The 69,671-nt window shown below is 50.7% G+C and overlaps 2 protein-coding genes and 1 long non-coding RNA gene across 7 annotated transcripts; 1 reads left to right on the top strand and 2 right to left on the bottom strand.

The window, feature by feature from the left end:
* Positions 1-15,254: 15,254 nt before the first annotated feature.
* On the bottom strand, positions 15,255-29,066 carry SLC4A3 (solute carrier family 4 member 3). Of its 3 annotated transcripts, XM_061386035.1 has the most exons (22): positions 28,977-29,066; positions 28,475-28,637; positions 27,614-27,888; positions 27,375-27,490; positions 26,777-26,976; positions 25,027-25,175; positions 24,689-24,869; positions 24,137-24,272; positions 23,671-23,854; positions 23,186-23,285; positions 22,538-22,722; positions 21,722-21,947; positions 21,319-21,537; positions 20,651-20,799; positions 20,287-20,481; positions 19,608-19,826; positions 18,948-19,037; positions 18,271-18,437; positions 17,560-17,813; positions 17,048-17,217; positions 16,720-16,893; positions 15,255-15,590 (listed from the first exon to the last, which is right to left on the bottom strand). In XM_061386035.1, the coding sequence occupies exons 1-22, from the start codon at positions 29,025-29,027 to the stop codon at positions 15,513-15,515; spliced, it is 3,681 nt and encodes a 1,226-aa protein (XP_061242019.1). In that variant the 5' UTR covers positions 29,028-29,066; the 3' UTR covers positions 15,255-15,512. The 3 variants fall into 3 exon arrangements, with proteins under 3 accessions (XP_061242019.1, XP_061242029.1, XP_061242038.1); XM_061386045.1 differs by lacking the exon at positions 16,720-16,893; XM_061386054.1 differs by lacking the exons at positions 26,777-26,976; positions 27,375-27,490; positions 27,614-27,888; positions 28,475-28,637; positions 28,977-29,066 and adding an exon at positions 25,672-26,060.
* On the top strand, positions 29,033-31,617 carry LOC133229625 (uncharacterized). The gene is made up of 2 exons (XR_009730578.1): positions 29,033-29,080; positions 31,246-31,617. It is a non-coding gene; the product is annotated as an uncharacterized LOC133229625 (long non-coding RNA).
* Positions 31,618-41,332: 9,715 nt separating this feature from the next.
* STK11IP (serine/threonine kinase 11 interacting protein) lies at positions 41,333-57,876 on the bottom strand. 3 transcript variants are annotated; one of them, XM_061386077.1, is made up of 25 exons: positions 56,111-56,196; positions 55,858-55,930; positions 52,943-53,148; positions 52,661-52,735; positions 52,289-52,384; positions 51,801-51,908; positions 51,604-51,675; positions 50,438-50,564; positions 50,073-50,176; positions 49,862-49,957; positions 49,571-49,612; positions 49,240-49,386; positions 48,985-49,069; positions 48,129-48,437; positions 47,781-47,986; positions 47,361-47,477; positions 47,088-47,262; positions 45,265-45,495; positions 45,073-45,176; positions 44,058-44,155; positions 43,781-43,959; positions 43,492-43,573; positions 43,217-43,287; positions 42,471-42,718; positions 41,333-41,754 (listed from the first exon to the last, which is right to left on the bottom strand). In XM_061386077.1, exons 2-25 carry the CDS (start codon positions 55,916-55,918, stop codon positions 41,605-41,607), a joined length of 3,189 nt encoding a protein of 1,062 aa, XP_061242061.1. In that variant the 5' UTR covers positions 55,919-55,930; positions 56,111-56,196; the 3' UTR covers positions 41,333-41,604. The 3 variants fall into 3 exon arrangements, with proteins under 3 accessions (XP_061242061.1, XP_061242052.1, XP_061242072.1); XM_061386068.1 differs by lacking the exons at positions 55,858-55,930; positions 56,111-56,196 and adding an exon at positions 53,507-55,766; XM_061386088.1 differs by lacking the exons at positions 41,333-41,754; positions 42,471-42,718; positions 43,217-43,287; positions 43,492-43,573 and adding an exon at positions 43,580-43,666 and having other exon boundaries at positions 55,858-57,876.
* Between the last annotated feature and the right edge of the window lie 11,795 nt (positions 57,877-69,671).

Below are 69,671 nucleotides of genomic sequence, written 5' to 3'. Positions count from 1 at the left end.
CTTCTGTAACCATACGGATAAGATGTAGTCGTTCCTGTTGTCAGCATTGTTGTGCTTGGGAAACTAATTAAAACAATTAGTATTAAATACCGAAAACAATTAAGCTAATTGAAATAAAGCGTATGCAGTTTACCCCCTTGCATAGACGAAAAAATAATAATAATAACATGTGGCTAGAAGTTGGGACTGCTGCCATTCTGGTGCCAAAATCAATCAGGGAATATGGGAGCCGAAGACGGAGGTGTATTAGCACCCAATCAGTTTACCGCAGCAAAGTGTTTCTCAGAACTATTTGGCTGGCTTATGGGAGATTTCTTCTATATTGGAAAAAAAAAGTGTATTTCTGCCCAAATGTTTCTTTCAGGCTATAAACCAGCAGGCTATAAACGTGCTGTTCCCCCTGCCTCTGACTCAACTCTGTCTGCAGCATCCAAAGACACTCAGAGGAGGGAGCAGCCTCCACAGGGCCCTCTGAAGATCTCTGTAAGTTCAACAGATCTTTAGGTGGAAAGGGGATTTGGGGTTGTGGCTGGCAATTTTAGATCACATAGATAAATTCCAAATAGAGGGGAGAAGAATCGGGGGCAGGAAAAGGGAAGACAAGCCAGGGAGACCAGCAGAGAGTCTACAAGGAATGCTGGAATTTGGTGGGTGCATGTGCCAAACAATCTCAACTAGAATTTGCTTCAGCAAAAAGTGAAATTACCTGGGAAGAATGAGCCGCAGGGAACAGAACCTCAGGGGTTCCCAAAGACTAAGCCCAAATAGTACTCCATCTGTCTGTCTGTCCATTTCTCAACTGGCACTAGCCCTGTGCTGGCCACATCCTGGCTGCAGAGAGGCCCTCTCTGTGTGGCAGGGAGCATGGAGGCTGCTGGTGCCAATCTAGCAATCCCAGTGAATGAAGAGAACTCATAACAAATGTCCCTGTATCCCTTGTCCGTGCATGCCCACCCTTTGGACCAGTCAACATGGCCAAATAAGGGATAGAATGGTTGATCAGATCCCTATCCACAGGCCTACTCCCTCCCACTTCCATCCCACCTCCAGCCAAACGGAGAAGCACAGGAAGAAAAAGTTTGCTGGAAGAGCAAAACAAATAACTACATGGGCCCTAGGCTAGGGTGCTAAAGAATCAGAATTTGATGGAGAGAGACTAGAGAGGGTATCACCTAGGGAAACAAAGATATCTGAGCCTTCATACGGGTCCAGTTTTTTGTAGTTCTACCATCTCACCATTTCTTTATTGAACTTTCAAAGAACGAGACCATCAACAGTAACAGTTTCACTCCCCCAGAGCCCACCTCACCTGCAGTCCACAGTTGCCTTGTATAAAATGAGGGTAGCAACGAACTAAGGAGAAAATAGCCTTAAGAAGCCCAGGTTTTTCTCCCTCTCATAACTGACCTGAATCATTATTCATTTTTCTGATAGACATTTGCTACTGGGGAGGATGAGGTGGTCACCCAATATCTAAATCCACTTTGATGTTTGGGAAATGTCTTACCTTATAAGCAGTGGTGTCCTGGTGAAAGTTTAACAACCTGCTGGAAACTGGGGGGAGACCTAACTTGCAGGGTTTGCCCATTTCTGTGGTGTAGATTCTCCTACTATGGCTGATTTCAGGGGAGCAAAGTGATGTCACCAAATGCAGAATTGGGAAGAGAGACGCCATGGCACACCATTCTAGAGTATTTCCACCACCCAGATACAAAAGGCATCAATAACTTCAGAAGCATCGAAAATAATAAAAGTAATAAAATAATTAGGAAGTGACAAATTTTGAGTATTTAATACCTTTGTTTCTAATATAATGTATTCCATTGAGTTTATATAATTTACTTTTTAGCTGTTTTTTCTGCTGAGATCAATATCGAAACTAGGATATTGACCTTGACACAGCCAAGATACAGACCGGGATGACCCTTCATGCTGTCCCTTAATAGCCACCCACTTCCTTCCTATCCACATCCTTTCTTTAACCCTTGCAAGTCACTAACTTGTTCCTTCTTTCTGCAATTTGCTCACCTCAAGACTTTTATATAAATGTCATCCTACAGCATGTAACCCTTGAGGACTGGCTGTTTTCACTCAACATTATGCCCTGGAGATACCCACAGGCTGTATGTGTATCCAGATTTCATTCCTTTTCATCGTTGACTATTAGTCCAGTTTGTTTAACATTTGGCCATTAAAGGATGTATGGGTTGTTCCCAGTTTGGGGTTACTATGAGTAAAACTGCCGTAAACATTTGTGTGCAAGTTTTATATGAACATATGTCTTCATTTCTCTGGGATAAATGCCCAAGAGGGCAATTTCTAAGTCATATGATACTTGGATGTCTAAGTTTTTAAGAAACTGCCAAACTGTTTTTCAGAGTGGCTGCTCCATTTTGCCTTTCCACCAGTAACGTATGACTGACCCAGTTTCTTCGTATCTTCATCAGCTTTTTGTGTTGTCATTATTTTTTTATTTTAGTCATTCTGATAGATGTGCAGTGGTATCTTACAATTTTAATTTGCATTTCCTTAAAAGTCAATAACATGGAACACCTTTGCATGTGCTTATTTGTCATCTGTATATTTAATTCAGCGAAATGTTTCTTTGTGTGTTTTGCCTGTTTTTTCAAATTGGATTGTTTGGGGTTTGCTGTTGAGTTTTGAGAATTCTTTATATATTCTAGATACTACTCCTTTGTCAGATATGTAGTTTATACATATTTTCTTCTACTCTGTAACTTATCTTTTCATCCTCTTGAGGTTTATTAGAGAGAATAATTTTAAAATTTTGATGAAGTCCAATTTATCAATTTCTTTCCCTTATTCCATTGAGGAAATCCCCCTCTATTTTTGAGAGTTTTGATCATGAACAGATATTGAATTTTGCCAAATGATTTTTTCTGTATCAATTGATACAATCATGTGTTAACATAGGAGGTTATGTTGGTTAATTTCTGAATATTGAACCAGCTTTGCATCTCTGGAATAAACTTCAGTTGCTCATAATGTATAAATCCTGTTTTGGTTTTTTTTGACTGTCCTGGGCCTTTGTTGCTGCCGGACTTTTCTCTAGTTGAGGTAAGTGAGGGCTACTCTCTAGGTGCAGTGCAGGCTGCACAGGCTGCACAGGCTTCTAATTGGGGTGGCTTCTCTTGCTGCAGTGCACAGACTCCAGAGTATAGGTTCAATAGTTGTGGTACACGGGCTTAGTTGCTTCATGGCATGTGGGATCCCCCCAGACCAGGGATTAAACCCATGTCGCCTGCATTGGCAAGCAAATTCTTTGCCACTGAACCACCAGAATAATCCTTTAATTCTTTTTTATACTTCTGATTTATATTTGAAAATTCTAAAAAATATTTCTTGCATAATATTCATAAAGGATACTGGTCTTCAGTTTCATTTTATTTTATTTTTGGTCTTGGTATCAAGGTAGTAATTCATAAAATGAATTAGGAAGTGTTCCTTCCTCTTCTACTTTCTGGAAAAGATTATGTCAAATTGATGTTAATTTTTCTTTGACTACTTAGGAGAATTCTCCAGTGAAATGATCTGGGCCTAGAGATTTTTTATTCTGGAGTTGTTAAAGTAAGAATCCAGCTTCCTTCATTATTATAAGACAATTCAAATGATCTCTTTTATCCTGAGTTATGATAGTTCATGTTTTTCAAGAAATGGTACATTTCACCTAACATAACTTTACACCTAACATCAGAATACACATAGATGTCAAGCTTACTGGGCTTCCCTTGTGGCTCAGCTGGTAAAGAATCCACCTGTGATGTGGGAGACCTGGGGTCGATCCCTGTGTTGGGAAGATCCCCTGGAGAAGGGAAAGGCTACCCACTCCTGGATTCTGGCCTGGAGAATTCTATGGACTGTATAGTCTTTGGGAACACAAAGAGTCAGACATGACTGAGCAACTTTCACTCTGGGGCTTCCCTGATAGCTCAGTTGGTAAGGAATCCATCTGCAGTGCAGGAGACCCTGGTTCAATTCCTGGGTCGGAAAAATCCACTGGAGAAGGGATAGGCTACCCCCTCCAGTATTCCTGGCCTTCCCTTGTGGCTCAAATGGTAAAGAATCTACCTGGAATGCAGTATATACAAACTTCTTCATAATGTTCCCTTATTAGTCTTTTAAAGTCTAGAGTGTCAGTAGTGATATCACCTGTCATTCCACATAAGCCGTAATTTGTGCCTTCTCTCTCTCTTTTTTTAATCAATCTTGCTAGTGATTCATCAATTTTCTGATTTTTTTTTTCAAAGAACAAGTTATTCCTGTCATTGGTTTTCTCTATTGGTTTTTTGTTTGTTTGTTTTCATTTCTATTGATTTCTGGTCTTCATTATTTCCTTCCTTCCGTTTGCTTTGGGTTTAGTTTGTCCATCTTAATTCTAGATTCTTGAAGTGGGAATTTCGGTTATTGATTTGAGGCTTTCCCTCTTTTCTAATGTATACATTTAGTGCTATAAATTTCTGAGCACTGCTTTAGCTGTGTCCCATGAATTTTGATATGTTATATTTTCATTTCATTCAATTTAGCTTTTTTTTTTTTTTACTTCACTGAGAATTTTTTGGTTCATGGATTATTTTAAAGAGTGTTACTTCATTTTTAAGTTTTAATTTTTCCTTTTATTTTCCTGTTGTTCATTTTCTAGTTTAATTCCACTGTGGTCAGAAAATAAATTCTGTGTAATTTTGATTCTATTAAGTGCATTGCAATTTGCTTTATGGCCCAGGATATGGTCTATCTTGGGATAGTCTCCATGATCACTGGAAAAGAATGTATGTTCTGATGTTGTTGGGTTATTGTTCTGTAATGTTCACTTGATCCTACTGGTTCATGGTGTTGCTGAGTTCTTCTACATCCTTGCTGATTTTCTATCCGTTGTTCTATCAGTTGCTGAGAGAAAAGCGTTGAAGTCTCCAACAAGAATTATGGTTTGTCTGTTTCTCCTTTCAGTTCAGTTTTTGCCTCAAATATTCCATTGTTCTGTTGTTTGATGAATACCCATTTGGGGTTGTTAATCTTCTTGGTAGATTGACTCATCATTCTATCATCTTCCTCTCTGTCTCCTACTGATGGGCAACTAGAAAAGTTCTGACTCTCCACTAGGACCCCTCTGAAACCACCCTGATGGGAGGAAAAAAGGGTTTCATTACTGCTATGTGGGGAGGAAATCCAGGCCCCCAACCTGGCCTCTATGACACCACCCCAGCAGGGGTGCTGAAGTGACTTCTTGGCTCCTTCTGGTGGCCATCCCAGGGGCAACCATGGCAACAATACCAGGGAGGGCGTCCATCACCAGGGGCTCAGTCCAGGGCATGCCCAATGGGGACAGCAGCATACTTACCAAACCTTTTCTGTGACGTGTCTTTGTGGTTCTGGTCAATATTGCTTCTGAGCTGCATTCTCCTACTTCCCTGGTGATTCTGTGGGTGGCTTTCCACAGCTCTGTTTCTGCTTAAATTGGCTAAACCTAACTTCCATCGGATGCAAATAAGCGTTCTGACTGATTGCACATTCTACTGGCTCTCAGCTGCAAACCCCTCTGGGAAACAAAAACCTCAGCCTCTACCACAAACATCCTTATTCTTGCTTAGGGGAAATAATTTGGAGAGTAACTTATAGTTAACAAAGCAGTGGAACTTAACCTGGAAGGGGCTGCTGAGAGGGGCAGCTAGGATCTCAAAGATACAATGATGGAACCCACTGTCTTAGCTGCCAAATGCTCCCATGGGTTATTCTGACACCCCACACAGTGAGCCCGGACTTAATCACAGTCTCTCCCTTTGAGATGAGCAAGTGAGCATTGGGTGGAATACACTAACTAGCCTGACCTTGTGAATAAGACAATCCCGGTGATGTTAAAATCGTATGCTCTGTTCACTCCCCCCCCCGCACACCACTGAAGACTTACTCACTGGTTAGAAGAAAGACTTTTTACATCCTTGAAGATGGCTTTCGTGTATGAAAAAGATCACTCATAGTTTTACTTGGGTCCTGAAAATTAGAATTTGATTTACTAAATGTGTAGATTCAGAAATAAATGGTTCTTCCTTAAGCAGCTTTAAAAAAAAATCAGCTTAGGAATCTTATTATCCTATTTATAAGTCTAGCAAATATTAACAATTACTTTGAGAGGGCTTTTGATTAATGTTTAGTCCCATTTATACACTTAGTTAATTAAACCTCTTTAACATTTTAAGCAGCATTTATAAATTTAATATATTCAATTCCTTTTTAAGTACTTCATCTGACAAATCTTCCTGAGTAATAAAGTGACTCATAGATTTAATAAATTAAGCATACAAAAAATGGTCAGGTTTAAATTCTCTTAAATTTCCAATCTATATGTAAACTTAGAAAGATTTCATCTTAATATCACAAAGCTCAATCAATCATCCCAGTGAAATACAAAAGAGGAACCAAAATCTCTTTAAAACTGCATGAATATAAAGTATCATTAAGTATCATTGATATAGACTCAATGTCTGTGCCCCCCTCAAATTCACAGGTTGAAGCTCTAGTGCCCAAAGTGATGATATTAATAGGGGCCTTTGGGAGATGATTAGGTCATGAGGGTGGAGCCCCCATGAATGAAGTTAGTTCCCTTATGAAAGAGACCTCAAAGATCTTCCTTGTCCCTTCTGCCATATGGGAACACAACAAGGAGATGACCAATTTGCAATAACATGGGTGGACCTGGAGGGCATTAAGCTTAGTGAAATAGATCAGACAGAGAAAGACAAATATTGCATGCTCTCACTGGTAAGTGGAATCTAAAAAATAAAACAAATGAATTACCGTAACAAAACAGAAACAGACAAACAGATGCAGAGGGCAAACTAGTGATTACCAGGGGGAGATGGGTAGGGGAGAGACAAGATGTGGGAAGGAGATTAAGAGGTACAAACTACTAGATATAAAATAAATATGATACAAGTATATAATATGCAGCACAAGGAATACAGCCACGTTTATAATAATTTTAAGTGGGGTATAATCTATAAAACTTACTGAATCATTATGTTGAATACCTGAAACTAATATAATATTGTAAATCAACTACAAATCAATTTTTTAAAAAAAGACAACTACTGTCTATGAACCAGGAAGTGGGCCCTCACCAGACACCAAATCTGTAGCACCTTGATCAGGGACTTCCCAGCCTCCAGAAGGGTGAAATGTAACTTTCTGTTGTTTATGAGCTATGTAGTCTGTAATATTTTATTATAGCACCCTGAATGGGCTAAGATAATAATACATGAACAAATTCTTTGAACTTGAAAATATTAACACTACTAGTTTTGATTCCCTTAAACAATTGTGTGCTGAATTTTTAATTTTCCCTGGGCTACTAAAATGTCTATGCCTAAGGGAGGTAATTTCCTTTCTTCTGAGGTTGTTTATTGATGAGACTGCATCTTCACTAGACAGGTGACTCTATCTGTCAAGCCCTATATGTAGACTCTAATTTTCTGATTTAAAGATGGAGGTAGCCAGGACTTCCCTGGTGGTCCAGTGGTTAAGAATTCGCCTGCCAACACAGGGGACACAGGTTCCATCCCTGGTCCAGGAAGATTCCACGTGCCCAGGGACAACTAAAGCCTGTGCACCATAACTACTGAAGCCTGTGTGCCCTAGAGCCTGTGCTCCGAAGAACAGAAACCACCACGATGAGATGCCTGCGCACCACAGCTACAGAGTCACCCCACTCATCATAGCTCGGGAAGACCAGCGCACAGCCACACAGACCCAGTGCAGCCAAAATGACTGAATAAAGAAACATTTTTTTTAAATAAAACACTTTTTGCAACCCCGTGGACTGTAGCCTATCAGGCTCCTCCGTCCATGGGATTTTCCACGCAAGGGTACTAGAGTGGGTTGCCATTTCCTTCTCCAGGGCATCTTGCCAGCCCAGGGATTGAACCCAGGTCTCCCACATTGCAGGCTGATCCTTTACCATCTGAGCCACCAGGGAAGCCTTTTTTTAAAAGATAGAGGTAGCCAAAGAGATCACCCCATTAGATACAAGTGATTGATCACTGGTTTTCAAACCAGAGTCCAATACATAACCCCCATCCAAGATCCACATCTGATTTTATATTTGTTTGTTTGTTTGTTAGATTTTAAAGTCTCTATTGAATTTGTTACAATATGGTTTTGGTTTTCTGGTGGCCAGGCATGTGGGATCTTAGCTCCCCAACCAGGGATCGAACCTGTATATCCTGCATTGGAAGGTGAAGTCTTACCACTGGACTACTAGGGAAGTCCCCTGATTTTGTATTTGCTTAACTCAAGGGGCTTCCCTGGTGGCTCAGCTGGTAAAGCATCCACCTGCAATGCAAGAGACCTGAGTTGAGAAGATCCCCTGGAGAAGGGAATGGCTACCCACTCCAATATTCTGGCCTGGAGAATTCCAGGGACTGTATAGTCCATGGGGTCACAAAGAGTCAGACAGGACTGAGCTACTTTCACTTTCACTTTCATTATGTGTGACTATGTATTTTTTCATATAACTCTAAAGAACCCTACATTCTTCCCATATGCTTCTTATCCTCTAGGACTGCATAATTCTTATGGATATTAAACTTCTATGTAATTTAATTCTGGTTATCTCTCAGAGCTTTGTCTGATTATTGTTATAACTCAAAAGGTCATTCTCCAAGGTCATCACTCAGCCCCATCCTCTCACCCTACCTTACCCACTTCAGTCCCTGAGTTCCTAATTCTCCAGGGAGTGGAAAAGCAGGCTCCTCTCAAGATCTATGCTCCTTTCTACCTGGAAAGGCAAAGGCAAACATTCTTAAGCCTAGTACCTTCTCTCAGAGATTGCCTGGAGTTACAATGGCACTACAGCCTCCTGCTTCCCACCTCCTTGGAACAGGCACTGCAATAGCCAAGGTCTCCTGGAAGAACAAGGTCCACATCCAGAGACACTGGAGCAAACGCCTAACCTCCCAGAAAGGTGAGGGAACATTACCAAGTCACCAACCAGTGCCTGAACTAAGGCTACAACCCAGGACTCCCAACTCCCAGCTCTGTGCTCTGACCACTCAACCACAATGCCCTCAAGAAAAGCAAAGTCAGCCAAGACAGGAAGGAGCTCAGAGATCAGAGCCCCAACCAGCCCAAACATTAGAGCGTGCTGGGTACAGCCCTTACAGTTGCTTGATAAACAGCATCAAAATAGGCATGGTTCCTGCCGTTTCTAAAATAAAAAAAGTCACTTGGTGACTGAAAATAAATGTACCTACCAGGTATTTGCATTTTCATACTAGGGAAAAGCAATAATAAGAAATGATTGTCAGCTATGGTGAGAATAGGGGGGCAGGGCTGGGCCCCAAGGAGCAGGGGCTGAAGGAAAGAAAACAGGGCACGAGGGTGGCCTCCAGGAGTCCCAGCCTTGGGGAAAGCAAGCCCTTACAAAAGAGCCTTGTACAAAAGCCAGAGTTTCTTTCTTGGCTGCACTGGGTCTTCATTGTGGCACGAGGGCTTAGCTGTAGCATGTGGGATCTTGGTTCCTAAATCAGAGACTGAACCCACATTGCCACACTGGAAGGTGGATTCTTTACCACTGGAGCACCAGGGACGTCCCCTCCAAAAGCCAGAGTGAAGATGCTCTGGTCCCTCCATTATTAGCATTTTGAAGAACCACTGGTGGAGAAGGAACAGGACAGCTCAGATGGAACTTGAACCTTCCTGCTAGTTCAAACCCCAGCTTGTCTCCTACGACTCCTGGGGTTTCTGGTAGCACTTTCCCTTTCCCATCAGCCTGGTGTGCAGACTCACCAACATCTCCCCCACCAGCTGGCTGGGAAAGAAAACCGCGATGCCTCTTTGGGTTTGGAGGGTATTATTACCAACAGACACAGAGAAAGTGATGCTGTAATTGAAACTAACAAACGTAAAAAAACAAAGCATTCTCAGAATTCTTTAAAAGTTCTACTGCTGTCACCCTTGGCTATTCCTGGATCCTCGGTGGGGCGGTGTCCTTGACCTCTTGGCCCTTCCTTCTTCGCCACCTGCTCAGTCATATGCCCTGAGCACCCTGTGGCCAGGCATTGTTTTGTTGTTAAGGGTACAAAAAAAGCTAAGGATGGGTCTCTGCCCATCTTATGGCGGAAAAGGGAGACAGACAAGTACAAGTCATGGGGCTAGGGCGGGAGAGGTGCCACAGTAGGCATGGCAAAGAAAGAAAGTGAAAGCGTGACTCTTTGTGTCTGACTCTTTGTGACGCCATGGACTGTAGCCCACCGGGTTTCTCTGTCCATGGAATTCTGCAGGCAAGAATACTGGAGTGGGTTGCCATTTTCTTCTCCAGGGGCTCTTCCCAGCCCAGGGATTGAACTCAGGTCTCCCACATTGCAGGCAGACTCTCTACTGACTGAACCACCAGAGAAGACCGAGGCATTTCAAGAGAGTCTCTAAAGAAAGTCTTGTCAAATACGATGTGATACCGCTTATATGTGGAATCTAAGAAAAGGCTACACATGAACTTATTTACAAAACAGAAATAGAGTTATAGATGTATTGACAGAAAACAAACTTGTTACTGGGAGGTAGCGGGAGAGGAGGGGTAAATTGAAAGATTGGGATTGACACATATGAAATAGATAACTAATAAGGACCTAGTATATAGCACAGGGAACTTTGCTTAATACTGTGCAATGACTTCCAGGGGAAAAGACTACACTCCAACACATTTTTTTTTTAAAGTTGTTTCACCAACTTATGGTTGCCCAGTGCAGGGGCGGGGAAGAGATAGTTAGGGACTTTGGGAAGGCCATGTACACACTGTTATATTTTAAATGGATAACCAACAAGGTCCTACTGTGCGGTACATGGAACTCTGCTCAGGGTTACATGGCAACCTGGATGGGAGGGGAATTTGGGGGAGAAAGGATACATGTATATGTATGGCTCAGTCCCTTAGCTGTTCACCTGAAACTTTCACAACATTGTTTGTTAATCAGCTATACCCCAATACAAAATTAAAAGTTTAAAAACAAAAGTCATTTCGAATGCTCCTCAATGCTCCCCTCCCTCTGTCATTCCAGAAGCATCCAGCACCCCCGCTCCATCTCCAGCTGTGTCCCACCTCCTCTCTGTCCCTCCCCTTCCATGATCCAGGCAACCTCCTCCCTGGAGCTCCCTGCTCCTCCTCCCAGCCCCACAGATCCAAGTGGTATTCACCCACCACCCACCGAACATCCCAACGGCTGTCTGCTTAGTCAGCACCTGATAAAATTTGTTCAATAAAAAGAAACATTTCCAACCAAATTAAAAATAATCCCAGCAGAGGTTTTGAATATTAAATCTTCCTTATAGAACATAAACCCTACAAATATTGGAGTTTGTTCTTGGCACAAGTGGTGAGTCACACAACCGATCAAGTTCTCTCTCAGGTAATTATAACATTTATTTATCTAGAACCCAGACTCCTCACTCTGAGTTTCCTATTTGCCAGATAGGATTCAATCCCCCGTTCGATGCTTGCCCAGAAGCTGTCTGATTGTTATTTTCAGCAACGGGCTTAAGTGCCAGCTGTTCAGGCAGTGTTTGGTGCAGGCACCCTTGGGTTCGTTTCATCTTTCCACTGCTGCTCAGAATTCCCTTTGAGAACTCTAAGTGTCAACAGGCACGATCATTATCTGAGTCACCTGATACGATACAAGAAGAGATGTCACACGAGCTGCCAAACAGGACACATTATTGCCAGGCTGTGTGCCCTGAGGGAGGCGACCAGGGCAATCCAAGCAGATGGTCTATGAGCTCTGACAGCCAAAAGCTTTCACAGGGGCATCAAAGTCACGAGTGAGCTGAATCTTCAGCACCGATCAAGGAAACACCAGCCACCCTCTTTGCTGAGAGGAGAAGAATGAATTAGCCCTTCTCTGAGCCTGAAGTGGACTTGAACTTGTCCAAGGATACTGAAAGCTTGGGGCAGCTGCCCAGAATGCGGCCATATCCCTGCTCAGAGAGCTGCAAGGGGAAGGGCTAAGATGGCAATGAGCCCACTCTCCTCCTTATTGGAAGGGTCCTGGGCCATCCCAGATGTGCCCACTTGCCAAGCTGTTTCCATTGTAAAGCAGGAGGTGGTGGAGCCCGTCACTCAGAAGTATGGCCTCTACCTGCCCTTATCCCAAAGAGCTGCACCACCAGGACCTCATGGGCTCCTCTCCCTTGGCTCCCCTCCACCCTTGGAAGAAGGCAGCCTCAGTCAAGCTGCAGACCTCAGGGGGATAAAGTTGAAGGGTCAGTAAAGAGAAAGTCAGAGAAAACACAGATGCCGCCAAGGCCTCAGGACACACTCCAAATGTCTCCAAACGCAAAGATCTCTGAATGATCTCTGAAAGGCCAGGCCACGAGTCTTTCTGTGTGTTTGTCACTGTCCCATCCCCCTTGTCTTACCCTGGCACCCACTCTCCCTCTGTCCTCGGCCGTCCCTCAAGGGACCCATCCCTGGCAAACCTGTGAGCTGCTCAGCCCCCTAAGTGGTCTCAGCACCTCCAAAGACCCCCATCCTGGGTGAGAAAGAATTCCCCCCAACGCAGGCCCAGTTCAGCGCTTATGTTGGCCAATTCTGGCCTTGCACTTCCTTCCCTACAGTCGTCTTCCCTCTGGGGTAGGGGTAGGGGAAGGGGAGGGTAAAGGTGATGATCTCTAAGGCTCCAAGCTCTTAGGCATTATTCGTGTCCTTTCCCATGGAGGGGATTGGGAAGGGATGTCCATATTCAGAGGTTATAATTCGCTCAATCTTTCACTGAAATTTGTTCACCTAATTTCCTTGGTGGCTCAGTTGGTAAAGATTCAGCCTAGGATTCAGGAGACACCGGGTTTGATCCCTGGGTTGGGAAGATCCCCTGGAAAAAGAAATGGTAACCCATGCCCGCGTTCTTGCCTGGGAAATCTCATGGACAGAGGACCCTAGCGAGCTACAGACCGTGGAGTCGCAAGAGGCGGACACGAATTAGCAGCTAAATCATCATCCACATTGTTCTGACTGAGGCCTCGAGGGCCTAGTTATACTGGAGGCCACCTGACCCTTGGTGATGGACAGGGAGGCCTGGCATGCTGCGATTCATGGGGTCGCAAAGAGTCGGACACGACTGAGCAACTGAACTGAACTGAAGGCTCATTCAGTTTCCAAAGGCCCCGCCCCCTAGTTTCTCAGTTTTCCAGTTGAGCAACGCCCACAGTTCTCAGTTACTCGCCAGGCAGAGATGACTGACACAAACTCTGTCCAATGAAGAGCCGAGATTTCAGGTCCCAGGTCACTACTTCCTCTCAGGTGTTCTGATAGAAGTAGGTTCTTTCCCGTGGGCGTCTTAGCATCCCCAAGACCCAACAGGGAAGCTGCCCCAAGGCCCAGAAGATGGGACCAGGCGACCTGATTTAGAGCTCAGGAAAGGAACAGGGTCCTGCGTGCAAAGCATCTCTGCCAAGGCTGTCTCTACGTGTGGCCTCTGCCATCTCCACATTTTGTATCGGCTTTGCATGCCTCTGTCCCAGTTTATATTTGACCTTCACTTTGCTCCTTGGCGAAGTTCCTCAGCAATTCCACCTGCCCTTGGCCCATCTAAGGGAAAAGGAATTTTGTCTTCACAGAGGGCACATGCAATTGGAGGCCTTCATGGCGCCAGAGACTCAAGCAGCCGACTGGACTGAAACATTAATACTTAAGTCTGAATGACAACCGAGGACAGCTGGAGGGACACCTGGCGTCTCTCTTCCTTATGAACAGAACAGTCTCACAGCTCTCTATGCCCTCTCCAAATTTCAGGGCTCTAAGCTGTTGGCCTGAACATCTGGGAGGAAAATGGGGAAAGAAGAAGGAAGAAGTTGGGCCAGCCCCAGAGGAAGTCGTTAACGTAGGGTCGAGGCATCCCAGTTCGGGTGTTCACGGGAGTCCATGACACCTCTTTGCCCCACCCTCTTGTCTCCCTATGTTATCCTTAGTTGCTTAGTCGTGTCCAACTCTGCGACCCCATGGACAACAGCTCGCCAGGCTCCTCTGTCCATGGGGATTCTCCAAGCAAGAATACTGGAGTGGGTTGCTCTGCCCTCCTCCAGGGGATGTTCCCCACCCAGGAATCAAAGCCAGGTCTCCTGCATTGCAATTGGGTTCTTTACCAACTGAGCCACCAGGGAAGGCCTAGGAGTTGCTTCCCTGCTGCTGCTGCTGCTGCTGCTGCTGCTAAGTTGCTTCAGTCGTGTCCGACTCTGTGCGACCCCATAGATGGCAGCCCACCGGCTCCCCCGTCCCTGGGATTCTGCAGACAAGAACACTGGAGTGGGTTGCCATTTCCTTCTCCAGTGCATGAAAGTGAAAAGTGAAAGTGAAGTCGCTCAGTCGTGTCTGACTCCTAGCGACCCCATGGACTGCAGCGCACCAGGCTCCTCCGTCCATGAGATTTTCCAGGCAAGAGTACTGGAGTGGGGTGCCATTGCCTTCTCCGGTTGTTTCCCTAGGAGGAACTAAATGTACTTGAATGGGATCTTTGACCACAGCGGGTCCACCAGGTGGCAGTGCTTCCCGGGCGCAGACCGGACAGGGCCTGCAGTGTAAGAGAGCGGCCACCAGAGGGCAACACAGGGACTAACGGCTAAAGCACGCTGCTGGTTGCCTAGTAACTGTGACGCAACGGGCTCCCAGTTTGCACCCTCCTCAAGGCCTCCCAGGTTATTTCTGGCCTAACAAAGACTGTTGCACAAGGAGTGGCCTCAGGAGTCCCAGAATTGCCTCTCCTTTAAGCCTGGAGAATCTAAAATGGTCCAGGGACCCCAAATCCAGCTCCACCCTGGCGTCTAGGGGACTGGGCAGCTACTGTCCCTGCTCTTCGGAATATCAAGGATGACGAAAAGAAAAACATTTTCCATTCCCCTCAGTAGCTCCACAGTCATTGGGACGCTCTGGTTTCCCTAGAGGCTAAAGCAGAGCAACCTGCTCTCTCTCCCCTCTCCCTCCCTCCCCTTCTAAACTGGGGCTGCATTAATGGCAAATGACCTTAAGCCAGACCTTGAGCCTCCAGCAGCTGAACTGTACTTCAGAGGAGTAGGGGGTGGGGTTGGGGGTGGGTGATAAGGCCCATCTCTGACCTTCTATGGTCTCCATTCTCTCCATTTCCCCCAAGAATTCTGTCCTTGCCTCAAAACTCTCCCTGATTTTGATGACCCTGAAAACAGAATTCTTCCAATTCCAGATGGTAAGCATGACCCGAGAAACCAGAGAGGGAACAAGAAAGTGAAGCAGACACAAGACAAGGAGTGTGGTTATAATGAGCTCAAAGCCTGTGCCGGTCTGGTCTGTGAAAGGACCTGGGTGAGACGAGGTCAGCGCCAGGGGTAGAGTCAGGGGGTCCTTCTGGTCGAGGCAACGGTAGTGGTTCCAGGCACGTCTCTGGGTCATGAGGAGCCAGCTGGCCCTGGGGTTGGGCTCTGACTGGGGCCCAGGTGTTGATCACTAAGGTGTCAGGGTCTCCCAGCGGCGCCGTGGTGGAGGATCACACGGGCATATGAAGTTCGTTGTACTCGTCCTGGCCATCTTCATCAAAGTTTGGTTCAGCATCTTCAGAGTCCAGCTGTAGAAGGGAGTAGAAAGTTGGGAAAGGCAGGGGAAGTGGGCTTGCCGCCTCCCATTCATCAGCTCCTCCTCTGGATGGCAGCCCTCACTGCCCCAGACCTTTAGGGACCATGGCCCCAGGTTGAAGCACCTCCCTCTGGCCAAAAGCTTCAGGTCACCCTCTAGTGACGCCTCCTAATGATGATGATAGCAGCCACCACACAGAAAAACTTTCTTGGTGCTCCGAGCTCCTGGGGTGCCTTTGTACACCATGTGTGAATGGAGAGTTTTCAAAAAGATGTCCCTTCCTCTAGCTCAGAGGATCCCAGCCTGGGCCAGTTTCACGGAAGACAGGTTTTCCACGGAAAGGATGGGGGTGGTGGGCAGAGATGGTTTCGGGGTGATTCAAGCACATTGCATGTATTGTGCACAGTATTTCTATTATTATTATTACATCAGCTCCACGTCAGATCATCAGGCATTAGATCCTGAGGAGTGAGGCCTCCTGCTCCAGCTGACCGAAGCAGGGCTCAGGATGGATTTCAACGCCACCCACCCCACCCGTCCCTTAGCTGTGTGTTTTGTTCACAACTGTCTCCAACAGCCTCTGCTTCCTTCACGCCAAACCACCCTTCTCATTGCTTTACCTGGACTCGTGCTTAATCATCACAATTACATACGGGAGAATTAATTAGTAGCCCCATTGTACTGTGCTTAGTCACTCAGTCGTGTCCGACTTTTTCCAACTCCATGGACTATAGCCTGCCAGGCTTCTCTGTCCATGGGGATTCTCAGGCAAGAATACGGGAATGGGTTGCCATGCCCTCCTCCAGGGGATCTTCCCAGCCCAGGGATCGAACCCAGGTCTCCCGCATTGCAGGTGGATTTTTAACCAACTGAGCCACCTGGGAAGCCCAAGAATACTGGAGTGGGTAGCCTATCCCTTCTCCAGGGGACCTTCCCAACCCAGGAATCCAACAGGGGTCTCCTGCATTGCAGGCAGATTCTTTACCAGCTGAGCTACCAGAAACCCAGGAGCCCCACTGAGATTTCAGAAGATCAGTCACACAACAGAAGAGACTGGGAGCCAGGCCTCCCTGAATCCAGGACCCAGGCCCCCTAAGACAGACCCAAGCACCATCCCTTACCGCCTGCAGCTCCCTGTCCTGGAAGAGCCGGGGCAGAAGGCAACGCCTCAGAGGCACTGTGAGCAGCAGCACGAAGGGAAAGGCGAGTGAGGCCGCCGTGGACTTGACCACCCAGAGCAGTGCGATGCAGCCCAGCTGAATGCACGTAAAGAGGTGCATCCGCCAGGTCTTCACCTGGGGAACAGGTTTCGGGTCTCACCACATCCTTAGGGACTCAGCTCCGCAGGTCCCAACTTATCCTCCAGTCATCAAGTCCATCTCCAGCGCTGGGGTCCCTCGGAGTCCCCCCATCACCCCGTCTCCCCATCTCCATGCTTCCCAGCCCTACCTTGGTCACGTAGGGCTGTTCAGGATGGTGTTTTGCCGGCATGAGGATGAGCAATAGACGCTGGGACAGCTGGATACCAGACAGCGATGTGACCCCCATGTACAGGAAAATCCCAAAGAGCACGGCCAGTGGGATCCGACGTAGCACAGCCCCCATGACGATGGACAGGCCTGGAGGAGGAGACAGACACCTCCATGATGATGGACAAGCCTGGAGGAGGAGACAGACACCCACAGGACCCCTCCAACAGCGCCTTCAGAGACAGATGAGCCTGTGCAGTCACTGAGATCTAGAGAAGATGGAGCCAGACAGAGAACCAAGGACAGAGAACCAAGGCAAAAAGCACGTGGAGTGTCAAGGAACAGGTATGGGGTCAGAGCCAGGGCTATTTATGATGCGTTTGGAAACTCAGAAGAGATCTGGGTCAAGTCGGGGATGGAGAAAGGATTTCAGGTTCCAGAAGGCAAGTCTGTGGGGTGGGGGCCGGAGCTTTACAAGGTGGGAGCTCTCACCTACAAGGCTGGCGATGAGCACTCCAGTGACCCGCTGCTCCCGCACTTCCTGGATCTGGGGCTTGTCGCCGGGCGCAATGGCAGTGCGCATAACAGTCAGCGCATTCACGTGGGTCACCGAGCGGACGGTGGCGGCCGTGAGCCAGGGCAACCCAAACAAGCCACAGAGCCCACCCAGGGAGCCGATCAGAAGCAGGTCCAGGTGGAAGCCAGAGCCTTTGAGCAGCCTCCGTGCCTTCTGGCTAACGATGAGCCTGGGGGAGAGCAGGGGTGAGGGGTGGGTGGGCACACCCAGCAGGGACCAGAAGTGGGCGGAGGACATGCAGAGCAGAGGCTGTCCGCCAGGACCTACCAGCTTTCTCTTCCAAGCTCTCAAACTGAAGTTCTCACATTTAAGCAAGTTTGAGGCAAATTCCCAATACTGTGGATACTCAAATACCACAAAAGCCAGATGCCAACTCTCACCACGTCATTGTGGTTTAACCAAAATGAGACACATGTGAGGATCACAGACTGAGAGAGCATGCTGCTGCCAGGGTGTTCTGAGGACTGTCAAGTGCCACCCTGCAAGCGGTGGTGGCGACAGATACCCTCTCAGAGCACCATGGGGACACCGTGCCCAGGTCCAGGGACCGTCCCCCGGGGGCTGCCAGTCCCCCAACCCCACTCCTCTCCCACCTCCTCCGCCCGGGGCCCGCCCAGTCCCCTCACGCGGTGATCTGTGTCTCCATGAAGATCAGGATGAGGACCAGGAGCGCGGGCACGGCGGCCGCCACCATCATCCAGGGCGGGAACGGACGCGCGCTGCCCAGGGGCGGGATGAACCACGTGCGCTTGCTGGGGGAGGTCACCGAGAGCCCCGTGGGCACCGTCAGCTTCTGCACGGCCAGAAGGAAGACCGGGTTCAGGGACGCCAGTGACTCCACATAGCAGCTGTTCCTGCCCGGCTCTGTGTCCCCAGCACCAGGGCTCCAGGGAATTGGGGTGTGAACAGCTTTGGGGAAAATTAGTTCTGTAATCCTCCAAAGTCATTGTCCCTCCAAGGGTCTGGCAGTGAATGAGGAAATGATCCACCTTCTCCCTGAGCCCCAGAGGAGCTGTCAGGAGACCTGCTCTGGGGGCATCTGTCTTTCTGCCCCCAGTCCCACACCGGTTCTCCCAAGAGTCTTGACTAGGGTCACACACAGCCCCAGACCCCGTGCTGTCCTCTGCAGCTGCTTCTGAAACCCCCCACCCACCCCTGTGCGGCACCAGCATGTAGCAACTCCACTAGGGAAGCTGGGTTCCAGCCCTGACTGGCTGCTGGGGCAGTGGGGAACTGTTATAGCCACCCTCTCAAGGCCTTGGGGATGAGAACCAGCTGCCAGACGGTGTCGGGGCTCACTCACCTGTGTGTAGGTGTCTGTGATGGAGTAATCCACCAGGACCATCACCAGAATGGAGATGGGGATTCCGAAGTCCCCGATGATGCGGCGAGCCTTGAGAAGGACCAGTCAGGGGAAGGGAGTCCGAGGGGGATGAGGGGAGAGTCAGGAGACTGACATGGGGGTTTATTACCCAGACCCTTCTTGAGCCTGCAGTAGTAGCAGCATTATTCACTCCGTCATGTCTCTTTGCGACCCCGTGGATTATAGCCCAGCAGGCTCCTCTGTCCGTGGGATTCTCCAGGCAAGAATACTGGAGTGGGTTGCCATTCCCTTCTCCAGGGGATCCTCCCAACCCAGGGATAGAACTCGGATCTCCTGAACTGCAGGAGGATTCTTTACCAGCTGAGCTACCAGGGAAACCTGAGCAGGAGCCAGAAGTCTCCTGACCTGTCCCTTTAAACCCCACAGGTGCCCACCCAACCCAGGAGGGCATTAGTCTCCTGGTCACACTTCTCTGAGGACTTCAGACAGGGGCAGGGGGCTACACGGACTTGGCTGCGTTCTCCCATGACCAGGAGAAGGGAGGAGCCTCTCCTCTCCAGAGCGGAGCCCGATGGTGCCAGCAGGAATGGAGGGACGCCCACGGGGACTCTACAGGCCCTACTCCTGCCAACCACGCACCTTGCCGCCCAGGAAGCGGCTGTTTCTGAACTTTCGCAGGAAGAAGGCAATGAGGAAGGTCCCCAGCATGAGGATGAGGGACAGCAGAGCCGTGTTAGGCTGGTTCCTGGGGCCCGGCGGCCCCTCGGTGGGGGGCAGGGCACTCGCATTCAGGTCCAGCTCCGCCTCCAGGGCTCCCTCAGGGGGGTAGAATGGCAGCAGTGGGTGCTCCGTGAACACCTGGGTGGATTACAAGGTTGCCCCAGTGCTCACCTGGGCAGGTGAGCCTGACTTCACAGCATCAGTACACACCTGTGAGGGCAAGGGCGAGGGCGGGCCCCTCCCCGGGCCCCTCCCTCCCACCCCTGACCAGGCAATGTAACACAGGACATCCAGCTCCATCTCACACACATCCATGCCGCTCCCCTACACACAATGACCCAAGGACCCCCAGCCCAGAAGCACTGACAGGGTGCTTTCTTCCCCTTTCTTCCCATACCGGTGCAGGCGAATCCCAGACTTTAAACCTCTGGCTTTGACTCCTGCATTTCAGCTCAGATCTGGCTGAGAGCATCCTCACCGCCCCGGGCCCACAGCCCCCTTCCTCCTTGTCCCCTCCCCCTCCAGTGCTCCACACCCTACCCAGGGCGCTGCCCAGCCCCCACGTAAACCCACCCCCAAGACCTCTGGGGGCTGCCACCTTGTAGAGCTTGTGGAAGGTCTCATAGATGAAAATGAGCGAGATGAGGAAGGCGAAGATCTCCTGGGTGAAAGGTGAGATGTAGCGGACCAGGAAGCTGCCTTCCGCGGCCACTAGGGCAAGGACGAAGACCACCAGCCAGAGGCCAACCCACACACGGCCCGTGAGATACTCTAAGTCCTGGGCCCGGCAGAACTAGAGATCAGCAGAGAGAGGCACTTACCCGGGCTGTCAGGGCCCCACGGGACAGGCGGGACAGGTGAACCCCGAGGGAGTGGAGGGAGCCACCCCGGAGGCCCATCACCTGGGCCAGGGGTGCGAGGTAGAGCAGGTGGCCCCTGGGGAGGGACTGGGTGACAGTCACCTTGAAGAAGGCTTCTTCGAAGACGAGCAGTGGCCCAGAGAAGCCGACCACGAGCAGCGGCTGGGCCCCCAGCAGAGAAAAGAGGACGCCAAGCACAGCCGTGGACACGATCAGCTCAGACACACCCATCAGCCCCTCCGTCTTCTCCCCTGGAGCGAGTGGAGGTCAGTGGGATGGCTGTTGCCCAGCTCCTTCCACCTGGCCTCCCTTTCTCAACTAGCTTCCCCTAACCTGTGCTGTGTTGTGCTGAGTCGCTCAGTCATGCCCGACTCTTTGCGACCCCATGGACTGTAGCCCGCAAGGCTCCTCTGTCCATAGGGATTTTTCCAGGCGAGAATATTGGAGTGGGCTGCCATGCCCTCCTCCAGGGGAATCTTCCCAACCCAGGGATCAAACCCAGGTCTCCCCCATTGCAGGCAGATTCTCTACCATCTGAGCCACCAGGGAAGCCCTCCCCTAACCTGGGGACCCAGGAAATACAGAGCAGTGCCCCCCAGAGTGGTAGACAGGGCTACCAGCAGCACCGTCAGCACCAGCCCCCCAGGGTGGTGACCAGATGCCCCACTCCCTCTCACATTACAGGCATCCTAGAAGTGACCATGGGACCCCCTGGCCCAGGAATGCTGCAGGTGACACTGAGTCCCCTCACCTCTCCTCCTGCCCCTCACCTAGCAGCCCCCCGAAGGTGATGGCGGGGCTGAGGGCAGCAAAGTAGATGAAAAGCACGGCGGCCACGCACTGGGAGTGCAGGGCGTCCCGCAGGTCGCTGGGGTAGTGCGGGTACCGGCGCTTCACGTCCCGGACAAGCCCCCCAAACACCGAGCCAGTCCGCAGCAGGGGGTCATCATCAGGGGTGGTCTCAGAGCCCCCCAGTTCCATCGACAGTTCTGGGGGAACACAAGGGCTGCTGGAACCTTGTGCTGGGAGCAGGCCCTGGGCCGCATCCTTCCCAGCCCAGGTCCCAGGGCAGAGACATGGGTCAGGGATTGGAAGCCAGAGTGCGGGACTCAGGAGTCAGATGGGGCCAGGGAGACATGGGTGCAGGGGGCCCCGGGCCCCATAGGGTCAGACCTTTCCCGGGGGCCACGTAGCCGCCCTGGGTGGTCAGCTCGGGTTTCGTCTGCTCACGCTCCCGGCGCTTTCTGAGAAGCTCGCGCTGGAAGGCAGCCACGGAGCGCAGCAGGTCTCGGCCCTCCACCTCGGACGGGGGGATCACGATGCTGCCATCCAGGAACTCACTGATGGCGCTCAGGAGGTCCTGCCGGTCGTCTGCCTGGTAGGCAGCCTCGTGGAACAGCTGGAGGCAGGAGAGGCAGGGGCTCAGCCCACGGCCCAGGGAGGGGGGCCTTCAGGGAGGAGGTGTTGGGCCATCACAGAGCCAGAGGCAAGAGGGGGATGTTCAGCCACACACACAGGTCCAGGATGCTGGTCAGAGCTCTGACTCAGGTCCTTTCTGGCAGGGAGCCACGGCCCTGAATACCACTCCTCACCCCGAGGAGCATTCTCTATCCTCCTAGGAGAGTCTCCAGACTTTTCCACAATGCAACAGTGATGCCCGGCATGGCCTTACCAATCCAACCTCCATTCTGATTGGAGAGTGCCCACAGCCTGCTGGTCAGTATTTCGAACACCATCCCTGGCTAGAGGGCCCTCCTGTCCAAGCCCTGGAGGATCCTGCCTCCCTTTCAAGTCTCCTGTCACATCCAAAGCTTCAGAGTCTGGGCTTCTCTCCTGCATCCACCTCCCTGTGCCTCAGCCCAAGGCTCCCTTTCTTCCACCACTCCAGAGTACTGCCTCCACCCAGCGGGGGCGTAGCATCCCTGCATCCGTGGGTACCACTGGGGGGCAGTGAAAGGGACAAACAGGGCTCCAGGGAACAAGACCCACCTTGTCAGACATGAGGGTGGCAATGGAGCGCCCAAGCTCATGATAGTCGGTGCTGGTGTGGCTCGGCCCCAGCATCACGAAGAGGAAGCGAACTGGCACAGGGACCTCAAGCACAGACTCCAAGAGTACAGCCTCGTTCAGGCGCACAAAGGCGGCCGCTGGCTGCTCCAAGAAGGGCACACAGCCTGGAAGGAGAGCAAGGCGCAGGGTGGTGGGCAAGGGGGAATGGTCAAGGCAGGCCCTGCAGGGGATATTTGGGGCCATCATGTACTTGTTGAGCAGGTTGCACACTGCATAAAGGAACTCCAATCTAAAGAAGCCCTATCTGTTTATATGCTTGTATATTTATTATAATTTACCAACAGGTGGAAATCAAGGGTATTAAGGAAGAGGTGCCTTTGTCTAATTCTCACAAAGGTGCTATATGGACTGGCAGCAGGCCAAGATAGCAGAAAACTGAACAGGAAGCAGACAGAGGATTAGGGAAGAAAAGGCTGGGGCAAGATGGGCTGAGAGGAAGAGAAGGGGCAGGCTGAGGGCCTGGCTAGAATGGAAGAGACAGCCTGCAGGCCAAAGTCAAGACAAGCAGACTGTGGTGGAGGCATCCACGCCCTATAACCCCTATCCCCAGCGCCCAGCCCTCCTTACCCACGAGCACAACAGTAGCCTCAGCATCTTCAGGGATCTTCTCCAGCAGCTTCAGGCTTTTCCCCCGGTGACCATCTCCCCCGGGCATGTGCAGGGGCTTCTGAGGACGCAGAACTGGAATAGGGCTGGGACCCAGACCGGAGGCCGTGGCAGGCCCTCCCATCCCTCGCTCCAGGCCTGGGCTCTGCCTCCAACCCCTGGATCTGGGTCTTGCTTTCTCCCTGCACCACCCCCAACCCAGCCAAGGTGGGGGCTCCTGGTGATGTGCCCCACATCAGGAGGAGACCAGCCCAGGATCTGGACCCCTCCTCCAAGTCCCACCACCACCGCAGCTTTATTTAAGTGGCTCCCCTGGCCCTGCCCCATGATCCCACTTAAACCTCCTGTTTCTCCATGCCTAGCTTGGCACCAAGCATCCAACCATCTTGATCCACTCAATGAAACCCTTGCTGTTTCCCAGCCCAGGTCAGAGCAAAGCAACTGACCTCCTTGGCCTCAGGGTCGTGAGGCCAGAGTGGGGCTGGCTCCCCCAGGTCATCGGCCATGGCGGGCACTGCACCGTCAGGGCCGTGGCTGGGGGTTGGGTGGTGATTTCCTAGGACCGAGTTCACACTGGAGCTGGACGCATTTCGGGGAAAGAAGCCACTGTCCTTGTCATCATTGGGATGGCTGGAGAGAGGGCAGAGGGGGCAGGCAGGTGAGCAGGAGAGGCCCTTGGTGGCCTGAGGTCATGGGGAAATTAGATATGGAGGGTTGGGGCCTCCATTCTCTCTGCCTCAGTGTAAGAAGAAACTTTCTAATGGTTGATACTTTCTAATGGGTTAAGGAATGAGCTCTCTGTCACTTGAGGTATTCAAGCAGACTGGAAAGAGCCATTCGAGAGAGTCTGCACTCCTGGAAGGCAACTGAACCTGAAGGCCATCCCCTCTCCCTGGCGCTCCAGCCTGGCACCTGTGTTTCAGCAGCAGAGTGCGAAGGACACTGGCTCTGTCCTCCGGCCGGATCTGGTCAGACACAATCATAGTCTCTACCACGAGGTGTGCGATGCCTGGCAGAGTGGTCTGCTCCAGGTCGAGAAGGGCAGCCCCTGGGAGAACAGACAGGGAAGGGATCTCATTCCCATTAGATATAGACACACACAGTGTGTGTGTGCCCCCCCTCGCAGTGGCCTTGCTCCCCCAAGGGCAGGCAAGTATGCTGGGTGAGCATAGCATCCCATGTGCCCAGGCAGATACACAGTTCCACATGGGATGGGAAAAGAGAGCACGGGGTGAGGGCACGGCCCCTCCTTGCCCAAAAAGGGGTCATCTGTTGGCTTTCTGCCTGGACAGACACCTACTCTGCTCCAGGTATAGAACCAGGTCCCCAGGCACAGCCCCAGCCCTCAGAATACGGCTGTGCGGACCCCACATTCCCGAGGGGCAGCCAGGCCTCGCCTGGCCCCAGGGCATCGTCCCAGGAGCTGGGCAGCCTGGCGCCGGCCGAGCTCTGCAGCGCCCCTACCATGGGCTATGGTCCTCCTGAGTTCCAGCAGGCTTCGGAAGGAGAGCGAGGCCACGTGGGGCTTCCCCCAGCGCTCCGTCTCTTCCTCCACATCCTCCTCAAACTTGATCCAGCGGGCCGTCTCCCGCCAGTGGGGCTCCTGGCTGCGATCCAGCATCAGCTCGTTCAGCTCCACAAACACCTGGGGTGGGGTGCCCAGGGTGAGGGCCTGGGGGGCCGCCAGGTGTGCCTGGCCGTCCTGGGGATGTGGGTGATGGGCCAGGCAGGCAGGGAGGGAGGGAGAAGGTGGGAAGAGAGGCGAGAGGAACCGAAAGGCCCATCCCTGCAGGGTCAGGTACCTCATGGGGCCGCCGGTCCAGCTGCTGCTGCTTCTTCTTTCTGCGCAAGACGGGGGCCAGGCCGCTGGCACTGCCCCTCCCACTCTGCGTCCGAGACGGCTTCTTGACCAGGTGCCGCCGCATGCCGGGGTTGTCCTCCAGCCGGTGACCTGCGGAGAAGGTGGGCTCTGCCATCCCAGGGCACCAGCTCAGGGCCCCCCGGGGTCATGGCCAGCTCCCCCTGCTCCGCCCAGCCAGTCTACTTGGGGGAGGGGGGGTGGGGGGGCGCCACAGTCACCCAGGGGCTATGCCAACAAAACCACATTGTCCAGGGTGGGGGGCCGCATTTCATACATGAGGAGACTGAGGCTCAGAAAGGGGACAGGACTAGTCCAAAGTCACAGAGGGGATGCTGGCTAAGCCACAGGAAAAAGGCAGACCCCCACCCACCCTGGTCCACAGCCCCTGCCATGACCACTGCCTCTCAATCTGTAGAGCCAGGACCCACCGTAAGTCCCCAGGCTCTGCACCCTCAGCACTTTGCCTGTGCCCCCTGGCACCCACGTCCCCCACGTGGGTACAGTCAGGCAGAGCTTCCGTCCCTCTCTCCCCACGCACCCCTTCCAGGCCCGGAGCCGGGACAAGGCCAGCAGCCCAGTTACTCACAAGCCAGTTCCCCCGCCATGGGGCTCAGCTGGCCCCTGATGGATTCCCACAGGTCATAGTCCTCAAAGTCCAGCACAAACATCTCTAAGTCCTCTGAGGTCAGCGAGTCTTGAGGGCTGGGGGCTGGAGCCCTCCCAGGGACCTGGCCCTCAGTGTCCCCGGCCCCAGGGCTCGATGCCCCCTTGGGCTCTGTGACCTCCTCCAGTGGGCTCGTCATCCCCTAGATGGCTGAGTCTGCAGCCCCTGCTCCTTCCCAGAGCCCTGGCTCTCCGGAGAGATAGGAGCTTGGACAGCGGTGGTCTTGGTCCAACCAGAGCTGCAAGTGGCCAGGCCTCCCAACCCTGACTCCCCAGCTCCCCAAGCCTGCTCCCCGATGCTCCCAGCCCCCACGCTGGGTCTGTAAACACGCCCTCCCCCTGGCCCCCCCATCCCGCTGCCACCGCTGCTCCTGCTGCTGCTTCTGCTGCCATCGGATTGTTCCTGTCCCTGTCCTCAGGCCCTGGCAACTTTCCATGACGTATTGAGCTCAAAGCCCTCCCTCCAACTCCTCCCCCTACCCCGACACACTGGTTCCAAGGGGGAGGAGGGAGGGGTCGGTGATGCCCCTGGCCTGGGCACAGTGCCCCATGGGTGATGACAGGTGGCACAGAAACCAGGGCACTGATAAGATGGAAGGAATGTGCCGAGATCACAGCCAGGCCCAGTTGAGGGTGGTGTGGTGGGAGCAAGGGGGCCCCGACACAAGATGAGTGGCCCAGACTCAGGGGTCTGGTTCGGGGTGAGGGGGTTAACAAGAGTTTGCCCCAAGGAGAGGAGCCTCGGGAGAGGGGGTACAAGGATGTCTCTAAACATCATGTGGGGGCTGCCTCATTCCAGGGGTGACTCAGAGGACACAACCAGGACGGAAGGCTAGGGGTGTCATCAGGGGAAATCTCAGCTCTGGCACCCGAGGCATAGTCTGGTGAGGTAGTGAGCTCCCTGTCACTGGCCACATTCCAGCAGGCAGGGATACTGCAGAGGGGGCTCAGCCCTGGGTAGGGGAGCGCACCAAGCTTCTCCAAGGTCTCTCACAGGCTGGGCACCCCTGGGAGTGTGTGTCACTCACTCTTCATATCGTCCAGGTCCGCAGAGCCCAGCATCTGGGCCTCTGCCTCGTCAGTGGGCACCTGCTGCTCCGGGCTGCCCGGGCCGCCCAGGGCACTGCCTGGGCACAGCCGCTCCCTCAGGTCATAGCTGGCCGACGGGCTCCACGGTCGGCCCTTCTCTCCGGTGATTCGGGAGACGCGGGCCCGGGGACTAGGAGAGCTGAGGAGGCAACACGGCAGCCTTGAACTTGGCAGGGAAGCTCGATGGAGATGGGCCAGGTGAGGGGGTTCCCCTGCCCTCCCCCAGCTTGGGACAGGGCTGGACTGGCCCCCCTGGGGACTAAACACAGGCTTCTCCTGGGCAGAGAAAAAGCTTATCTCCACCTTCCTAAGCCTATCACACAGGTCCCCAGGTCCTCTTTGTCCCATTCTCCTCTCCACCCAGACACCCTCTCTCTCCTGGAAGACTGTCCCTGCCAACCCTCCTGGTCCTTCGTGCAGAGAAGGGGTACGCCCTGCCTGCCTCCTCTGCCCGCTTCTCTCGTCTCCTCCCAGCTTCTTCTCTGGGGTTCAGGAAGGAGCCTGGGACCTGCTCTGGGCTGGGCCAGGGGCCGGTACCTGACAGAGTGCTGGGGGCTCTTGTCCGAGCTCGGGCCCACCGAGGGCAGGGGCTTAGTGAAGGCAGCCCTCCCGGAGAGGCTGGGACTGTCATCCTCGTCACTTCCGATGGAGAACTGTGGATAAACCGTGTGTGCCTTGGGTCCGTGCCCCGACTCAGCCCCAACCCCCCACCGCCAAGCCTCCCCTCCTCTCCGCGCCCCTCCCTGAGCAGCCAGCCCCACTTCAGGGGTCCCTACCTTTGCTTTTGTTGGGGACCCTGGGGGTGGGGGCTCTGCAGGTTCAGCCTCAGATTCCCCCTCTTCTTCCTCTTCCTCCTCCTCCTCGTCCACTCCGGCTCCCCCCTCCTCCTGGATGGGAGGAGTCCCCTCGGAGGGGGGAGCAGAGGTTTTCTCCTTCTTCCTCTTCCTCCTGGTCTGCCGAGCAGAGGTGGGGGGCAGTCGCCGCAGCTTGTGGGGTGGAGGCAGGCGCGCCGAGAGCGGGTGGTGGGTGTGGTGGGATGTGTGTCGGTGAACTGGGGGTGCAGGAGAGCCGGTTGGGGCCCCCACATCAGAAGGGGGCCCCTCACCACCCTAGGGGCACACACCTTATTATTCTAGCTCAAGGCCACAAAGAAGGGCACCCTGGTCCTTCCTCCAGAGTCAGGCTCCCCCCAACACCTGTATCCACAGCCTGTCATGGGTAAGGCCTGGTAGAGGGGGGGATGGAGTGATGGGGAGGGGAAGATGGGGGTATGAGAGGCCAGGATACAGCAAGGAAGGTAAAGGTGGAGTCAGCCGAAACAAAGAGGGGAGGAGAGGTGGCCAAGAGGAAAGGGCAGGGCCAGAGGAAGGACAGAGCCTTGAGGAAGATGAAGGTCACCAAGAGTGGCCTCCGGCCCATCTCCCTACATCTCCCCTGTGTCTGGGGCCCAGCTCCCCTGGCAGGCAAACAGGTGATGGGTGAGTGAGGCAGGATGACTTAACACGGCGTGGTGGCCCAGCGCAGCGTCCAGCATAAGATGGCCCTGGGTGACCCAGCCAGTGGTGAGCACGGTGATGGTGGCAAATGAAGGTGATGGTGGTGAGGGCGGCCACACTAGGGGTCCCCGGGCTACCCACACTCAAAGTCCCGCTCGCTGTAGCTGCGGCTGGGCTTCTCGGGGTCCCAGGCCGGGGGCTTGCTGATGAGGTCCCCAAACCTGCTCACAGCCAAGGTCTTGCCCAAGTCATCATCCTCCTCCATGTCTGGACTCAGAGGTGGCTCCTCCAAGGGCACCCGGACCTGCAGACCCAGCAGCCTCTCCTAAGGACCCTCGATCCATGAACTTGACACATCTACCCCAACTCCAAGCCCCAGGTGGAGGTGGGGGAGACCAGCAGACCCCGTCTTCTACTCCCTGAGGCCCAGACTGGGGTCAACTTCCCAGGCTCTCAGGGCTTGGGACCAGAGGAGTCAACAGATCAGAAAAATACCAAAAGACCCCCCTCCTTCTCCATATCCCTGCCCAGCTCCATCCCTGGATCGGGAGCGGGGTGGTCACAGAATCGACCAGAGGACACCCCCGCCTCTTCCTGCGGTCCCTCCTCCTCCTCTTCTCCCACCCCCGCGAGCATCAGTCACCTGGGGTAGGGGGGAGGCGCCCCCGGGTGGCGGGATCACTCCGTTGGCCATGTCCGGAGAAGCAGCTTGGGAGGCTCGGACTCACTGAGGGACCCGTGACCCGGGTGAGAAGAAGGGGGCGCTGCGCGAACCTAATGGGGAGCCCTGGGGAAGGAGGGCGGGGTCAGGAGTCTCGCGCCGCCGCCCCCTCACTCTCTCCAGAGCCGGATCCCCCCGGCCTCCCCAGCGCCCATCCAGGCCCCGCCGCACCCCGGACGCCCCCGGGCCGGGCGCGCCGCGCCCCGCCCCGCCCTGCGGTACCTCGGGGCTCCGGAGAGTGCGAGGCCTGGGCCGGCCGCCGCGCCCCATCTCCCTCCCGCGCGGGCTCCGGGGCCTGTCGCCACGCAGGGTCGGACGGCCGGGGGGCGCCCGCGGCCGCGGGGAGTCGGGCGGACGCAGGCGCCGGAGCCCGCAGCCCGCGGCTCCACCTCCTCGCGCTCGGCTCCGCAGCTCCGCCGCCGCTGCTGGGCCGCACAATGGGAGCGGGCGGGCGGTGACTCACCCCGCCCCGGCCAGCTCGGCTCCCACGCGCCGGCCCCCGCAGGACCCCACCTTTCCACCAGCCCCTTCTCCCGTGCCCCACTCGTTGCCCCGGGCGGGTGCGCCGCCCTCCACTCCCACAATCCCCAGATTCACGCATCAACCTTGCTTTTAGCCTGCCCTCCCCGCAAGAGTTCTGGAGGCGACCCCTCCGCAGACGCCAGCCCCTCCGACCGTGAGAACTGAGCTCGCAGACCTGGGGGAGCTCGCACCACCTGTCCCTCCGGTCCCGACATAGCCCCAGATGCCTGGCTCCTGCTGCCGGGCACCGCCCAACATTTGACCTTGGCAGTTACCTCCCCTCCCTGGGCCTTGGTTTCTCCATCGTAGCCAGAAGGGCCTGTAATCAGGACGTTCCAAAGTTCCCTCCAGCTCTAAGATTCTCTGGCTCAGTTTCCTCAACCTCCGCCCCCGCCCCCCCCCCCCCCACTCCCTGAAGTAGTCACTTCTCCTTTCCCAAGGGCAAAGTCTCTGGAAGGCGACACTGGATCCCAATTTGACCCTTGGGGTCTGGATGAAATGGCACTTAGCACATTGCCATGTCCCTAACTTCCCCTCGCTGTACAGCTGATGAAGACGCGTCCCTGAATCCTTAGGAGAACTTAGGAGGATGTGGCAGGGAGAACCCAGGATGGAGCTGATGGGCAGGGGAGAGTGGCACTGACCAGACCCAGGAGAGGGAAACCAACATCGCGGGCGGAGTACAGGGTGCTGGGCGTGATGGGCTCCGGGTGGGAGAAGAGGTTTAACCCTGTGACCTTGGACTCGTAATTTACCCTCTCCCAGCCCTGCCTTCTGGCTCAGATGGTAAAGAATCTACCTGCAATGCAGGTGACCTGGGTTCAATCCCTGGTGGGGAAGATCCCCTGGAGAAGGGAATGACTGTCCACTCCAGTATTCTTGCCTGGAGAATCCCATGGACAGAGGAGCCTGGTGGGCTACAGTCCATGGGGTCGCAAAAGAGTGGGACACAACGGAGCGACTGACACACCCACACAGCCCTGCCCTCAGCTGGGTCTCCACTCAACCTGAAGGAAGATTTTCTACATTCAGAGTCGACAGCAGGGAGAGGGGAAGGCAGCTAGAATCAGCTGAGCACTTTGTCCAGTCTGGGCCCTCTCCATCCTCCTCTTGACCTCATCACAGCTGAGAGTCAGGGAGGCTGTGACCCTGCCATGGTCACAGCCGGGAAGCAGGTTGCTGACAGGGCATCTTCAATGTATGTCCCGGCTGCCGCCCGTTACTACTCCTAACCTCTTTCAGCAAAGGAGAGGTGGTCAGCCTTCCAGGCTCATAGGGTGTGGAAAGAGTGAACCAAGATGCCCATGTGAGAGTCAGCTGGGTTTAAGTAGAGTGTGTGAACTATGCCCCGAAACTCAGGGTGTGAGACCCATCTGTTACAGGTTGAATTGTGCACCCTCCCCCGCCCACCACACACACACACACACACACACACACACCACCAATTCATAGGCTGAAATCTTAATCCGCAGTACCTCCAGTTCAGTTCAGTTCAGTCACTCAGTCATGTCTGACTCTTTTCGACCCCATGGACTGCAGCATGCCAGGCCTCCCCGTCCATCACCAACTCCTGGAGTTCACTCAAACTTACGTTCATCGAGTCGGTGATGCCATTCAACGATCTCATCCTCTGTTATCCCCTTCTCCTCCTGTCCCCAATCCCTCCCAGCATCAGAGTCTTTTCCAATGAGTCAACTCTTCGCATGAGGTGGCCAAAGTATTGGAGTTTCAGCCTCAGCATCAGTCCTTCCAATGAACACCCAGGACTGATCTCCTTTAGGATGGACTAGTTGGATCTCCTTGCAGTCCAAGGGACTCTCAAGAGTCTTCTCCAACACTACAGTTCAAAAGCATCAATTCTTCAGCGCTCAGCTTTCTTCACAGTCCAACTCTCACATCCATACATGACTACTGGAAAAACCATAGCCTTGACTAGATGAACCTTTGTTGGCAAAGTAATGTCTCTGCTTTTGAATATGCTATCTAGATTGGTCATAACTTTCCTTCCAAGGAGTAAAAGATGACCTTATTTGGAAATGAAGTTATGCTGGGAGAGGGTGGGCTCCTTTTCTAATATGAAAGTTGTTGTTCCGTTGCTGAGTTGTGTCTGACTCTGTGACCATGTGGCTGCAGCACGTCAGGCTTCCCTGTACTTCACTGTCTCCCAAAGCTTGCTCAAACTCATGTCCATCGAGTCAGTGATGCTATCCAACTGCCTCATCCTCTTCTCCTCCTGCCTTCAATCTTTCTTTCCCAGCACCAGGTTTTTTTCCAATGGCTCTTGGGATCAGGTGACCAGAGTATTGAATGGTGTCCTTATAAAAAGGGGAAATGTGGACACAAACACACTCAGGAGAATGCCATGTGAAGTTTGGAGTTATGCTCCCACCAGCCCAGGAATGACCAGAAGCCGGGAATAGATCCTTCCCCTGGGCCTTCAGAGGGAACACAGCCCTGCTGGTGTCTTGATCTCAGACTTTCAGCCTCCAGAGCTGTGATTTCTCCGTTGTGTCCCACTCTCCAGATTTCTGTTGTTTAAGCCATTTTGTTCATGGAACTTTGTTAGGGCAGCCCCAGCATGCTAATACGTGGCCCAGTCCCTTATCCCTCTGAGCCAGGTAACTCGGTTCCAAGTCTCTACCTTCTGTGCTTTGGTGGAGCCTACCCTTGCTCAGAGGTACATAGGAACCTGGGAGTCCCCCACCTTGGGAACATTTCCCAGGACCCTCTGACACCTGGTTCTCTCGGGGTCTCAGGCTCCATTTTCTAGCCTGTAAAGTCAGATGGCAGTACTTTAATACTGAGACAGCTTAGGGAGGGTTTTGACAACCTGGTCCCTGGATATTGATGCCTTAAGGCATCCCTCTGAGGCTCCATCATCCCAAGGGATTAGCCTGAGCACAGGTCTCATCTTCCTAGGGCCCTCAGACTCCCATCCTCTTCCCAGTTGGGGAGTTCCCCACTCTGCCCCCAGTCAGAAGCTTTGGTCTCCAGCTCTGCAAGCCCCTTCCTCTAGCCCCTAGCCCCTAGGGAGTGAGATGGAGTGAAATCTCCCCTTAGAGGGTCTTTGGACACCCATACTCATCGCTCCTTCTGGGGTGGAGAACAAAATGCCAATGGCCCCAGCTGTTTCAGACCAATTTTTTTTTTAATAAAAAAAAAATTTTTTAAGATAATGGGAATTCCTGGTTAGCATAGTGATTAAGATTCTGGGCTTTCATTGCTGTGGCCCAGGTTCAATCCCTAGTCAGGGAAATGAGATCCTACGGGCCCCATGGCGCAGCCAACAATAACAACAACAAAAAAAAACGTAAAGTTAGCAACCATGATCATTTCATCACCCTAAATTTAGGTACAAACCACTTTAATATTCATATTCTCATGCACTCACAACAACCCTCTAAGGTAGAGCATCTTAATCCATTTGACAGGCGAGAAAAGTGAGGCTCAGGAAGCGCGAGTGACTTGCCTGCTCCGAGCCAGCATGGCCAGGAATTGAACCCGAGGGCTTGTGGCTCCATGTCTAATGTTTATCCGCATACACTACAGTGCCCCCTGCCCACCCCAACACACCTTGGTGCCTTCCCATAGCTGTTAAAGACCCAGTGGAGACAAATACATTTTTTATATTTATAAATAAATTTATATACAAATAAATATACAGATTTTGCATACAAATTTGTATACAATAATTTTGTATACAAAATATATTTTGTAGAAATATACAAATACACAAATTTATATAGCAAAAATATACAAATAAATAAATAAACCTTCCATGCCTGGAGAACAAACTGAAATATACCACTCACTTCCCAGACGAGTTTTTTAAGGAGACCACATCTTTGCTACCAGAAGCCATACAGGGAAGGGATCAAGCAGCACCAGTTCGTAGACCAGTCACTGGTAATTGCATGACCTGGAACAAGTTATTTACCCTCTATGGGCCTCAGATTTCTCATCTGCAAAATGGCAATTAGAACAGGATTGATGGGCTTCCCTGGTGGCTCAGTGGTAAAGAATCTGCCTGTCAGTGCAGGAGAGACAGGTTTGATGCCTGGTACAGGAAGATCCCACAGGCCACAGAGCAACTAAGCCCATGCACCACAACTCCTAAGCCTGTGCTCTAGAGCCCAAGAGCCACAACTACGGAGCCCACGTGCTGCAACTACTGAAGCCCGAGCACCACAGAGCCCATGCTCTGCAACAAAGAAGCCACCGCTATGAGAAGCCTGCGCACCGCAGCTAGAGAATAGCCCCATTCACTGCAACTAGAGAAAAGCCTGCACAGCAACGAAGACTCAACACAGCCAAAAACATTTTTTAAGTTACAAAAAAAAAAAAAAGAACAGGGTTGTTAAGAGGATGACATGAACTCCTCTGTGTGAAGCTCTTAGACCAGTACCTGACACATAGGGCTTGATAAACGTTAAACTAGCCTCAATACTACTACAAAGCAGAGACACAAAAGCCCTCAGGTAACTTGCAGTTTGAAAAATGATGAAATGTAACACACAGGAAATGAGTGAAAATGGGCTGACATCTCAACGGGCAATGTGTCTTGCAGCCAAACTGAAGCTACCAACCACATCAGCTCAGAGAAGACAAAGATGTGTTGCAAAATCTACCTCCACCAGGTAGGTCCTGACAATCCTTGGCCAGTGGACCAATCTTCGCATTTATAACCCTAACTTGGCAGGATGAAGAGTTTCTGGAAGACAGTAAAGTGTGGGTTCAGGTAGCTCCACGCTGTCACTGAGACTGGCCTGGAATTCCCTCTTGCCAATAGCATCTCCTCCTTGCTTGCCAGAACCACCCAGTGCTGAATGCTGTTGACTGGCCTCATTATGTATGTGTATGTGAGTCACTCAGTCATGTCTGACTCTTTGGGACCCCATGGACTATAGCCCGCCAGGCTCCTCTGTCCATGGAATTCTCCAGGCAAGAATATTGAAGTGGGTAACCATTCCCTTCAGGGGATCTTCCCAACCCAGGGATCGAAACCAGGTCTCCTGCATTGGAGGCAGATTCTTTACCGTCTCAGCCACCAGGGAAACCCCAAGCCTCATGGTGAACAAGACCTTTTTTTTTTCACTAGAGAAGCAACATGGCTTTGATAAAAAGCCCAGACTCTGTAGTTAAGAGATGCGATATATAAATGCCAGTTCAATGCTTGGCACAGAATAGGTGCTCAATAAATGTCATTCTTCTTATTTACTATTGTTGTTACTCTGCAGTGGTTTATCTTGTAGTAGTCCATATGTCCCTCAGAAAACCTGACCCAGCTTTGGGCTCTCACCCTACAGAGTCCACCTTTCAGCTCCAGAGGTGCGGAGTCATTTGCGCTGGGGTGCCATTTTGACATGAGTCTAGGTCCTTTCGCTCTCCTTCCCCAGACAACTAGCCTGCTTTAGATTTCATTATTTGGGGGAAATGGGTGAGACAGAAAGCCAGTGAGCCTTTCTGCCTTTTGTTCATTCAGAGCCAAAGTCTTGGGAAACCTAGGAAAGTTTGAAGAGGAAGAAAAAGAAAAGGTTGGCAAGACCCGAAGTGTCTTGGCCAGGAGCTGGGGGCGAGGAGGGAGGTAGAGGAGCTACTCTTTGCCTTCCCCCATCAGCAAAGAAGGAGGTTCCCCCACACCCCAAGGTGGGGGGCCAGGAGGAGGCGGTCAGTGAGTCCTGCCAACCCCACGGGATGGGGACTTGAAATAAAAGTTTGTGTTGAAAATGTTGTAATGTTTCCTGCACCCCAAGTGTGTAAACTGAGACCCACACACTCACGCTATGCTCTACACCAGGTGTTGGGTACACATCAGTGAAGAAAACCTGACGTGGCCGCTGCCCTTAGGCACCTTACAAACAATAAGCAAGCAAATGCATAAATTTATTAATTATCAAACGGGGCAAGCGCCATGGGGGGAAAGGCGCATTTAGGGAACATTCAGGTAGCGAAGTTAAAAACGTGTTCTGTGAAGAGGAGACAGTTATGCAAAGACCTGAACGGTGAGAATCAGTCATGCAATGAGGGGTGGGGTGGGGAAGCAGGGGAAGCACTCACAGCAGAAGGAAGAGCTCTGGAAAAGCCCCGTGGTGGGAAAGAACAGCATCAGTGTGGATTTGGGTGCTGAGGATCTGTATGGTGGTGGGATGTGGCAGCCCAGGAACCTGGTGCCACAAGGAGACAGGTTTAAAAGGACTGGAGGGTGGGTATCCTGGAAGGTATATGAGGGTATACAGCTTCATGGAAGGAGAAAGATCATGAGTTTGGGATCCAGCATCCCCTTGGTGAGAATCACCTTTCTTAACCTGAGTCTCAGCTTCCTCCCTTGGAAACTAGAGATCACACTTTTCCTTCAGGCAAGTGCAACGATGTCAATGAAATGATTTGAACAAAGTGCTGGTCTAGAGCTTAGTTACTTCAGTCTTGTCCAACTCTTTACGACGCCATGGACTCCCCTGTCCATTTGACTTCCCAGGCAAGAATACTGGAGTAGGTTGCCATTTCCTTCTCCAAGTAGAACAAAATAGATGGCCATTACGATGACATTCTCCTTTTATAATCTTTCCCGTCCTCATGACCCAGCTCCAAGGCGCCCTTCCCCAGTCCCTTCCTGGGAGGTAAACCCCTTGAGAGCCAGAGCCTCATATCCCACCCTCTTCTCACAGAGAGCCTAGCACACTTCTAAGAGTTCAATAATGTCATGGCATTGAAGGCCAGTGCCCAAGTAACTATAGTAACTAATAAACTGAAGAATGTTTCTGTGGAGGGCATAGAAGTCACTAGTTTCAAGATGATCAAATGACCAAGTATGGGCCAAGAGAAACATGTCATGGCCTACTCATGTCTCGGGCAGTGTCTGAGGCTCCCTTTGAAGCACCCTGGAGAATAGCCACTCATAAACACCCAGGCAGAAGATGCAGTCTTTCCTCTCTGCTTACAAAGGGCTTTTCTAGGCAACAAAGCATGTTGTATTAACTAACAGGCAGGCTTTTTTAAAACCAGCATCTATTTACTGCCTCATGGTCCACTTAGCGCTTCCATGTCTATCACCACACTCGACAATGTTGTGACCTGGGTAAGTTATTGATTAGTCTTATCCCCTCACTGTAGATGAAGGAGCCACAGAGCAGTAAGGGCAAGTTGCCTTACTATGGTTAAACAGTGTGATAAGACATAATCCTGGATCTTTTGGATCTAAATCCCCTGTGCCTTTTCATGTATGACCGTCACACATGCTGACTCTTGAGTAGGTGAGTGCAAAATACTGCACGCACCCAGAGATGGGCAAAGTAACCACACAGAACAGCAGCTGAGGTTCCAGCCACAGCTAACCAATCTGGACAGGGTCTTCTTAGAAGCCACTGCAGCGTCTTGGCAAAGGAGGACACCACCCTTCACTCCACGTGATGTGACCCGTCAGCAAAGACAATACCTCTCCCATTAAGAGGGAGAGGTTTTCAAGTTGACCTGCTCCCCTTCTTCCAAAGTCTTCACAATCAAAGTTTACATCACTCAGTTTGGCCACTGATCCCCATCCCAGAACCTCATAAAAATGTTTAATATAATTTTTGAACCATAATACATTGAGTTTTAAAATATTTTTCAATAAAAAAGTTTAAAAAAACACTCAATACCACCCCTCTCCTCCATCTACCTTGTCCCATCTTCACCCACCTTTTATTTAATAAAATATTTAATGTGTGTGTGTGCTAAGTCGCTTCAGTTGTACCCAACTGTGTGACTCCATGGACTGAAGCCTGCCAGGCTCCTCTGTCCATGGGATTCTCCAGGCAAGAATGCTGGAGTGAACTACTGTGCCCTCCTCCAGGGGATCTTCCTGACCCAGGGACCGAACCTGCGACTCTTACGTCTAACCTGCCTTGGCAGGCGGGTTCTTGACCACTAGCACCACCTGGGAAGCCCCCAAACGCTTGTATTCCCTCCATAATCTAATACAAATAGAAGCAAATGTGAATGTCTATTTCACCCTCGCTCACCTTGTTTCTACAGAAAATGTGACATAGTGTTGTTATGTACAATTTCAGGGAGCAAATCCTTTCTCTCCACCACCTCAGGCCTGCTCTGCCGGCAAGCCCAAGGCCAAACAGGCAATCGATAAGCACTCGTTGGAAGGGAAAGGCCAGGCTGAGTGGCCAAACCTATCCCTGGGGTCAGTTCAGGGTATAGAAGGCAAGTCCTGCTGACTGACACCTATGCATGTGTGCCAGGTGGCAAAGCTGTGGTCCGTCAGAGGAGGGGTAATGTCCCGGCGCCTCCTCCAGGGGGTGCAGGGCTAAAGGTCAGATACTCCCAGGAAAGCGATGGCCTCGGGGGACAACACCGGCACCTCTGTCCTCTGGCTCACCAAACAGAATCCCCAGGACAAAGAGTGCAGAGGACTTGTTAAATTGTTACAGAAAACAAAAACAAGCCCAGAGATTTTAAGCAGGAGGAAATGGATGAAGCTTTTCTTTCAGGTCCCCCAGCCTCACACCGCTTTCCAGGTCACTCTGAGATGACTGGAGATTATTCTACCCCATCCGGACCATGACCCAATGGGGCTTCTGGGAATGTGCTTGTCCACGGACCCGGCCTCCCTGAAAGGCAACTCTGGGCCGGCAGCTGGGGAAGGCCTTCGGCAGGACCAGCACGGACTCTTGTTTGCAGATGGTGCCAAATCACTAATGGGGAAGGGGGTGTGCTCACTGCCAAGAAAGTGGACTAGTATTTTTGGGAAGTTTTAATTTGCATCAATTAAAAATTCAGGCCAGCTCTGAGCAAAACAGAAGTAGGTGAACTTATTTCCTGAACCTCTGCACTGTCTTCCCTGGGCCCCCTCCAGCCTCTGCAGGCCTGTCAGTGAGGGATCCTCCACTGGCCAGCATTTCCCAACAGGCCAGTTCTCAGATTCACACGATTTTACCCCCACTCTCCTGCCAGTACACACTAGGGCCCTGCAGGGAAGGGAAGACAGAAACCATCTGGCTCCAAGAAACAGGAAAAACCCGTCTCTGGAGCCTCAGCACCAGCCTTCAGGTCTGGGTCACGTCTATACACTGAAGGCTCTTTCTTGAGCTTATCAGCTCTGTATCTTTTGACCAAAGGAATATGAGAAACGCCTGGGAAGATTAGATGCTTTAAGCAATGCACGGAACGTAGTAAGTGCTCACTAAGCTATGGCATCTTGTTACAGGTGAGGATTGTTTAGGGGTGTTCCTCTGTAAATTTCCAAACCTTAAGTCCTGGCCCAGAGAGCAGCTGTTTCATGGGAGTCATTCATGAGTACTGGAGAACCTCTCTTGAGGTATGCTCTAATGGGCTCTGCGGTAGAACCTGTGTTCTTTTAACCCCTGCTGAGTGAACGGACGAATGAACGCATCCCATCAGTGGATTTATGAATGAGTATGTAATGCACTTGCTTCAGGAGACAGACAATGCTGACCCACACAGAGGTCAGGAAAGGCAGAGCTGCCAAGAGTGACCCTAACTACCCTAAATGCCTTCTCCCCGCTGGGGCCCAGTTCTTCTCCCTCCTCAAAATCCAAGGATCTGGAGACAGGACTTTCAGCCATTCATGAGGAGGGCCTGAGGCTGAGTGACCGTAGTTCCATTCTCCCAGGACCCAGAGTTTGCAGAGGGCTGGCTGGGTCAAGGATGGGTCCAGACCCCAGAAGAATTTGTCTGCTCCCTGCCCCCCAAGCCTTAGGAGCACCTGGGGGTGCTTTTTCCTCTATAACTCAACTTATCTTTGTAATGAGTCCCCACTTCTAACCAATAGAAAAGTTAGCCTAACATTCCAGTGAACTCAGTCCAGTGATTTAAACACAATCGGTTCGACTTAAACTTGCTCGCTTCCCCACATGGGGGCCAGGCCTATCCCGTTCCGCAGTGGCCCCTGCACACTCTCCAGCACCCTCTCAGCTGGCCTCTGGGCCCCACTACGGGCCCACAGAATCTTCTGGGCCAGCTTCCTCCTCCAGTCAAGGAACACCTGAGCAAGTGTCATCAGCCCTATTCTTTTTTCACTTTTATTGGTGTGTAGTTGATTTACAGCATTGCGTTAGCTTCAGGTGTAAAGTGCATCAGTTATATACATATGCATCTCCATTATTTTTCAGATTCTTTTCCCACATAGGCCATTACAGTTTGAGTTCCCTCCGCTATACAGCAGATCCTTATTATCTATTTTGTATATAGGAGTGTGTGTATCAGTCTCAATCTTCCAATTTATCCCTCCCACTGCTTTCCCCCGGTCACTGAACATTTTTTTTCTACATCTGTGACTCTATTTCTGTTTTGGAAGTAAGCTCATTTGTACCGTTTTTTTAGATTCCACATAAAAGTAATATCATACAGTATTTGTCTCATACTTCACTTTGACAATCTCTAGGTCCATCCATGTCGCTGCAAATACTGTTATTTCATCCTTTATATGGCTGAGTAATATCGCATTGTATATATGTACCATGTCTTCTTTATCCATTCCTCTGTTAAAGGACATTTACACTGCTTTGCTGACACCCCAGGTTTGAAGTCATTTGAGCCTGGACGTCATCAGGTGTCCTCTACTTACTGACGGGATCATGGCCAGTCATTCACCTCCTCACAGCCTCAGTTTCCTCACCTGTAACAAGATGCCACTGTCTCCCAGGACCTCTGCATGGAGCAGACTATCAGCACGGAACTCAGTGCCTGGCACGTACATGCTCCCAAAATGAAACCCATCTGTTAGTTCTCAAAACCACACACACACTCAGCCCGAGCCGGGCTCAGGAGTTCAAAGGGAGTCCCCAACACTCCCTTCTCAAGTCCTCTCACAGGACCCCTGTACACAAATATATGGGTACCACCACTCCCCTTGGGTTATTCTTGCATGCAGGAAACAGATCCCTACTCAGACTGCCTCAAGTCAGAGCAGGGGTGTATGCAGAGAAGACCCTTTCAGTGCCTCATATCTGGCTCAAATTAGCTAAAGCCAAAAAGAAACGAACAGGTCTCCTTTGGCTCACATAACCTAAAATTCCAGGGTTATGTGCCTCTGGGCACAATCTGACCCCAGGACTCCACGGACACCACCCACACCTGGCCTCACTCACCCCACCTACCTCAGCTCTGACTCCCTCTCTCGGCCTGGTTACTCCCCTTTCACGATCAGCAGCTGCAGGTCTATTCTCTCAGCAGCCCTCCTGGGGGAAACCTGCCTCTTTCTTGGATGTTCTGGCAAAAAGCCAGGCCTGAGGCCTGGTAGGCCAAACCATGGGCATTCCTGAACCACTCACCATGGCTGTGGAGACACAGGTAAAGCAGTGGGGTCAACCCACCCAGGCCCTGAGCTGAACAAAGCAGTGCAGGAGAGAAGAAGGCAGGGATGGAAACCCCCAGATACCTGCCCGCCTGCCCTCCCTCCACAGCCCGGCTCTACACACCCGCTCCCCAGTCACACTCCTTTCCAGCTTGCACCACCAGTGGCCTGAGATGCTCGTTAGTCCCCAGCTGAAACTCGAGAGAGTGGGAACCTAACTGGCCCAGCTGTTGGCTGGGCAGGGATTTCCTCGCCAGGTCACATGACAGGCGCTGCTGGCTGAGGACGAGTACCCGTGGGTAGGAGTCCAACTTGATCCCATCGGTGGAGCCAAAGCAGGGTTGGAAGATGGTTGGTGTCGCAGTTCAAATGAGGTTGCCTGGCTGGTCCATTATGGAAGAGCCACGGGCAGGGCAGTTTCTGTAAGAAGTGGGAGGACACCAGGCCTCACAAGTGACACACCCAGGTGCCCCTAGGGCATCTGGAATGGAAACAGCTTTATTGATACCTGAGGAAAGCACAGGAGAAACACTCCTGACCACTTGGCCCATCCCCTGGGGCCAGGTCAACTAGTCCCTGCCAGACTAGTCCTCTCACCCTGCCCGTGCGCTGGGGGTCAGCTGGGGCCTTGCTGGCCAGTGCCCAGACGAGTCAGCGGCCAGAGTCTGGAGAGAGGACATCTGTAGCGGTGGCTTCTACGGCAGGGGCGGGGCGAGCCCAGCAGCCTCACTGGTCAAGGTCCAGAGCCTCCTGGGTCACAGTTCGGAGTCCGATGGAAAACAGCTCTTCCCAGGGCTTCCGGATCCAGGCCAGCAGGGCCGTCAGCTGATCCGGACACACAACGCGGAGTGCCCAGAAGCTCTCCAGCCGGGACACCTGGCATACAAGCAGCAGTGAGGTGAGACACACGAGGGCCGTGCCCAAGCAGCGGGGCAGGTGGGTCTCAGGAGGACCCACTGCCCCTCCCGGTTCAAGGCCTCTTCTCGTCCCCAGGCCTGTCTCTCTCCGGAAAAGATCCTGACTCTGAGCTTTTAAAACAGAACCCAACTGGCACTGATGGATGACCCCCCAAAAGAGCTTTCTCGTTTACCACTTTGTGTCTTTAATCCTTCCTGCTTTCAGACTCTCAGTTCTAGAGTCAACTCCAAGGAGTCGCTGGGACATAGTTCCTGGCTCTGTCATTTATGACCTGGGCCCGCTGGTTAACATCCCCCCAGCCCCAGAGTCCTCAACTGTAATTGAGCTAAAAACCATACTGCCTCCTCACGTAGAGGCTGTAAAAATCACACGGCTGGCGCACAGGCCCAAAGAGACACAAACTCCAAGTGGCGGCTGCTTCCTCAGGGCCTCTGAGCTCACGCAAGGCTGGGCTTCAAGGGCACAGTGTTCCCACCGCCCGTAACTGCTTCCTCGCTACTGTTCACACCCCACAATAGGCTCCCAGGTCCCAGCATCCTGTTCTCTGCGTTCCCTGCCATCACGACTGCCTGTGGTTAGGTTCCCTAGAGCCCAGATCCTAGACTTCCTAGACCCACCTGCCGCACCGCCTCTCACCACCCCCTCCCCACCCCTCTCTCTCGTTCGCGCCACACCTCATCGTAGAAGACCAGCCGCAGAGCCTCTGGGGCCACGCGATACAGCAGCACAGAGCTCAGGCTGCTGAGGGGCTGCTGCTCCCTGACGCTCACTGAGGGGCCTGGCCCGGGGGGTGGGGCCTTCTCAGATGCTTCGCCAGACGCTGCTGGAGGAGGGGTCTCTGCCTGGGACCCTGCAGGGTCCTCATCTAACAGGTACAGGGTGGACAGAGTCAGCAACAGGGACACAGGGCAGGCAGCCGGTCCTAGGGTACAAGAGACAGGGTGAGGCCCAGAGAAGGCCATGGAAGAGCCAGATCCCCGGGCTGGTGTCCCAGTGCTGCTCGGAGAGGAGGAGTGACCACAGTGAGGCGGCCACAGCAAGGCCTGTGCCTCTGGGGACCACAGTTCTCACTTTCCCAAACTCCAGGGATCTCTAGCCTCCAAAACCTCTGAGGCTCAAGTCAGAGAGAACCTGCCCCACTCCCACCCCTACATCAGAAAGATGCACCCACTCTCCCCTTCACCAAAAGGGTAGGATAGGGCAGACTGAGATGATCTGCTCTACTTCCCACAAAGCCTGGGCCCCAAAGCAAAGATTCCTGAGCAACAAGACACCCCATGGCATGCCCTGGACCCTCCAGAGAGGCCGGGACACTGAGACTGCTACTGGGTGGAAGTCTACATCCTGGCACTGAATTACTACAAAGGCACGAAGAGGCACCAGGGGGCTGGACGGCTAGAAGGCCCGGGCCAGATCTCACCTTCAACCAGGAACACTCGAAGGTAGAAGAACCGGGGAGGCTCCGAGGAAGAGTCTGTCTTCAACAGTGGCCTAGGGAGAAGGCAGCAGGCCCAGGAAGGATCGGTCAGCCACGGGGTGGGAAGAGCCACAGTGGGGTGGAGTGAGGAGAAGGCCAGGCCCAGGTCAGGAGGTGCGGGCGCTCAAGATTCCACCCGGGGCTTGTGAGTGGAGGGGCTGTGCTCCACAAGCAGCCGTCTGGGCCTCAGCCTGGCCTCAGCCCCCTCCTCAACTCACCAGAGCCTGTGCTTCGGGGTCACCTCCTCCTCCGTGGCGCTGAAACTGCTCCTCCGTGTGGGGGGCAGGGACTGCAAGACATCTGGACAGAGCCAGCCGGGGACAGGGAGCCCTCAACGACTCCGGCTCTTCCATCCCAACCTCTCCACACCTTCCCATCCTCCATGCTGCAGAACTTCCAAGAGGGATGGGTCCTGTTACCTGTCTGTCTTCACTGCGGGCGCCACACGTGGCACTGCGGTCCACAGCCCCCGGCCCCAGCCTCCCTCCTCCCCCTGCCCCTTCTCACCGGTGAGCTCCTCCAGGAAGGCCCGGCAGCGCTTGGCCTCTCGGGGCAGCAGGACACAGGCCCCTGACCCAGCTGCCCACTCCAGCCGCAGGCTCTGTCCTGCCAGGCCCAGCTCTATGTGCCACAGATCCTGCAGGGGAACGGCCAGGGCCGGCTGCAGCCAGCTAGCTGGGGGCCCGCTGTGGAGACAGGGAGGGCAGAGTGGCAGGAAAGAGTGAGAGCAGAGTCAGAGCATGGGGGCCCGGGCCCTTCCCTGGCAGCGGCCCTGCCCACTCACCAGATCTCCCCTGTCACCTTCAACACGTAGAACCTTTGGTCAGACACAACCACGAGACACAGAAACTCCCCAGGGTGGCCTGCCAACGCCAGCGGCACCTAAGGGGAAGAGGAGGTTGGCAAGAAACAGAGAGGACTAGGGAGGCGGCCGGCAGATTGAGGGGACACCAAGGTGTCCTGGGGATACTGCTCAGCCATCCAGCACCTCCGTCAGCCTCGATCTCTAGCCCACAGCCCCGCCTACACTCGGACCCACATCAGGCTCTGAGCAGGTCTCCCTGACCGCCATCTCACCCCCTCCAGCCCACCCTCTGAGAGGACGACTGCCCCCAAATACAAAACCCACCACCACTCCCCAGATCCCCAGACTTCAGAGGCGCCAGAGGCCGTGGGATCAAGTCCGAGCTACGCGGCAGACACCAGATGATGCTTCCAGGCTCCTCTCAGGACACCTGCCCCGCCCACACCCTGGCTGCGCTGCTCAGTCACTTCTCCCCACGAGCTCCTCTCAAGCTTTAGAGCAGTTGCTGCCTCCTTTCCCTAGAACACTCTTTTTCTCCCTCCCGTCACTCATCCCGCAGGAAGGAGAGGCTTCCCAGGCCCCCACAGGCTGGATCACATGCCTATCAAGGACCTGAGCCTGATTCCGGCACAGGCACACCTCATCATGGCTGCCTTGTCCTCACACCAGGAGGGACAATGGAGAGCAAGACTGCGGTACTCTAGGCCCTCGGTGTCCCACAAGCGCTCACAGATCCAGAGGCTGCGCCAGACAGCCCGCAGACACTGGCTCCCATGTGTGCCCCACACCCTGTGAGGTGAGCAGGGTCCTCCCCATGGGAAAGGGGAGACTTCGGAGGTGCAAACACCAAGGAGCAGGTCCACAGCCACACTGAGAGTCACTGCCGGCATTAAAACTGGAAGCTGAGCCTCGTGGCTCCAAAGTGACTGCCCAGACAGTTTGCTGTGCTGGAAACAGGCAGGTGGGCACAGGGCAGGGCCGGGCTGGCACAGACCTTGAGGCAGCACTGGAACTCCTCCTGGGCATCGGTGAACACCTCGACGTCCAGGAAGAGCCGGAGTCGGTGGTCCACGGAGCGGAGGCCACAGCGCTCAGGGGCTGGGGGTGAGTGGTGGGCCGTCAGCCCGCCCGGGCCACCCCAACACCCCTCCCCCACCACCACCTGTCTCTGTTCGCCTAGACTCACGCGGGCTGAGGCTCCAACTGTGGTGGTCATGGGAGGCCGGGGCTTGGGATGGGGCACTGCCAGCCCCGTTGCTGGGGTCACTGTGGCCAGGAGGGTCGTGGACAGTGCTTGGGGACTGCGAAGGGGCCAGCGATTGCTCTTCCTGTCTCCGCTCCCCACTGGGGGTTCCCGGGGACACGGCCAGAAGAACCACGTGATCACTGCCACAGTATGGACACACAGCAGATGATTCTGGAGGGGGGATGGACACAGCTCATCAACCACACACATACACACACATAACATCCTTCCCCCCGCCCCCGCCCCACTGTGCTCACAATACTCCCTCCCGACTCTGGGACTCACCTGGGCCCCATCTCTAGCTTCACATGCTCCCCGTGCTCCCACCCGACCTGATGCCCTCAGCAGACCAAACTGCTGACCAATCACTCCCCATCCCAGTGACAGATGAGCAGGCCCACAAGCTCAATACACCTGCCTTCTCATTTCAGGAGGCCCTTTCAGAGAGGGCCACACCCACTCAGGCCCTGCTGAAGGCCCCTTCCACAGCCCTGGGCTGGGCATGTACTTGAAGTCTGAGAGCCCGAAAACAACAGATAAGGGTCCAATTCCAGGTTCTCTGTGCTTGGTTCCCCATCTGTGAGATGGGAATGATGACAATCCTAGAAGGTTGTCAGGACGAGTGAACTGAATTGGGTAAAGAAACCTGACACAGATCAGCGACGAGACAAGAGACACTCTTTGAATAGCTATGACATGCTGGAACGTGCTAGACCCTTTGACAGCTGTATCGAAACTCTCCTGACCCTATTGTGCAAGTGAGGAAAGCAAAGATGCAGTCACTGATGCGCCCTGTCAAGGCCATATAGCTGGGGTCAAGGTGACAGCTACTGTGTGTGGAAGACCTCGGCTCTGAGCCAGGCATGGTGCCTGGTGCTGTTCCGTCACACTGAAACCTCCTCATGTCACGGGCCAAGTCCATCCTCTCCTTTGCTCAGAGGAGGAAACTGAGGCTCGGATCAAAAGACAGCGGAGCACAAAGGAATGTACAAGACTAACGCACCACGGAAGGGACACCAGGGCCACACGACCCTTGGAGTACAGATGGGTCTGGGACAGGGCAGGGCTGTTTCTGTTATACACACTGTACTGCTGGGCTTGCAGCTGCCCAGGCAAGTTCAGGTTGGAGAATGAATGAAGAGGGCTCAGTTTCTAAATAAAATTTAAATCCCTATTTCAGCTACTTCCAGGAAAAAAAAAACACAATTAATAAAAATCAAACATTTCAGCTCAGGTGTTACCAAGAATATTTTTTTCCTCTTCAATGTCTTCAAAGACACGGCTTTTTGACTGGTCTGCAGTGGAAAAATCTGTCATCTTAACAAACAGGGTGTGAAGAAATGCCATGAAGTGTTACTCAAGTGACTCACAGGGTCAGTCAGGGAAGGACAACCTAAGCCCCCTCACACAGCATCCCACTGCGGCTGCCAGACAGCCCAGCACTGCAGGGAGTGCTCATATGTTTTACGTGGCTTCTGAAATAGTAGCCAAAAAAAAGGAGAGAAATGCTCCAAGTTATGGAAAAACAATGGGTATATTTAAGCAGTTACAGAGATTGTACTTCCTGACTTAAGAGAAAAAGAGGATGTAGTTTTTTTTTGTAAATGTGGCAGGCAGACAATTTTAATTCTTCCTCCAGGCTGAAAAGCTGGCCCCCGCTCCTTTCTTCCCTAGGGCTCCCCCTCCACACTCCCAGCTCAAAGCCATTTTCCCTGAAGCAGCAGGAGGCGCATGGACACTGAGGTCAGGGGCAGGGCTGGTACCTGTCTTCCGGAACAGTGGTCTCCAGCCTTCCTCACCGTCCAGCCCCAACCTGGGCTCCTCTGGCTTGAACTCACGGCCACAGCGCAGACACTGGAGTCTGTCCCCTGGAGGGGCCCCCGCTTCCTCAAGCTGATGCTGAGAGGTGGCTGCTGGGGTCAGCACAGCTAGCAGCTCCTGAGACAGGGTGGGCCAGACACAGCCGTGAGCAGGACCCGAGTCCTCAGGCTTCCAGCCTCCCCCAGCTGCCTGGGCCCCGCGCTAGGTTCCATCACCTGGACAGCCGCCTGGGCATCCGGCTCCAGCACCACGTAGCGACGCAGCTGCCGGTCGGGGCAAATGTAGGAGAAGCGGAGAACAAGGATGGGGCCCTGGGGTTGTGGATCTGAACTCTGCACAGGAAGAGGTGGTCAGTGGGATTAGGGTTATGCGGAGAGTGTGATGGAAACGATCGCTCTAGATTCCACAAAAATGCTTTTGCTGACAGCCATGCTGCAGCCCAGGAGCTCTGCCCCTCGGCCAAGCCTCCAAGCCGCCTGGGGCCTGCCTCTGCCCCCTCAGTGCCCCTCCCCGGCTCCGAGCGCAGTGACAGAGTATGGGAAACCCCGGCCCGGTGCCTGACCAGGTTGTTAACAGTCAGTTCCAGAAAAAAAAGCCTAGCACCCCTCCCAGAAGCCCTGGTCCTTACCACTCACCTCAGGCACCTGCTCGCTCTGGGTCTGGGTTTCTGCCTCTATCTCAGCTGCCTCCAGACTCCGGAGCTCAAGCCGTTGCAGGGTTCGAGCTGCTTGGAGTTCCACCTCAAACAGGTGGCCCGTAGTGACCCAGAGAAAGCACTCCCTGCCCCGCACGCCCTCGGGCCCCTCTAGGGGACACACCAATATGGGCCGGCAGAGCTCCACTGAGGAGAGACGGAGAGTGGGACACCGTGATGCGGCCCCTGTTATGGGGCGGCCGTCCGTCCCCACCCTTGGGCTTTCCCGACTCCCGGACACACGACCACCACCTGGCTCCGGGCCCCCTCGTGGCCAGCGAATGCTCACCCTCCACTTCATTCTGCTCCTCTCCTCCCTCCTCTTCTCCCTGCTTCTCCAGCTCCTCTTCTCCCTGCTTCTCCAGCTCCTCTTCCTCCCGAGGCTCCGGCTCCGGCCAGACCTCCTCTGCCACTTCCTGTGGAGACTCCTTCTCAGGGGGTGGAGGGCTGGGTGCAGGCCCTGGGCTCGGGGCGTCCGGGGACAGCGTGCTGAGGGCAGAGGCCTCCAGGTGATTCCGATACTGCAGCCAGTCGCAGCCAAACCACTCCCGAAAGCTGCTCATGAGTTCCAGCTCCCGATGCTGCTGCACAAACCACCCTGGGCAGGTGGGGGAGCACACGGCTTAGCAAGCCCGGCCCCACCATGACCCCCAGCCGCCCCATCTTATGGGCGTGCTCCTCAGGGTGAGGTAAAAAAGGGGGTGTGGCGGCAGGGGACGGCCAGTTCAGAGGGAAGCCGAAATCTGCCCTTTCGGCAGCAGGTGCTGAAGCGAGTTCTATGCAACACTGAGGTCACGTGCAACTCAGAAGCACAAAGCACCTGCCGCTTAGAGAGATTCAAGAGACAGGGCAGCGCATTTAAGGTCTGGAGACGTTCTCTAGTTTAACCCAGCTTTTCCCAAACTGATGGGGCCACAGGATCCTCTCATTATGCGACCCGCTGACATCGAACAAAGATAACGTTCCCTGAAAAACCCTTTGGAAAGTGTTGCCCAGGAGCAGTCTCTTCTCCTTTCCCCAGACTGAAACAGGAAGGATGACGAGATCCCCGCAATGTTCCACTCCACCAAAAAGAGAAGTCCTCCCAACTAGAAGACTGGAGCGCGTGGGACTGAGGCCGGGGGGCTGGGCATGGGCTGACTCACCAGCTGGGGAGGGGTCCAGTGTCCGGGGCTCTGGGTCAGTGTCACTGGGTTCCGAGATACTTGCCCGCCTCACGCGGACTCGGCTCTGAGGTTGGGAGACAGACCCCACATTCTATGAAAGCCAGTGGCCTCCCACCCAACCCACCCAGAACACCCACCCGCAGGCAAGGACATGCCCTGACCACTCCCAGGACCTCTGTAGCCCCCGTAAACACACCCAGGCCCAGGCATGAGGCAGCCTAGGACCCCACTTACCTTCACCTTGCGGAGCGGGGGCTGGGCCACAACGCCCCCTGACGAGGGGCTATCACTCAAGTCAGGGCCACCGGAGGTTTCGATCGTACTCCCCACCGGCCAGGGCGGAGGTGGTACCGAGGTGCTGAGCCCCGAGGACGTGGAGGTCTGGCATGGGACAACAGGAAGGAAACAGAGGTCGGAGCCAAGGCGCACCCCTCTTCCACCCATGCTCACCGAGAGACGGGGCCTACCTTCCAGCTGATCGGACAGACCCTTCCTGGACACCCCCCTGTTTCCCTTGGCTAGCGCCCTTCCTTCACCTCTGCCCCGTCATTCCCGCCACACGAACCTGTAAATCAGTCAGTGACAAGGCCTTTCCATCGAGAAGGAACTGAGCAGAGATAAAAGGGGAGGGCGGAGTCGGTGGGAGCACACACTCTGGGGAGCCCCTAGCCAGGGTTGGGAGCCCTCCTAGTCCTGTAAGGACCAGCAGCTTCAGTGAGGGGGAAAGGCATAATAAGCCAGCAGCCTGAGGCCTCGGTCCCTCACCAACGGATGTGGGGAAAGGCAAAAGCATGCAGGGGTGAAGGAGGCCTAGGCAGGAAAGGGAACGCAGAGCGGGCGTGGGCAGACCACTCACCCCAGCAGCAGTGTCCCTGGCACGGGACGACAAGTACCGGGCGGTGGCCACTCGGTGCTCAGGGTGGAACCACAAAGGGTTCCCCTCCAGGTAGAGCTGGGCACAGGAAGAGGTGACTGAGGTGGGCCTGGGGCCTCCTTATATGAGTAAGGGGGCTGACCAACTCAGCACGGGGGGAAGGAGGGCACGAAGCCCGCTGCCTGGTCCTCACCTTGCGCAGCTCTGTCAGCAGCCACAGCGGCGCCAGCTCCCTGTGTCTCTCCAGCAGGTTGTAGGCCACATCCAGGTGCCGCAGGTTCCGCAGCTGTTCCAGGCCTGGGGCAGAGATGAGAGGAGAGGTGTGAGCAAGGCTGTGGGTGAGCAAGGGTGGAGGGGCTGGGGTGGGGTGGAGTGGAGTAGAGGGGGCGTGCCGGGGGAAGGCATGGCAGAAAGGCCAGCCTGGGCATCCCACACCTGTCTGAAGGCTGCAGGAGGCTCTGGTAGGCACACGGATCCCAGGCCACCCTGAGTCTCATACTGCCCCCATTCCTTTCCATGCTGGACTGCTCCCCTGCCCCAGCATACTCCCCCACTCACCATGCAGGCTCTGGAGCTCATTGCCCCGCAGAATCAGGGTTCCCAGAGCAGCCCCTGAGGGTCCCATTTTTGGCACCAAACGCAGGTGGTTATAAGAGATGTCCAGGTGACAGAGCTCAGACAAATCCTGGGAGGGGATGGAGGGGGGCAGTAACAGTCTCTCCTTGATCACACTCTGGCCAGGCTTCTCTGAATCCTCTTCTTGACTAGGCCTCAAACTTGGCCTACAAAGACTACAGAGTCTCAGCACAAATGATTTCACCTGCTCCTCTATCAACCCCCACATTAAGACGAACAAATGTACCCGTTTCTCACAGCTCTGGAATGATCACCCCAGTCCCCTGACGTCACTGCCCAGGAAAACTCAAGGTGGCAGAAGGATTTAGTTTGCTTCAGACAACACCTGAAAGATAGGGCCTGGCTCTCTGCCTCCGTGGGGCTTTGACAAGAGCCAGTTAGCAAACCAGACAGGTTCACATGGACGAACGCCCCTTCCTGTTTTTTATACACGTCCACTTTGCCAACTTCAGGGGAACCCGACTAGGGTTTCGTCAAAGAGAGAATCTGCCAAAGCCCCCACTGTCCCACTTCCCACTGCCTCATGCTCCCTTGAAAATGCTCACCTCTGCACAAATCAAACTGGAGTTCAGTTCACACCGAAAAGCTTATGACTGATTAAAATAGTTTTACTACTAATTAAATATCACCAATAGTTTTTTGCCATTTTAACCAGAATCCAGCTTTATCTCTGACAGAGAGACATGGGAAAAGGATTCTTCAAGTTCATCATGAAAGCTACCCTTTACTGAGCTAGACCCTGAGCTAAGTAATATCAGATACTCTTCACAATCATTTTCATACTATAAAAGTAGGTACTCCTATGATGTGTACTTTACAGATAAAAAAACTGAGAGGTTAACTAATTTGTCCCACGGAGATTAAGAGTTGAGGTTTGAACACTGGTTTGTCTTATGCCAGAGTCTGTGCCTCCAAAGAGTACTGCCTCCCAGGATGCGACTCCATGGGGAGTAGGGGTGGGGAAGCAGGGGGGTGGCAGGTGGGAGGCCAAGAGCAAGGTGGGAGCAAAAGGAGTCTAGAAGAGAAGGTCTGAGCAGAACAAGTGGAGGCCCAGGTGGCATCCGCCCAGCCAGGCTGTTCATACTCACCATCAGGAAGCCTTTGCAGTCCTGGACTTGATTGTGGCTCAGGTTCAAGAAGCGAAGAGCTGACAAGAGACGCTGAGGGGGGATAGGGATGGGAAGCAGAAAATCAGACGTCCCCAGGCAGCCAACTGGCCCTCCACCCTAAGGGCCCATGCCTGTCGTTCCCCAGTTTCCCAAAGCCCTTCCTGAGGCTCGCTCACCAGGGAGCTGTCTAAGGCGGTCAGGGCATTGTAGCTGAAGTCGGCAGACAGCAGAGCCAGCCAGGGCAGGGCAGAGCAGAGGTCACCACCGCAGGCTGACAGCAGCTCCTGCGCAGACAGGCGGGTGCTATTACCTCCACTCTCTGCCCCCCCACCACACCAAGGCCACGCTCTGTCACCTGGCCATGCATTCACTCTATATACTGAGCTCTGTCTGGAGATGCAGACTTAAAAAAAGCCCAATGCCCCCTTCCCAAAAATGTGAGCAGACAGAGCAGCGGGGGAGGTAGACGTGAGAATGTCGAATACAATATGCTCGGTGTGATTTTAAACTAGACAGGCACAGAGGGCTGTGGGAACACAGCAGAGGGAGGGAAGACACTGTCTAGCAGGAGGCAGGGCAGGCTGCAGAGAAGCGGGAACATCAGAGCTTGGTCCTCCACGTCCCTTAGGACAAGGCTGCCGGGGTTGCCCCTGACCTTCCTTACCTCTAATGCCTGGAGGCTCCTGCTGCAGATCAGGGTCTCCAGCTGGGAATAGATGCCACGGAGGCCACGGAGGCAGTGGACGGGGACACCTCGGAGCTGGAGCAAGCGAAGGGAAGGAGGGAGGGAGGGAGACTGAACTTCAGAGGACAGATGTCTCATCCCCACCTCCCAGTGGGGAGGAGGGGAATGATGACAAAGCCACCTGTGGTTCAGGGCAGCCTTAAATGGAAGAGTAGGTGGTGCATCACTGAAGAGCAACAAGCACACTTCGGTCTGCCCCCCACACCCCACCAAGAGGCCACTTCCCTGTTCCTGCCCCAAATGTCTGCTCAAGCTGGGTTTTGTGCACCAACATCCCCCAGTGCCCCATACCTCCAGCTGCCGAAGGGACTTGAAGGGAAAAATTTTGATGGGCCCTGAGAGGCCAATACCTGGGACATGGACCAGCTACAAAAAAAAAAAAAAAAAATTACTCAGGTCACTGAGGCCTGGCACATGTCCCTTTCCTTGGCCTCTCTTCCCTAACACTGCCAAGCACATCTCTCTCCTCACCTGGGTCTGGGCCCTGTAGATTTTGTGCATGCATGCCACACCCCCAACCCCACCTCTTCTCTTGTGCTCTCAGTACCCCCGACCCCATCCCCACCCCAGAACCTTGAGTGAAAGCGTTTTCTGCAGCACGTCAAAGAGGAACTGAAGCTGGAGGATGATGGGCGAGTCAGCAGGGTGGGACGGCAGAGCCACAAAGCCTGTCTGGCCAGGGCCCCATGGCCCCAGATGCAGCTCAAATACGTGGTTCAGGTGCTGCAATGTGGCAGTCAGCAGGGTCAGAGTGCTATGGCCAGACAGCACCACATCCCCTACAGGGAGAGGGGCAGACAAGAGGAGGACATAAGAAAAGTCTCTTTCCATTTATTCTAAGACTTACGACCCCAGGATACACCCACTCCTATTCATAGACCCGTTCCCATTCTCCACAAGGATCAAACTTCACCACTCTTCCTCGCTCAAGTCTTCATGGCTCTCCTCTATCTTTCAAAACGTCCTAACTTTGCCGCCTGATAGATTGCTTCACTACAAGACTCCAGCTTTTCTAAATCTCCCTTCGTCTTCTGCTCAAAAGAGTCTGGCATACTCAGAGTGCTGGCAACAGCACTGGTTTGCAGCTTCCTCATTTTCTGACACACCCCCTTCCACTCTGCCCAGCCCAAGACCCACCTTCTCCAGGAAGCTTTCTCAGCATGCACCGCTGCTGAACTCTTCACCGTAATTACTCACTTTATATGAGAGTGAACGAGAAGTTTTATCTGTATTTCTTTGTCTCATTGTACAAGGAACATGTGCACTTACAGAAACTTTCAAACAACACTAAAATGCATGTCAAAAAAGTAACCACTCATTTAAGCACTAAGATATTGCTACTGCTCTCCACATTAAAACTGCCTTCTCTTGTCCTTGAGGGCATCTTCTGGTATTCATTACTGCATCTAAAAAAATACAGCTACAAGGTCCTACTGTACAGAGCAGGGAGCTATATTCAATACCTTGTGATAAACCACAGTAGAAAAGAATAGAATGTATATGTGTGTATAACTGAGTCACTTTGCTATACAGCAGAGCTTGGCATAACACTGTAAATAAATTATACTTCAATAAAAATAAGTACAAGTGCAACTACAAGGTAGGTACAGAGATTTTTAAGTTTCTTGGAAAAAATAAGGATTGACTAGAACGATTTTGCAGAAATAATACAGAGAGATCCCCATACCCTTATTTGTAACCACCAATGGTTTTATTTTATGTGGAGTACAATATCAAAATCAGGAAATTAGCATTGTGGAAAAGGTGTATAGTTCTATGCCATTTTGTTACATGTAGATTCCTGTAACTACTACAATCAAGATATAAAACTATTCCATCACTGCAACACTCTCCCTCCTCCTACACCTTTAGTCACTTGCGTGCCTGTGTGCATGGATTCACACACACACACACACACACACACACACACACACCCCATCAGCCCTAACCTCTGGAACAAAGTCAGATTCTTGCTAAATAAGTTATCAAATCCTACACCCTTGTATGAAGGATTTTCTATGTACTAGACAGTAAGGATAGATACAGATAAGGTTCAAGGACTCTCCCTACCCCGAAAGAGCCTCCCAGTCTAGAAGAGGAGGTAAGACATGTGCACAGTTAATACTACAAGCCAGAAAGTAAAAATGCTATACAGATACCATCAACAGGAGTGCAGAGAGATGAAAAGGTAGCTAACATTGAATAATATGTGCCAGACACACGTTATTTCATTTAAACTTCACCAAAATCTCCTAAAAAGCACTGTCAATACCATCTTACAAATATGGGAACTAGAGTGCAGAAAAGTTAAGAATCTCAATTGAGATCATAAATCTGATAGGAAGTTGTTACTTCCATCTGTTCTCAAAGCCAGCCAGAATTTCTACAACTAAGGCCAACCATTATTGAACAACTACAATGGCTCCACTGTGCCTAGGCTCAGAAGAAAGAAACTATAATAATTACTACCAATTTTGAGTGCTTACTATATATGCAATCACTGTTCTAAATGCTTTATATGAATTAAAATTAATCCCCATAGCAATCTTTCAGTTAAGTACAATCCTTATCCCATTTTGCTGGTGAGGAAGATCTAAGGCTCAGAAAACTTGAACAATTTGGTCATGTTTGAAAGAGCTGGGATTCCAACCCAGGGGCTTTTAATTATCCTATACTTCATGCTTTGCCACTGTCAACTACAAAGTGGCACTCGCCATTGGCACTTGTCATCCACCTCTACAAGGATTAAATCATGTGCTACTGCAGCTGCTGATTCTGGACACCCCCTGAAAAGTTTAGGGTGGAGAGCAGAAATGAGGAGCTCGGTGCTCTGGAACAACAACAAAAAAAACCTAGCAGATAGTTACATATTTTCAGGAGCCAATTTTATTATGAGCCCAATTCTTCTGTATCTCTTTACATCTAGCACTCCTCATAAAAACACTAACATCCTTCGTGGTGACAACTGCTGCTCATCACTAGCAGAAACGGTCTGCAAAAAATATGTGCTTGATAGCATTTACTCTCTCTCCACCAAACTCACATATATACTGACCTTACTCCCTACCTCTTTAAAGGGAGCAGTTTCTCAGAGCCATCTGAGATGCTAGCTCATGGGCTATAGTCCTCATTTTGCCCAAATAACGCTTTTTTTTAAGTCAGCACCACAGATCAACAATTATGACTAGTCCTTGGTCTAAAAGGGTTTACGGCCAAGTAACGATCACTCCCCTCTCTGAGTATCAGAGAACGCATGAAGCAAGTGGCACCCAAGTTTGGCCTAGAAGGATGGCTAAGGTTTAGACAGTCAAAGACAAAGAGCGACAGAGCGAACAAACTCTGGGAGGAGTAGAGAAATTAATTCTTTGACACCCAAACCCTCGTGACCCTAAACAGCTGTAACCTCATGACTCCTAACGAGGAATGTCTCTGGAACGTAGGAAGTTCCCCCTCTTGCCCAGCCTCAGCCCAACCGGAAGTTCACTCACCGGACTCGCGCAGAAGCCCCGCGAGCTTCCACACCAGAGAGTCCCGCGGGGCGGTCGTCATGGCCACAGGACGCTGGGGGCGGAGCCAGAGAAAGGAGGAAGCGGAAGAGCTTCAGGTGGTAGCAGTGCCAAAACGCCAGGACGTCCGCGCAAACCGAAGCCTCGCGGAGAAAAAAAAGCAAACAAGAGGGCGAGAAAGAGCTCCTCTTTGGTTCCCTTTCAAAGAGCATAAGGCCTGACCAGCTAGACTGACCTTCCTGTGTGATCCTCCCACCAGCTCTACAGCCGGGCGCCTATCAATAATAGACAGGAAGTCCCGCCCCGGAAGAAAGGCGCTCGGAAGGGACGGCCGAAAAGTAAGCCAGCGCTGCCGGAAACCACGCGGTAAGTCGTGTGAACGTGTCGAATGGGGGCGGTGCCCGCTGGTTCGGGCGAAGGCGGTCCTTTCGCGTCTCAGCTGCCGGAGCCCAGACCCCAATCCCAAGCTGGGCCTCCGCCGTCCCTGCCCCTCTGTGGTCCCCGCAAGGCCTGACACAGCCACTGAGCTCGGCTGGGGCCGCTCCGGGTCAGTGAGGAAAATCTGACTCCTTGTTTGCAGACTGGGCGGGGAAGCACAGTTGAGAGAAAAGGAGTTTTCTGTTACTGAGGAAAAGACTCATCCAAACACTCCTTTTTCAGTTAAAGGAGAGCGTGTCCGCCATGGGAGGCAGTTTTTTCACATCTGTGTGAAAGAGCTGGGGCTGGCAGAGGTGCCATTTCTGGGGTCCCTTGGACCCTTTTTCCTTCATCTTCCTCCAGACTCGCTTTTCTTTTTCCTTCGTGAATATCAGCCTCTCACATTAGCTTCGTAACGCTCCACGTGCACCACGTCCTTTATTTTTCCTTTGTTTCGACTCCTAACACTTGAATTTAAAAGTTATTGTTTCGAGTGTGAAAATGTGAAAATAGATTCACAAAAGCCTATGTTACTTGGGAAGGTCATTCAATTAGTAACCGATAGCCCCAAGACTGCCGACTTCCTATTGTAGCTTTCACCTAGTCCCGGTGAAATACAGACGTCGACTACAGAATTAACGAGTAATGCAATGCCTCTTTAACAAAATTTCTTGTTTTCAGGGAGGGTTTTTTTTTTTTTTAATGTAATGCCCAATCTTCTGATTTATTTTTAAAATTAGTGGTAGGCCAGTTGAGAGTAGGAATGAGGTCATAGTCATTTTTATTCCGAGTTACAAAATTTGAAGGATCTTCTTTTCTGAAGACAAAATATTCGAAATGGCAACTTATGCCTCTAAAGCACACAACTTAGCGACTATGGCATACTACATGTGACTTGAACCCAGAGCTTAAAAGAAGTGAAACAGAGGAAGCACATCATGAACAGCAAAGCAGTATACAAATATAAAGTAACAGTGGGACCTCAATATATTTTTGTTGATTATTAATCCCATAAAGGTGATGATTGTCAGTCCCCGTTTATCAAAGGCCTGGAACTAGAGAATGGCTGGAACTAGGGAGTGGGTTCTCCCATAGGGCTACTGCTAATTCTAACCTTTTTAGACAAGAAGAGACAGATTGTTTTGATGTTTCTGACATTGCAGTGCTTTGAAATCAACTTCAGGTGTGCCTCTCCAGCCCACAGAGTTCTTCACCATTCATATGGGTAGCCTCCCACCCCCCACAACCCCCACCAGATTTGTTTTGCATCCTCTTGAATGTAAAAGTGGGAGCAAAGAGCAGCAAAGAAAGCTTAACTGGAAGAAGAAAATAGCTCCTAAGAGAAGCAGCAACAAGAGACTAAGCAGCTTTTTTTTTCCCAGCCCTCTGTGAGGCCCATTCCCCTTTCTGCCCTTGCCTGGAGGGGAGGCCTTGGCCACCTTCCAATGAATTCTCCCCACCCCACCTGACTCCCTTTTTTCCAAGTTAGAGTGTATTTCTGTAAAGTGCTGCCACAAGGACCTGGACTAAGACAGAACCTTTGCAAAAACTTAAAAGTCTTAAAGGGAAAAAAATTACCCTTTTACCATAACAGAAAAAAAAAAAAAAAAGACAGCATACACCTATATTTTGAGAAATGTGCAATTTCTATATGAAGAAAACCAGAGAATTTTAAGGACATTAGGAATGACCTAAGTAATTGAAAAGATAACATGTTCTAATGAAAAGATTCAATATTATACTGATGTCAATTTAATGTAATTTCCATCAAAATTTCAATGGTAAGATTTTGGAACTTGACAAGTTGATTCTAAAATTCCTCTGAAAGACTAAACATACGAGCACTGCCAAGAAGCTTTGAGGAGAAAATAGAACAAGAGGCACTTGGAGGGCCATGCCCTACCAGATAGCAGAGTGACCTATGAAGCCACAGTAACCAAAGCAGCATGATACTGACAAAGAGATAGACAAATATCAACAGAAACAACTAAGATTACATGGCAACTTTTTTTTTACTCTCTCTTTCTCTTTTTAGTTGCTAAGTCATTACCAACTTGCCACCCCATGGACTGTAGCCTGCCAGGCTCCTCTGTCCATGGGATTCTCCAGGCATGAATCCTGGAGTGGGTTGCCATTTCCTCTCCAATTGACTTTAATGGTATAAAAATGTGAGTTGTTCCATAGTTTTGGAACAACTAGCTCTCCATCTGAAAAAAACTTAAGTTCCTAACCTTACATCACACAAATTAAATTCCAGGAGGATCAAAGAGCTAAACATTGTTTTAAAAATTAACTCTAAGGACTCTTTAAAGTTTGAATTCAAATTCACCTCTTAAAGAATTATTATCTTAATTTAAAAAACATGCAATGTCATTTCAAAAAAATTATTCTTAGAAAATAATATACAGGCCTTGCTACTGCATAATTGCATATTGTTCAGTCGATAAGTCATGTTTGACTCTGCACCCCCAAAAGCTGCAGCATGCCAGGCTTCCCTGTACTTCACTACCTGTCCATTGAGTCAGTGATGCCTTCTAACTGTCTCATCCTCTGTGGCCCCATTCTTCTCTTGCTCTCAATCTTTCCTGGCATCAGGGACTTTTCCATATTATCATGAATGAAATTATGTTTCTCAAAGAAATGCTATGACATTATGCTCTTAATTTACAAACACCCTTCTGAGTTTTATGCCACAGGAATCACACTCCACCTAAAATCAGAAATGTGCATCAGGTTTCATCTCCATATTATTGTGTGAGGAGGAAAGTGAGCTATAAGCAGCTTTCACTGCTAGCTTCCCTGACACCTCAAGTTCCCTGGGGTAGCATCCGCAAAATGCTTGTTACTAAAGGGGTAAAGGAAGTTATGCTGGTGACTAGCTTAGGCAGCAAGGAAGGAGAGAAGGAAGGAAAGGTATCTTCATACAAGAATGACAAAATCAGCCACCAGAGAATGTAAACCTCAGCATCCTGGTCCAGTGCGTGTTTGTTTCTGCAGCCTTGGAGCATGCAATCCCCTGGACTATTGCCCATGGGGAACAGAAGTAATAGTTCATCTTTAGGACGTGAGCCTCGTCTCTGACCTGGACCTCACCACTCTGGTGCAACAGCCTCCTACAACAGATCAGATGACCGAAACCTAAGGATTCCTTTGTAATGAAAATTTCACACTTGAAATTGCATTGTGGGTAGGAAGGGTAAAATTAGATGCTTTGTTTCATCAGCTAGGTATCTTCATGGAGTGGAAAGGCAAGGGTTGGGGGGAACATGGAAGGGAATGAAGAGGTGCAAATATTAACCTCCAAAAGTAGATTTTGGTAAAAGAGTTTGTACTAGTTAGTCTGTGTGCCTGGCACCCACAGCCCCAGAATTCAGTGGTCAGAGGCAGTCTATGTTAGAACCACATATCATGTCTCTTGGCTCCGCTCCCAGACTGAGCCACAAAAGACTGGTCCAGGAACTGACCGAGTCACCACAATCAAACATATGGGACAAATCAGCAGTTTTGGAGGAGATCTGGCTTGAGAACTCTGCGTTGGACCACAACTAAGCAAGCCCATCCTGCCTGGTTACAGGAGAGACTGAATGTTAGGTGCACAGAGGGAAAGCTGGAGAAGCAGAAGCCAAGTTCAATGTGAAATCAGCGAAAGCCTGAGAATAAACAGCTGACTGAGAAGCTGCAAAATAATGTTTCAGTGATCCAGCAGCAGCCATGGTCACCCAGCCCAGGAGGAATTGCAGTTCTGCACAAAGTACACTGAGGGATTCCCTGAGTGGCTTTATGGTAAACCTGAGGTCACCTGAGAGTGCCTTTAATTCTTTTCATTATCTGTCCTGGCAGCCCATGGAATCATCTGAGAAGAGGGCTAAGAAGGGCTATAAAAAGATTGACCTTGGGTTTAATTCAGAACACAAAAAGGAGAAGATGGTATGAGAACTACATTCGCTGTTCAAGCTCATGGGAAAACAGCAAAAGCCTGATAGGAGGTGAGAGTGGAGGCAGCTATGGAGAAGAGAAGAAAGCAGACATCACTGTTTCAGGCATAACCCATACAAGACCTGTTGACAAAGTCAGGTACATATGTGACAACTGTCTGCCATCTCAGTTCTGCCTACATGCAAGGCTGGAGAGAGGAAAGAAATGGTGCGCAGCAAGGGAAGAAGCTGCAAATAGAATAGCAATAAAAACCTCCAAAGTGAAACAAAGACAAGTGAGATCAGAGAGCTTAGGGTCTCCAGGACAGAGGTAAGGGGAAAGGCAGAGCCTGCTTTGGAATCTCAGAGCTTCTGTAGAACCTCAAACTTAGAGCACTCTTTAACTCTTTCACTCATTCGACCAGTATTTACTGAGCCCTGACTATGTGCCAGATTCTGTGCTGCATTGGGGATAGATATAGACAACAACAGTGCAGCTCTTGTTCTCAAGAGCCACCAGTGTGGTGGAAGAGACTCCAGCAATCACATCTCAACATTGTATGTGCTTCCTATCATTGCTGTAACAAATGACACCAAACAGTTGCTTGAAGCAACACATGTTTATTAGCTTATAATTGTGAAGGAGTCCAAAATGGATCTCACTGGGCTAAAAATTAAAGTGTCCTCGGGGCTTTGTTACTTTCTGGAGGTTCCAGGGGAGAATCTGTTTTCTCGTCTTTTCCAGCTGCCTGCATCCCTGGCGGGCAGCCCCCTTCCATCTTCACAGCCAGCAATGAGTCTTTTTCACATCATATCACTCTTGACACTGACCCTTCTGATTTCCTCTTCTCTATTTAAAAAGGATCATTGTGATTACATTGGACTCACCTGGGTGCTCCAAAATATTCTTATTCTGTGGTCAGTTGATTTACAACTTCAGTGCCATCTACAATCTTAATTCTCCCTTGCCATATACATAACATTTTTAATTGAATAAATTTGACATATAACATTGTATAAATTTATTAGAGTGTACATGTAACATTTGCCCAGATTCTGGGAATTAGGACATAGACCTCTTTGGGGGGAGGGGCCATTATGTTGCCTATCACAAGCGTGATGCATGTTATAGTAGAGATAGTGATATGGGAAATGGGTCTCATTCCAGACTGGAAACTGAATTCCTGCTGCAGCCTCTCCCTCTCATCCCAGATAGTTAGAAATAACAGAAAACATATAAAAGTAGGTAAATAAATTCATAATTACCCTGGATAACAAGGAGGGCCCTTAGTGGGCCAGAAACCATGAGGAGTCCCTGAAAGAAGGATGGCAAATGGAAACTGGACAGACAAGAAGATCACAGCCCCAAATGTGCATAACAGTAGACTGCTGAATGAGTTGAAAACAGCAGCAAGAGCATGCCGTGCCTAGAGAAGGTGGATCCTGGGAGCTCCCGGCCTCAGGAGTCATCAACAGCGCACTGATTATTCAGCATGCTGCAGCCTGTCAGCCACTCCACACATTCTCTCCCTTCTTGTCTCCTGGGGCCACAAAATTCCAGCAGGAGTATATGCCTTCAGGTGGGAGCAGTGGATATAAGATTGTCAGATGGAGAAAAAGGACAGTGTTCTTGGTGACTGGTGACATAAAGGAGAAAAAGGGAGCACCTGATTGTGGAAGATGAGCTGCTGAAACATCCTATCTCTGAGTATATCCCCCTGCCCAAGTAACTGGCAAGATGATGCTGTATATATCGTGACATTATCTCATACCCCTTTTGCTAAAGAGTGTATAGTCATACAGGAATCTGAGGTAAAGGAGGAGCCTCCAACTAATAATTACCAAACATTGGGAGAAAGCATCGTAAAAGAGACAGCAGTGCGTAGAGGAACTTTCATGCAGTGAAATAAATCATAGAGCGAAAACAAGACTTTAGAAGAATTATAACATTCTTAGGTGGAAAAAGATATCACACTGACTTTTTCTTATCAACTGAAAAATTGAACATGATTATGAAGCAACAAAAATGCTCAAAAGAGTGATTTGAGTAAGCCCAGGTAAAGGATACATGTGTGACCAGAAGGATTGAGCAAATATGTGTTTTTTCAGCACGTAGCTCAACACCAAATATACAAAGTATTTTATTTTTTTTAACTAAGATACCCAGAGGATTGATCTAACACTTTCAACATCAGCTAATAATAAGGCTCTGAAGGAGAAAATACAAAGAATATGAAAGGAAATTATACACAAAGGAACAAAATATCATAGAAATGAAGGAAAAAAAACAAACATGAATCTTCAGTTTGAAAGGTCCCATCAAAGGCCAATTAGGATCTCTTTTACAAATTAACATGAGATTTAGTGTGACATAATTTCAGATGTGTGGTAAGGAGGAAATCTTGAAAATTTCCAATGGGGAAAAAAAAAAAGATGAAGCACAAAAGTATGAGAATCGTATGAGCATTAAGTCTCATTGAAAACCAGGATACAAGAAGCAGAGAAAATTTTTCAAAATTCAGAGGAAAAAATCTTTGACTCTAGAGTTATACCCACAGCCCAACCATCATCATTCAATTGCAAAAATAAAAAGACTTTTTATGTTGCAAAGGACTCAGAAAGTTTATCACCTACAGACTTATTCTGAAATAAATAATAAAAGAAAGTAGGTCAATACTAAGAAAAATGAGCCCAAGAAAAAGGTAAAAAGCAATGGTCAGCAAAGACTTCAGTAAATTTATTCAAACTAAAGAACTTCCCAACCCAGGAATCAAACCAGGGTCTCCTGCATTGCAGGTGGATTCTTTACCAACTGAGCTGTCAGGGAAGCCCTCTCAAACTAAAGAGTAAGACAAAATGGGGCGTGGGGGGAAGGGTGTGGGGAGAAACATTAAAAAGGCAAGAAGCCAGAAGCTGGTGGCAGATGGTGAAGGCAGCACCTTGCCAAAGAGTAGGAAAGGAAATCTTCAGAGCTGTGGCCCGCACAAGCACAGGATTTGCAGAATTTAATAAAAGTATGAAGATCTTGCCAGGAAACTTGAAAACAACCAAAGCGATGATGTATCAAGAAATAAATTAGCAGAACTGTATAAAGACAAAGTGAAATGCAAATCTTCCAAATCTGATAGACCTAAAGTTAGTCTTTAAGAGCCCACAGACTTTTTCCCACTACTGGGGAAAACATTCACTTAAGGAGCTGACGACCACGTCATTCCATCACCACATCATTTCATCGTTAAGGTTCTATTCAAGTGAACATGGATACAGGGGATTACATATAATTCAACTTTCTACTGGGAAAATGGTGAATAAGCTAAAGAGGCAAGGGAACATGGGACTGCCCCGCTGAGTGAAGCCTCAGGAACTTTGGGTCATGAGAAATCTAAGTCTTCTACAGGTGGAGGATAGAGATTGGGTCATTCCTTTTATAAGTGATCTGAATACATCAATGGAGAAAATCAGCAGCCAGATGTTAGATTCTGCTTAAACTGTGAAGCAGCAGCTTCAATTTATTTGATGGAGAATTGAGTCCTTACAATGACCCAACAAATGTTCAATTTCTGAAGTCTGTTACGAGAAGGGTAACTGTCTTTGCATGTATGCCTGAAATTCTGCAACTAATATTATAAATCCTTTAAACTGGCATTATTTTATTCATTTATTTTTAATTGATAATTGCTTTACAATATTGTGTTGGTTTCCATCTTACATCAGCATATATCCCCTCTGTCTTAAACCTCCTTCCCACCTCCAACCCCATCCCACCCCTCTAGATTGTCTCAGAGCACCAGATTTGAGCTCCTTGTGTCATACAGCAAATTTCCACTGGGTATATAATTTTTCATATGGTAATGTACATGTTTCGATGCTACTCTCTCAATTCGTCCCGCCCTCTCCTTCCCCCAGTGTCCCCTCAAGCCTGTTTTCTACGTCTGCATCTCCATTGCTGCCCTGCAAATAGGTTCATCAGTACCATCTTTCTAGATTCCATGTATATGCTTTAATATATGATATTTGCATTTTTCTTTCTGACTTGCTTCACTCTGTATAACAGGCTCTAGGTTCATCACCTCATTAGAACTGACTCAACTGTGTTCCTTTTTATGACTGAGTAATATTCCATTGTATATATGTACCACAACTTCTTATCCATTCATCTGTCGATGGGCATCTAGGCAGCTTACCTGTCCTCAGTTCAGTTAAGTCTCTCAGTCGTGTCCAACTCTTTGTGACCCCATGAATTGCAGCATGCCAGGCCTCCTGGTCCATCGCCAACTCCTGGAGTTCACTCAAACTCACATCCATTGAGTCAGTGATGCCATCCAGCCATCTCATCCTCTGTCGTCCCCTTCTCCTCCTGCCCCCAATCCCTCCCAGCATCAGAGTCTTTTCCGATGAGTCAACTCTTCACATGAGGTGGCCAAAGTACTGGAGTTTCAGCTTTAGCATCATTCCTTCCAAAGAACACCCAGGACTGATCTCCTTTAGAATGGACTAGTTGGATCTCCTTGCAGTCCAAGGGACTCTCAAGAGTCTTCTCCAACACCACAGTTCAAAATCATCAATTCTTCGGCGCTAAGCTTTCTTCACAGTCCAACTCTCACATCCATACGTGACCATTAGAAAAACCATAGCCTTGACTAGACGGACCTTTGTTGGCAAAGTAATGTCTCTGCTTTTCAATATGCTATCTAGGTTGGTCACAACTTTTCTTCCAAGGAGTAAGCGTCTTTTAATTTCATGGCTGCAATCACCATCTGTAGTGATTTTGGAGTCCCAAAAAATAAAGTCTGACACTGTTTCCACTGTTTCCCCATCTATTTCCCATGAAGTGATAGGACCAGATGCCATGATCTTAGTTTTCTGAATGTTGAGCTTTAAGCCAACTTTTTCACTCTCCTCTTTCACTTTCATCAAGAGGCTTTTTAGTTCCTCTTCACTTTCTGCCATAAGGGTGGTGTCATCTGCATATTTGAGGTTATTGATATTTCTCCAGACATCTTGATTCCAGCTTGTGCTTCTTCCAGCCCAGTGTTTCTCATGATGTACTCTGCATATACATTAAATAAGCAGGGTGACAATATACAGCCTTGACATACTCCTTTTCCTATTTGGAACCAGTCTGTTGTTCCATGTCCAGTTCTAACTGTTGCTTCCTGACCTGCATATAGGTTTCTCAAGAGGCAGGTCAGGTGCTCTGGTATTCCCATCTCTTGAAGAATTTTCCACAGTTTCTTGTGATCCACACAGTCAAAGGCTTTGGCATAGTCAATAAAGCAGAAATAGACGTTTCTCTGGAACTCTCTTGCTTTTTCGATGATCCAGCGGATGTTGGCAATTTGATCTCTGGTTCCTCTGCTTTTTCTGAAACCAGCTTGAACATCTGGAAGTTCACGGTTCACACATTGCTGAAGCCTGGCTTGGAGAATTTTGAGCATTACTTTACTAGCATGTGAGATGAGTGCAATTGTGCGGTACCTGTCCTAGATGTTGTAAATAGTGCTGCAATGAACATTGGGATACCTGTGTCTTTCGGTTATGGTTTTCTCAGGGTATATGCCAAATAATGGGATTGCAGGGTCATCTGGTAGTTTTATTCCTAGTTTTTTTAGAAATCTCCATATTATTCTCTATAGGGCTGTATCAATTTACATTCCCACCAACAGTACAGGAGGATTCCCTTATCTCCATACCCTCTCCAGCATTTATTGTTTGTAGATTTTTTGATGATGGCATTCTGACCCATGTAAGGGAGGGTGATATCTCATTGTGGTTTTGATTTGCATTTTCTCTGCAACTGAACTGAACTGACTGAACTGAATAATGAGTGATGTTTAGCATCTTTTTGTGTGTTCATTAGCCATCTGTATAAACTGGCATTGCTGGCAGAAGATTTCAAAAGAAATTCCTCTGGAGCTTCTGCAACTGGTTCAGAGTGGCCACATGAACTTGGGTACAGAGGAGTATCACGATCAGTAATGCATATAACCTAGAATAAGATTCAAGGCTTTTAGGAGATAAAGCAAAAACTTGGAAGCCTTACACCTGAAATCATTAATACACCTTCCCCCCAGAAAAGAAGTCAGTAATGCAGTTGTTCCTGTTAACAATTCAGTGCCAATGACAAAAATTCCAATCAAGTTAGCCAATGAGAGTCATTTGATACAAAGATTCAACATTACACCCAGGATCCTGGATGTTCCAGACTTCATTGTACACTCTGTCCTGAATTTGCAACTTTTTACTTATTCTTGGCCTTCATTTCCAGAGAGTCAACAAGAAACAGGTAATTCTTCATGCCTTGGTACTCCAGCAACTAAAATAATATTATTGCTATCCAAGCAGTAGCAGATCAGAAAGATGGTGTGCTGTATTAATAAGAAAAATACTTCCAGCATAAAAGCAATCAAATTATTTTTATTACTTTCCAGATGCATTTTGGTTTTATTGTTATTCTATCTTCCAGCCTTAGTATAGATACATTTGGACCAGGAGGAGGTCTTGAGATAAATATGTTCCATTTTGCAGGGCTGGTTTATGTTGAAACTTTTAAACATCCAGGCAAACCAGTTTGTTACAAGCTCAGTGTTAATGTAACAATATTTGTTTGCAGGGGCAAAAAATGAACAAAACCCCTTTTGATAAATCATTTGGTAGAATTTACATTGAAGTTTCTCTATAATGTTTTGACCAACAGCCATTAAGAAATCTTTTAGTCAAAATAAATTTTTTGTGATATATACTGAAAAGTATTTGTATTCTGATTTTGAACTAGTTTGATCATTCAATAATTATTTCTCTTATTAAGAAATTATGCATCTTTTAACTTATTGATTTAGCTATATATTCAGTTCAGTTCAGTCGCTCAGAGACTGAGACAGAACTGTGTTTGACCATCTCCTGTGGACGTACGGGTTGGCAATGTTCTGCTGCAGGGACAGGGGCTCTGGGTGTGGGTATGGCATAAGTCCTCTTGGAGGAGGTCACCTTTAACCCCACCATAGAGCTGCCGGAACTTACATAGGACTGGGGAAAAGACTCTTGGAGGGCACAAACAGAGCCTTGTGCACCAAGACCCAGGAGAAAGGAACAGTGACCCCACAGGAGTCTTGCCTGTGCATGTCTGTGAGTCTGGCGAAGGTGTGGTTTGGTGGTGGCCTGCTGCAGGGACTGTAGCAGTAGATGCAGGGATCTTTTTTGGGAGTTCACCATTATCTTCATTACCTCCACTATAGTTCAGTTCAGTTCAGTCGCTCAGTCGTGTCCAACTCTTTGCGACCCCATGAATTGCAGCATGCCAGACCTCCCTGTCCATCACCAACTCCCGGAGTTCACTCAAACTCAAGTTCATCGAGTTGGTGATGCCATCCAGCCATCTCATCCTCTGTCGTCCCCTTCTCCTGCCCCCAATCCCTCCCAGCATCAGAGTCTTTTCCAATGAGTCAACTCTTCACATGAGGTGGCCAAAGTACTGGAGTTTCAGCTTTAGCATCATTCCTTCCAAAGAACACCCAGGACTGATCTCCTTTAGAATGGATTGGTTGGATCTCCTTGCAGTCCAAGGGACTCTCAAGAGTCTTCTCCAACACCACAGTTCAAAACCATCAGTTCTTTGGCGCTGAGCGTTCTTCACAGTCCAATTCTCACATCCATACATGACCACTGGAAAAACCATAGCCTTGACTAGATGGACCTTTGTTGGCAAAGTAATGTCTCTGCTTTTCAATATGCTATCTGGGTTGGTCATAACTTTTCTTCCAAGGAGTAAGCGTCTTTTAATTTCATGGCTGCAATCACCATCTGCAGTGATTTTGGAGCCCAAGAAAATAAAGTCTGACACTGTTTCCACTGTTTCCCCATCTATTTCCATGAAGTGATGGGACCAGATGCCATGATCTTCGTTTTCTGAATGTTGAGCTTTAAGCCAACTTTTTCACTCTCCTCTTTCAATATATATTACCCAGATCAAAAAATACAGCTTGGCATTGTTGCATGTAAAGCTACTACCATCATAAACTAGAAACACAAAAACATTAAGGTCAGTAATCCTTGGAAAGACGTGTTAAACAACATTCTATTTATTTATTTATGGCTGTGCAAGGTTTTGTTGTGGCTCATGGGCTCTTCCTGGTGTGCAGGCTCTCTAGTTACAGCACACAGGCTTTGTTGCCCCACACAATGTGGGATTTTAGCTCCCCAACTAAGGATTGAACCCACATCCCGTGCATTAGAAGGCAATTCTTTACCACTGGACCACTAAGAAAGTCCCTAAACAGCACTTGAAAATAGAGTAATTACAGTCCCTTTCAGAGCCTGTCTTGATCACACTCATTTATTCACTGAACACATTTTTCTAGGGAACACACATATATATTGGGCTTCCCTGGTGGCTTAGCAGGTAAAGAATCCACCTGCAGTGTGAGAGACCTGGGTTCCATCCCTGGGTTGGGAAGATCCCCTGGAGAAGGGAAAGGCTACCCACTCCAGTATTCTGACCTGGAGAACTCCATGGATTGTATAGTCCATGGGGTCGCAAAGAGTAGGACATGACTGAGAAACTTTCACTTCCTCACTTTCATTCTAACTGTTCAACCCAGAATATATTCTACTCCAAGACAAAACTAGTGTAGAAATTCAGGAATGTATTATTAATCAAACATATTGAATCTAAAGAATGATCCACATAAATATTCGAAATTCTGCTGGAGCCAAGTATTTCCTGGATGAGACAGACTACATCAGGAAGCAGAGAAAAGCTTTTTCTTCTTCCCAGATGCCACTTCATCTTTGGTCACTATTTCTGGTTAGTCTTCTGTTAACTGCCATAACAGAGCATCACAAGTTTGGTGGCTTAAAAGAACACAGATTAATCATCCTACAGTTCTTTAGGTTAGAAGTCTGATTTGGGTCTCCCTGAGCTAAAATCAAGGTGACAGCAGGGCTGCTTTCCTTTCAGGAGACTTGAAGGAAAAAATCAGTTCCTGGCCTTTCCAGCTTCTTAGAAGCTGTCTCTGCTCCTTGACGTTTGGCCCCCTTCTTCTGCCTTAAAAGCTAGCAACGTTGAATCTCTCTGACTCTATCCTGTCATCACATCTCTCTGACAACAGCCATAAAAGAGTCTCTGTTTTTAAGGACTCCTGTGATTATATTGGGCTCACAGGATAATCCACAGTTATCTCCCCTATCTTAGGGTCTGTAGTAGCCTTAATCACATCTGCAAAGGCCACTTTGCCAGGTAAAGTAACACATCACAGGCTCTGTCGGAGGCTTCGGGAGAGAATCTGTTCTCAGCTTCTCCTAACCTGTGGCACCTGCTGGCATCCCTTAGCTCATGGCTGTATCACTCCAAGGCTGCAGTGACAGGTATAAGATCTATTGGAAAGGGCTGTTACACCACACAAAGCAGGTTTAACTTTGTATAGACAAGTTTTTAAGTTACCTAAGGGATAAAATCATCAAAGAAGT

Source organism: Bos javanicus, chromosome 2 (genome assembly GCF_032452875.1).
Source record: "Bos javanicus breed banteng chromosome 2, ARS-OSU_banteng_1.0, whole genome shotgun sequence".
Taxonomy (NCBI): Eukaryota; Metazoa; Chordata; class Mammalia; order Artiodactyla; family Bovidae; genus Bos; species Bos javanicus.
This window is presented reverse-complemented; position numbering and strand designations above follow the sequence as displayed.

Bases quoted from the DNA above. Each gene is read 5' to 3' on its own strand.
- SLC4A3 (XM_061386035.1), bottom strand. From the start codon at position 29,027: ATGGCCAACGGAGTGATCCCGCCACCCGGGGGCGCCTCCCCCCTACCC. The intron at 23,286-23,670 runs GTCAGTTGCTTT...CTGCGTCCTCAG, and splicing joins ACGACCCTGAGGCCAAGGAG to AAGCCCCTGCACATGCCCGG. The intron at 19,827-20,286 runs GTGGCAGCCCCC...TAATCCACCCAG, and splicing joins CCTTCCACAAGCTCTACAAG to GTGTTCACGGAGCACCCACT.
- STK11IP (XM_061386077.1), bottom strand. From the start codon at position 55,918: ATGACGACCGCCCCGCGGGACTCTCTGGTGTGGAAGCTCGCGGGGCTT. The intron at 50,177-50,437 runs GTGAGTGGGGGA...TCTCTGCCCCAG, and splicing joins TGAGCTCCAGAGCCTGCATG to GCCTGGAACAGCTGCGGAAC. The intron at 49,958-50,072 runs GTGAGGACCAGG...TCCTGTGCCCAG, and splicing joins TGCTGACAGAGCTGCGCAAG to CTCTACCTGGAGGGGAACCC.